Source organism: Molothrus aeneus, chromosome 4 (assembly GCF_037042795.1).
Source record: "Molothrus aeneus isolate 106 chromosome 4, BPBGC_Maene_1.0, whole genome shotgun sequence".
Classification (NCBI taxonomy): domain Eukaryota; kingdom Metazoa; phylum Chordata; class Aves; order Passeriformes; family Icteridae; genus Molothrus; species Molothrus aeneus.
Genome location: NC_089649.1, coordinates 51,379,536 through 51,451,624, shown reverse-complemented (window position 1 = coordinate 51,451,624; position 72,089 = coordinate 51,379,536). Strand labels below are relative to the sequence as shown.

The following is a 72,089-nucleotide window of genomic DNA, read 5'->3' as shown; positions in this document are numbered from 1 at the left end:
GTAAAAGGCTGCATAAAAACAGGAACACACTATGACTCATTCTTCATAAGCTTTATTATTCACTTCACATAAAGTACTGATCACACCTTTAACAGATGCACAAAAACACCCAACCCTTTGCAAGAGTATAGTAAGATTGAATAGGGCTATAAATCTTCAAAGTGCAGCACAAACATCAAGCTCTGAGAAGGATATGAAATGGTGACATTCAGGACAGCTTAAGTGACTTGCTCTAAGGGCAACAGAGCAGCGCAGTGAACCGAGGCTGAGTGAATCCCAGGTTCTCCTTAGCAACGAGCCACATCAGATACCCAGGCCACTTAAATTTGCATTTAGGTTTCAATCATATTTCAGGCTTTTAATAGAAAGTCCTCTAAATGTCACCCATGGGTCAGACACCATGCAATGTTGTCTTCTTATATTTGGAGGCAAACAGCAACCATGAAACTACGTATACAGCCGGGGTACTTTCAAACCTGGAAGCTAGATAGTGACATTTTATAAGAACTTGTCAGAGTTTACCCATAAATTATGAAAACTATAATTGCAAAGAATATGTATGCAATGAGAGTATAGCAAAAGAGAGCAGCAGCAGCAATGACCATGTTAATTGTACTGTCCTTGTTGCCTTGTACTTTCCTCCTCAGCCCCATTGCCTATGGGTGCTGAATTCAGGAACAAACTACCCTGGCTTAGATCCTAGGAGTGTTCTGCCAAAAGGGATCTCAAGGACAACGTAAACTTCGCTGTCTTACAAGAAAAGCCTTGCAGGTTTCAAGAATGGTGCAAGCATTTTTGTGTGGATTTGTGGTTTGTAATGTAAGCTACACTGAGATTTTTCAAGTTATCACTCATGCAGAGAGATGCTGAGAATGAAAGAAAGCACAGGGCCCTATTTCTAAAACCCACAGCAAAATACATTGTCCATTCCACAGAAACAAACTTGACTTGGTGAAAAATCCTCATGGGCTCACATTTCTCTCACTACAAGAAATACTGAAAATATTTGTATTTTTAAAGGAGGAAAAGCATCTGCATTGCAGTACTGTTATACTCTAAATCTACAATTATCCCATTAACTTATTTATGTTTTTGGAAATTCTTAATACAAAACACTTTGCTGAGCTTTCCATTTAGCTGGAGCATGTCTGAAAGAACAACAGCTTTACCAATATCTAGAATATTATTGCATTGCCAGAGACATCTAAGTTTCAAAGTTTGTGAAAATCTGAAGAGTGAAATTCTGACAAGCACACGTTAAGTTTTAATGGATACTACAAATATCCTGTCACCCAGAAAGAAAAAGAAAAAAAGAAAACACATAGGAAAAGAAAGTCCCATAATACTGCATATTTGAAAGTTTTCTAATTTTACTGCTGTTGCTGAAACACTTCACATGAGTCCTAATCCACTGTAGCAAAGCTTATGTTCACTTTAAGCAGGTTAGCATTCCAGTTCAGCTCAAGGGGACGAGCATACTACCCAAGTGATTTATTTGATCACTGTCTAGATTTAAAATTCACAATGGTACCAAGAGGAGGATGTTCTATTTGCACATTGTTTGCATCAGACAGTTAATGCCTCAGAGGTTCCTTCTTACTTATGTGTGCTTGCTTGCATGAAGAAACCACTTGCAAAGTGTTTTTCTCTTGCAGAACCAAGACATTTAAAACAAATTTTTGAAGCAGTCGATGGAGTACAATTGGAAAGGTAGGATTATTTCTTTTTCTCCTTGTGTATGTTTAAAAATTACTGGCCACTCACTATTGTAACTTCAGCATTCCACAACATAAACCATCTCTCCCTCCAATACTCCACAGTATTTTCTAATGACAACACTCAGCTGCTACAAGCATTAGTGACAGGACAGAACTGTTTCTTTCCAACCCATAAGTTTCCTGATGTAGCAAATAAAAGCTTGCCAATTTCCACTCTGAAGTCTAGAAAAAGACACTGTACAGAAGAAATACAGGAATAAAAAAATTGAATCAATCTAAGACAGTAAACATAGGTGAAAAATGGCAAGAGAAAATAGGAAAATGCAGGCAAATGGTGGGGAAAGAACAAGAAGAATAGAAGGCAAACAGAGGAAAGAGGGGGATTTGGGAAAAGAGAACCAATTAGAAAACATAAGGATTAATTTGGTTTGAGAGGGAGAGCACACTGACTTCTAACAGTTTCCCTGTAAAAAGCTGCAGGTTATGCCATCAAATGGTCAAACACAAAAGCACAACTTCCTGACAATGTTAAGGAATCTATTTGGTCAATGTGCTGGATTTTGGGGGGATTTTGTTTTGTTGGGGGGTTTTTTGGTGCTGGTTTCTTTTTTTGGGGCCAAGGGCATAGTTTTTGCTGGGTTGGGTTTTTTTACTTTTGTTTTTATAAAAGAGAATCATTGACTTATTCTAACTGCTTATGGCTTTATCCAATTTTCTTGGTATTAAGAGCAGCTGATGTTCTGAGCACAACAACAATAGCACCACAATACTTGCCACTAGCAATATTTCATATGATATAAACAAATCAAAAGCATCTGAAATATTCAGGACAAGATGATTTTTGGGCACACTAAGCTACAGCTGAATACCAGAGCTGAGATCACATATCCTGCCCGGCCTAAATTCTGCCCAAACACATATACACAGCCTACTCCAATCCTGCATTTGAAGCAATCTCCATGGACTTCCAAGTCTATTTTCAGAATATTGCTCCCTGAAGTAAAAATGTATTGCTTACTTAAAGTATAAAGGCCTGCTAAACTCCAGCAGTGTCTCTTCATACCCTCTTACAAAGAATCAATGGGGAAAAACCAATCAAACAAAGAAGCACTGAGCCTTTCGATTGAACTGATGTGCAACCAAGAGTTTTCAATAAGATAGAATGACAGGATTACAGGAGTTAACCTGCTTAGACTTCATTGTTGATTTCCTAAGTTTTATTTCCTTCTTTTAACTTAAAAGAATTTCACAATATCTAAAACATATGAGATCTGCACCTCTCCTCTCCTTTTCCATCTTACTCTGTTCACCAAGGTCACCTAAAGATTCAAAGTCTTTTAACAGCATATTTTAAAGGTTCTTTTATCTTTCACCCCAAATTTCTGAAGAAGGCCAATAAATTATTTTTGCACAGAACTCACAGGCAAATACAAGAGGCAACAGCTTCCAGCAGATGGGCCTACAAAGAGCTTGATTTCAGAGTGTACAGAGTGCTGCCATGCTGCTAATGAGTGATGAGTGGCACTGTCTGGCAATGTACATGGCACAACCACAGAATCACAGAATAAGCTGAGTAGGAAGGGCCCCAAAAGAGTCATGGAGTCCAACTCCTGGCCCTGCACAGCACCATCCCCAAGGGTCACAGCATGTGCCTGAGAGCATTGTCCAAATGCTTCCCGAACACTCAGACTTGGTGTTGTGACCTCTTCCCCAGGGTGTCCATTCCAAGGCCCAAACTGCCTCTGGGTGAAGAACCTTGCCTAATATCCCACCTAAACCTCCCCTGAAACAACTCCAGACCATTCCCTCAGGTCCTGTCACTGGTCACCACAGAGAAAAGATCAGTGCCTGCTCCTCTTCTTCCCCTCACAAGGAAGTTGCAGACTGCAATAAGGTCTCCCCTCAGTCTCTTCCAGACTGAGCAAAACAAATGACCTCAGAATATACTTAGGAAGCATTCTGACTTGTCAATTTTTTCTCACGGACTAAATCCTACAGCAGTTATACTGTAGCTTTCATGCTCACTGTCCAACATTTTCAATTTTTCTAATGTCCCAAGTAGGATTTCTCATTGATAACAGCATCCATAAAACTGCATGGAATTATTCCAGAAGGCTAAAAAAATAAGCCTTTATACATATATGTGCAGTTGAGAAACAATCCGCATCTAGAAAGTACTTCTATATTTAAGCAGGCTTAAATCAACTGACTCTGTAAATGGAAATCTAAGAAAAAGTCACTTCCAGGCCAGAAGACAGCACCCACATCAAGTTCCAGTCAAAACCACAGAGGAGGAGGCAGTGATTCCTTTACATAGTATTCAAAGAGTTAGAGAATTCCATCATAAATTAGGATCCCCAGCTCAGTTTGATCCTCAGTCTCTAAGACACATTGACAGCTATCAGAATCATGTCTTTGATGGCATGCTCTCAAGCAGGCTGCTCAAGCCTGACATTGGGAAAAGAGCAAAGTGTGAGCAAGGGAACTTTGTGAATTGTAGACCCATGACAGCACCATCTCCAGACCCAATTCTAGAGCTGGTTTTATGCTATATCTTTTTAAAAGACATTGGATACAACCAAGGATTTTCAGGTGAAGGGCTGGAACCCAAGAATCCACCCTCCAAAGTGCACAGTTGTACAGAATCACATAGAGACACTTTAACCTCTCAAGAGAAATGACATTTCAGGCATAGTCCCTCTGTTACATAAAAATTGGCTATAACTAATCTGAGGCTCCACTTGTGTTGCCAAACACAGACCCCCACTCAGGCCTAGCCTAACACAATTACTGACCCAAATATAGCTTCTCTGCTGATTGTTTCTCTCACATGCACATGACCATCTGCTTCCCATTTTTACCTTGTCACACATTTAGACCCTGAATCCCTTGGGAAGGAGCACATTTCTATGTTTGCCTCTATACAATATGGGACTAAACAGGACTCGGTGTTTTAGGCCCCACTATTAAACAAGCTATTATATTTGATGGGATTGATAATTTTAAAAGACAGGAAACTAACTTCAGTAATTTAAACATTAGACTATGTAAGTTTGGAAAAAGCAAATTTAGAAAACAAGCTTAGCTGAAGAGGAAATGAGTGGGTTTATGCTACCAGCTATATTTGGTTTTCCTTTATGTCAGCTGGCTAATGATTGTGAGAGCTGTACCCTTTTCCCCACTCTTCCTTCTACTCCTTAAAAATAAAACAATCATTTTGTATGGTAAATAATGGGGGTAGGGAAATGTTCCCTGACCTCGTGCTGTGAATGATGAGGAACTAGTCACAGAGAATGTATTTCCTTTTAAGTATCTTATAAATATTTTAAATCAATTGCAAAGAGCATAACAGGAAAAAATTACATGTTCAGATCACCTCCAAACTGTAGCTCTTGTATCCTCTAGGACACTCTGCTGCAGCAGAAACACCTCACAAAAAGGTCCACCTTCCATGTGAGCTGGCCTTACTCTCAACTGTTTATAAAACAGTTGACAGCTACCAGAGATAGTAGTCAGTGAATTAAATAATACAATACTGTCTTCTTAAAAACAAAGCAACTAACTAACTAAAAACAGACAACTAACTAAAAAGAGAACAAAAACAACAACAAAAATAGCACAAACCCCGTAACTGTCAAGGTAGAAATAAGAATCTACTATGAGAATAAAACATGGCACTTATGCTGACTAATACAGTCAGGAAGCCACCAAGGATAAGTGGAAGATCTGGCTGAACTGACTGGTTGAAAAGAAGGACATTTTGAGGAGGAGCCTAGCAGGATTTAACATAGCTATGCATATTATTATCAGCTTACACAATGACCAACAGTTACAAATCAAAATAGAACACCCTTCGTAAAACTGATAGCATCTACTTTTCATTACCTTCCCCTTCAGCAAACACACCCACAAACAACAAGTGCAGGTGTGCTCAAGCAGTACTGGTAACACCCAAACTTCCCTGCCTTGAGACCTGCCCACTGCTGCCTCTCAGCTTGGTGCAAAACAGCCGCATGGAAAAGCAAGAACATGAAGGGGCAATGTGGGAGCAGAAAACCTGTCAGCATCTGATATAAACACAGCTAGATGCCTGGAGGGATGGGAAGAGAGCAGCTGCAAAGAAGTGGAGCAGTTTCTAATGCTGCATTTGCATCAATCCAGGTGCTCCCCATTCCAGCTGAAGTATCCACACTGGCACAGGACAATTAGCAGGTACTGCCATTGCCAACTGTACTGGTATAGCTTCGTGGCAGTACAACTACACATACGTGAGATAATTAGCATGTATTTTTCTATTATAAGCAGAGCAGACTAAATGTGACTTTTCTCTGCATTTTGAGAAAACAAATGTAGCCAGACACTTCCACTACTCTGACCATCCTGACTGCCAAAGTAGCTTCCCATCAGATCACAGCCAGACATCCCACTGGCAGGATGCTCTTCCCTGGGCTGAGAAATGTCACAGCATGCACCCACAATTAGGGGGCATCACTGACCCCTGCACAGTAGTCACACACACATGTCAGCTAGGAGACCGCACTCTGGTCTGGATTGCTGTTATGAACAATCCAAAGATATAATACACAATTTATTCTATTAGAGTACTATTTCATGTACATGGCAATTAGAGTTGACTGCTACTGTGCTCCTGGAGCTGCATATTTTTGTCAACTATTACTATTGCAAATTTCCTGGATAAACACTTAATACTTGCATATCTTTTCAGATGACACAACACAAATAAAGGTTAAAATCACGAGAGCATACTGATTATTTTGTGAGTAGGCCGTACTTTGGTGATTAGTTATGCCATATTGAGGGTTCATCTGGCAAATATGATTTGTTATTTGGGTATTTGATATTCATAGAACCACAGAAAGGCTTAGTTTGAAAGGGATTTTAAGGACTAGGTAGTTCCAACCCCCCTGCCATGGGCAGGGATGCCACCTACTAGACCAGGTTGCTCAGTACTCCATCCAACCTGGCCTTTAACACTTTGGGGAATAGGGCACCCACAGCTTCTCTGGGCAACCTGTTCCAGTGCCTTACTATCCTCTGGGGAAAGAATTTCCTCCCAGCAACTCATCTGAATTTCTCCTTTTTCAGTGTAAAGCCATTCTGCCTTGTCCCACTATCTACCTGTATTTAAAGTTGTTCTCCTTCACTTTTATAAGCCCCCTTTAAGTACTGGAAGGCCACAACAAGGCCTCCCCAGCACCTTCTCTTTTCCAGGCTGAACAACTCCAGCTTTTGTAGCACATCTTCAGAGGAGAGATCCTCCAATCCTCTGAACTTTTAAATCACTTTCTTTTTACTCTCCCAAAAAGTGTGTGATTCCACTAATTAGAAACAATTCTGCTTAAGTGCCACTTAGTTTGCTTTGCCTCTCGCTATGACTGCTCACATACCTTTGTCATTTAAGAATTCAGTTATTCTGCTATTTTTCACCTTGATGAAGCAAAACCCTTTTGTGATATCAGACCTACTTCCTCAGTAATGAAAAAACTACTCTATGTCAGAATACAAAGCATCCAAATTTATGAGGCTGTAACTGTGAGACTTCTTTAATTTTCCAGATAACAAGCAACACATGCTTCTGATCAATGAGACCCTACAGATTTTGATAACTGGACTGATTAAAGCCATTTTTCTTCTTTGAAAAAACTACAAGTCTAAATCAGTTTAATGGCTTTACTATGAAGAAACCTAAATTATACCACTAAATACCACACACAAAACCAACATCAACTTTCATGTCTTATATAGCACATAGAACACATCAAATTCTGCCCTCACTGAAATAAATAACCATTGACTGCACACAGCATCTGTGGGTAGTATCACCCAGAAGTTTGAGACTTTAGTCATGAAAATGCAAAATATCAGGCTACCTTGTACAATGAACAGTCCATGGGCTTAATTCAGCCTGGTCAGGGAGAAAGGGGAAAAAAAATCACCTTAAAAAATACATTATCACTCTTAACAACTGATGACAGTGCATGGATTATTTGCATTCAAGCAATGATCCTTTTTATCTGTAAAAAACAGGGGGTTCAATTTGAAAAGGAACAAGCATAGGGTGGCAATGGGAGCCAAACATCCCAAACTGACCACCACTGAAGTTAGGCTGTGGCTCAGGAAGTTTTACACAAGTTTTTGAGGAGCCTCCATGTGTCAGCTTCTCCTGTCCTCACTGTTAGCTGCACTAGAAATGCACACAAGCTGTTCAGTAGGCAAATAATATTCTCAGTGGAGAATAAAAGTGGCTGACAGACCTGTGCAGCTCCTCAGCTCTGTAAAATAAAGAAAAATAGGACAATCAACAATAACCTTGGCAATAACCTTGTGCTGGCTGGATAGCATAAGGCTCTTTCTGTCACACACTGACACTCCTTATTCCCAAATATAGAGCCTGCCTCCCTCAAAAGAGGAGAGTAAGCTGCACCAGAAAAAGCCCTTGCACAGTTTTCTTTGCTTGCAGAGCAGCACAGATAGGAAGGACTGCAGGGTGACTCAAAGGCAATCCACAGGTCATACTCTGTCAGCAGGATGGCACAGCCAGGTGTCTCTCTAGGGCTGGACTGCAAGATGGCTGAAGCACAGGAACAACACCTCAGTGCTGCACTTTCTTAAAGTGTGAACAAAAAGACTGAAGTCAATTCAGCTAGCAAAAAACAGACTAAAATAGCCCTAAAATAAAATGAGGTGGGATCTGCTTCCTATAAGGGGCCATATTACAGTTCCCCAGTTTAGTTCATTTATTTTAAATTATGTATGTCAGTTGAGTTATTCCCTAAAGTACTTTTAAAATAAATTTCCAGATTAGGATTCAGTCCAGAAAAATGAAATTAGATTTTGGTCCAGCTCTAAGTATTGGTCTCAGTGAAGATTTGAGCACAGACTGTGCTCTCCACAGACCATGGTATAATAATAGAACAGTTTGGGTTGGAAGAGGTCACCTAGCCCATCCCCTCTGCAATGAGCAGGGACATCTTCAAGTAGATCAGGTTGTTCAGATAATTCTGGGCCCAGGATAGTTTGGGTTCTCCTACTCCCCAAGCCTGCACCTGTTCTGAGCCCCTCTGGTCTCAAAACAGGTCAGGAAAAAGCCCCCAGGATTTGAAGGGGTCTCTGTATTGTAAGTAAGACAGTTCTTACATATTACATTCATCCAACAGTAGTGATTGGCCTGCACAGTGTGTAGCTAAGTTACGTTCCTCATCTTTTTTCCTTTACATGGTTTTTCCTGTTATTTTCTCTGCCCCTCTAGCACAGGCTGGTAATTTTTTCTACTGTATGTTTACTAGTTTTCTAAATTTCTAAATATAGTTCCTCTACCCCTCCTCCTACAGTTTTTCTGTGCCTCTTTTACATTACCTGTCATCCAGATCAATTATTCCTCTGGCTCCCCACCTCAGTAACACAGAGACTCACAGAATGGATTGGGTTCAAAGGGAGTTTAAAGGGCATCTCATCCACCTGCCCTGCAATGGGCGTGGACATTGCACTTCCTTCCTCCAGCCTAGGCACATCTGAGCCTCTGTCAGACCTAGCACACGCTGAGAACAGTCTCTGAAATCTTCTGAGATATGTGAATGCCTACTTAGCACAGCAGGCAAACTGTTAGAAGCCTGTCAAGTGCTAGAGCTCTCTAAGGCTATTCCCACCCCACATTCTCTATATTTCCTCTGCACATATTTCTATGTAAACACTTTCTCTTCCCACACTTGCTTCTGTGCATATGACTCCTAGTTGGTTAGAATTTGGCATCTATGTTAGCAAAGAAATACCAACAAAGTCAATTATGTTTGCATTACTAGCGAGGCAGACAGACTTTATTTTGAGGAACAAGGATTTCTGTCCATGGCAAAGAGACTGGTACCTCAAGGCAGTATCCTCAGAATGGACAGGTTTTACTGAGGAGTGCAAAACACAACAAACTGATGGGGAAGGCACTGGCAGGCTCAAGTCTGAAAGATGCCTCTACTAGAAAAAGTCATCAGAAGGAGGTGCCTCAGGGCCCTGGGAGATGCACCACCCAGGCTCAGCCCAGATCATACACCCATGTAGGAAAAATCTCCTTACTTGCTAAGGTAATCTAGAGTGGGAAACGATGGAGGAGAGTTAAAGGCAAGCAATAGAAGCATCAGGGGCTGTGGGATGAAAACTCCGAACAAACCAAAACAAACAAACAAAGAAACTGGATTAAAAATAATGATCCAAAATTAGAGTTTATCTGTTGAGATCTACAAGAGAAGCTATTTTAATATTGTCTCCCTCAGCTTTCTGCCTCTGCTCCTGGAGGTGTCTAAAAGGAATTTAAAAATAAAAATCAAGACAGAAGAAAAAATACACCATGAACAAAAGAAAGACTGGCCTTTTTCTGTTTCCATGTAAACTTCCAAAAATATTGAGAAAGGTGCCAAACCATTTTTATGACTCAAAAATATTTCTTCTTCCCTTTTCATGACATTATCTCTTGTTTGCCTTTTATTTACTCATAACACAGCCACAGTTTAAATAGACAATATGAGTTATGTAATAACATAAGTTAGAGTCAGATACCTTGTGTTTCTCAAATCTGATAAAGAAAAGCAGATTTGTCTTAAAGCACACCGTGGCTTGAAACACAAGGCTGTGGGTTTGGAGTCAGACATTATTCTTGTTATCTTCACCAAGGTCTCACACTTAAAAGAGAAGTTCCACCTCATTCTCTTAGCCAGCACCACCATAAGTGTTTTTAACCACCTTCCCTTTTTCAGCAATTGTTTTACTGAAGGGATTTGTGTCCTGCTCTCCTCAAACTAAGACTAATTACTACCTCCTTCCATTGTTCAATTTTTTTCCAACTTTTTTTTAAAGAAGTTGCTTTTCTGTATCATATTCCTTTAAAGGATCAAAGTCAGTCATTCATAATATCAGGTCTTCCTTGTCTCTCTGAATACTTATTTAATACATTGCAAGCACATTATAACTAGACAGTCTTTTGATACAGTCAGCTAAAGGTCTGCTGGGGTAAACACACAAAGCTGGGCCTCTTCCATCTCTTTCACTGAAGAAAAGAATAATAACTTTAAATGAAACAAGCATTGATATTGAATATGTAAACCACAAGGCCATTCCACACTGTCACACTGCAAGAATCTGATTATTTTGTAGAACCTGGTACAAGCTCATCCACAGAGACACTTCGGGAGATTCAGCAGCTACTAAAAGCTGAAAAATTCAAGTTCAAAATTTGGGAGAGTAAAAAAAATTAATTCTAGGCCACCTTCATTCCTTTTACCTCAACAGCTCTGTCTTATTCCTGCAAAAGCTCCAAGTGGTCCAGTCCTCATCTAAAAACACTTCTAAAAAATCTCTACTTAATATTTTTGCAGAGCTGTAATGCCAGGTGATGTATTAGTGTTCAGGATTAAGTAACTGCATAATAACTAGTGACAGACATTTACAGGCCTTCAGAAATTTCATGGTCAAGACAGAATAATATCCAGGATTAATGGCAGTTTGATCTCAATTCTGAGAATGAGAATGTTAAAACCAAGGATTTTACTGCCACTTTAGACAGACAGCCTTTTTCCAGAGGAAAAATAACCCCCAAAGTATTCTACAACACAGCATCTCCCATCATGTCATGTTTTTCTGAAATTATCAAATATTTGTTCTGTCAGATATGTTGTGCTGCTAAATTGATGAGATAAGGATGCAATGCTTCTAAATTCAGTTAACATCCATCAGTTAACATCATCCATTGTAGAAGTTTCTAACTTTCTTTTGTTTCAAGCCTGTAGCGATTGCTTGACTCAAACTGCTCCAGACAGCAGCTTATTAGTATTATTTATCCATTAACACAACTATGAACATCACACAGTACACAAGTCTTTAGAGCTCAGTATCTAAAACAAGATAAGTAGGATTAAAGCATGATTTTTCATGCTATAGAAGCAATTTGCTCCCCAGAATTATTTTCCAGCTTGACTTGAAAGATTATCATAAATGGAAGGAAAGGGCAAGGGAAAAAAAAAGCCAGTGTTCAGACAGTGACATTGTAAAATTATATTCCTATTTCAGGGATGTGAAATAATTCATAAGATAATACAATGTACTCTGCTTTCCATATGTAATAGTTTATTCATGCCACAGGACAGATCCCGTTGTAACTAATCAGTGGAAAAGCATAATGCAGTAGCTGCAGAGAGAATTCCAACAGCAGCTGTAATTAAAAAAATAAAAACCAAGCAACACAAACACACACCAAAAAACAGGAAAGTGTTTTTTCTGTGAAAACTTCAACAGTAACTTCAATTTATAATTGCCTTCTATGACAATCACAAAGATCTTTACAACAAAATAAAGGCCAGTAATTAGGACTTTCAATGCTTAATACCTATAAGCAATTTTTTTTCCTTTTTTAAATAATCAAAAAATTTGTAAATAAAATCCCCAAGTAGGAAATCTGTCAGATAAAACTCTAAGCAGAAGCACCCTGACTTGAAGTGACCACTCTCAGCTAGAAGCAACATCTGTTGTTGGAGCTGGTCTACATACAAATCAGAACTGAGTTCAAACCTATAAACTTTAAAGCCAAGCCAAAGGCTGTGTGGGCACTTCAGAGGGCAATCCTCTTCAGACAAAACACCCTGTATCAGAATTCCTGCTGTGATGCTGCTGAGGTATGTGGGGTGAGAATGCACAGTACATGCAGAGGAGGAGGGAGGGGAGTCTGGAGGGGAGTCTGCAATTCAGGGAGAGAAGCAGCTGACTTGAAAGCCATTCCCACAAGCACTCAGCTACATCAACCTGGCTACTCCTGATAGAAATTTCTGCTTCAGAACAGTTCATGTGTACACAAAGACAAAAAGCATAGGTATGAGCAGCTATACCCTAGCATAAACCCAGCTGCTGCATGACTGTAGGCCATCAGAAGCTCCAAGAATGAGACATCTGACATCAGGTATTTAGTTCAGTGCTAACACCAGAAGTACTCAGATTTTAGAGGGAAACTGCTTGGATTTACATTTCTGCTAGCATAATTGCCAGTGTGCAGTTCAAGCCATGCCTGAGAAGAATAAATCAATACTACTTTCCTTGGATGTTTTGTAAATAAATTACTCCAGAGAATACCCTGACCTTGCTTCATCAATTTCTGTTTTATGGGAAGTGAGCCACTGTCCTTAGGCATTGGCAAAAAGTACACGAGTTAGTAGAGAATCTCAAGAGAAAAAGAAAGAGCCTGAATAACAGTGGACAAAACATATTAAACAACCTGCCCTGACTTATTACCTTGAAACAAGATAGCCACCACCCATAAAGAATATTGGGCGTTTTAGGGGTTTTGGATGTTCAGATCTGGGACACAAATTTAAGCTCAAAACAGGAAGGCTCTCAAGGGTCCAAATTAGCAAACCATTTCTTCTCATAATAGAGGACTTTAGCATAAGAACCATATAATAGATTGTTCTTAGCATTTCACTAGGTCAAGCTATAGTGTAGTAAAACAGAGACAGTCTGCTAGCTCTAGTGAAACTCTGGAATTTTACTGTAGCAAAATAGAGGTACAACATACTGCTTATAACAAAATGCCCGTTCCAGGAATTTGTCTGTGCCTCACTAAGAGAAAGTTCCACAAAAATGTCACCTCAGTGCTCAGTGGATGTCACAGAGTCAAGTGAGTGGAAACAAGAAGATATTAGGAAAGAATAAATTTGCTTCTTTTGGGTTTCAAACACCGTGAGAACTCTGCATTTGTAGTTCCTACACTTAATTTTAATAGGATGTTAAAATGCAAAAAGACTCAGAGAACACCACAAGGACAGTTCATAGGCACAAAATGTCAGTATGGGTGACATTTGTCCCATTGTCACCATCTCCTATGGTGACAATTGGACACGATGGTCACTACTTATTCTAATACAAGAACTACGAGGCACCAAATACTACTAGTAAAGAACAGGTTCAAGTCAAACAAAAGCAGGTGATTGCTCACACAAGCAAGGCTGGTCTGTGAAATTACTGAGTAAAGGATGTGGTAGATGTTAGCAGTTTACTGTTTCAAAAAACAGCTGGGCAAATTCATGGTAGAGAACTTTACCAACAGGTGTCAAGCGGAAAAAAAAACCCCAACCAAACCACAAACCAACAACCCACACCCAATTCACTGACTTGCAATTCTCCCACTCATAAAATTGCTTAGGAAGCTATTCTGAAAGAACATCACTACCTAAGAATTGTTAAATTCTTCCCCAGATTTTTCCCCAATTAAAGACCATTGCCAATGCATGACAACAACCTACAAAGACCTTGAACCGTACTCCATCCATTCTTGTGTAGACATCTTTGTTTTTAGCGAACAACCCTTCTAAACATGAGCATCATTTTCAATGCAATTGCTCATATTTTAATTTCATAATACTTGACTCACTCTGTCTCTCCCTTGCCCTCCCTTTCTCTCTTTTCAGATTAAGGAAAATCCAGATGGGGTGCAGGTGCTGCAAAATGATACAAAGGTACAATAGAACAAGAGTTTCTTGGACTGAATAAAAGAACAGCATTAAACCATGTGTCTGTGCTCCCCCACACCTGTTGCTTTAATTAACCACCATAAAAGGTTGGAGCTTTTTCAAAGTTTACAGCATCTTTAGGCATAGGCATACAGATTTCCTATGAAAGTTCTTTTAATTTACTGTAATTAAAGTCCACTTCTATAATTCCGAGCCACAAAAAAGGAATTGTGTTGCATTGAAAACTCTTGTTTAGTAAAGTTTTTTCTAATTTAGGTAGCATGGGCTTTCCTCAATTCAGGAGGAGCAAGGAGCATACATTACATCAGATCCTCCCTTCTCCCAAGCAATGGAAATGAACAACAGTTCCTTGCTTCCATCGTAGCTGTTAAATGTTGTTAGGTGGGGGAAGAACTCCTATATTAAAAGTCCCCCTAGAGAGGGGAACTAGCTAGTTTTACAAAGATCACATTTCAGCCCCACTTGAGGGTCACTACTGCCCCTTGGCCACTTCTGTAGAAGAGGTAAGGAACTGGGGAGAAACAGTACTATGAGAGAAAAAAGAAAGATAAAGAAAAGAGAGAGGCCCTGGGAAAGGCAAGTCAAGGAAATTATAGAGCAAGAGGAAGAAAATTCATCAGGAGGGGGGGAAAAAGGACAAAAGACTCGAAAGAAGAACAGCAGGAAAAAATGGAAGATATTTTAACAACTGTATGAGGATATATTCATTTATAATTCATGTTATGACTATTCATTGGCTAATCAGCTCCCCAGAGAAAATAAAAAATAATGCTGGAAACAAGCAATGAGTAGCACACAGTTCTCCAACATCCTCCTTAAGCTCCTGGTGAATCTCAGTACAGGGGTTAGTTATGATCAGTCCCAGGAGACAGCAGCCAACAGCATATTCAGCATTTTAATTTGGTTTAACTCATTCTCAGGACCCAAGGTAAAGTTCAGTGACACTCCTTCCTCAAGACCTTCAGCCTAAAAAGGAAGCTTAATCTTTTCAACTAATGATATTGATTAACATCATAAGTAACATTTCTTTACCAATTTTTTCTTACAAATTTCTTTCTTTACAATTTTTTCTTACTCCAGCTATATCTTTGCTCCAGAAGAGGTACAATCATCTGGATGCATTCATGAAGTAAACAGCTATAAACACAATGAACAAGGCAGCAATAAATCAAAATTCAAAGAGAACGGTGAAAATGAAGAACCCAAAAATGAACTCCAGCAGGATGAGATAAACAAAACAGAAAGTAAAAATCCAGTAAATATTACAACAGAAACTCTCTGGAATCACAGAGGCAATGATTCTCAAGAGGATGGCCTTGTGAAGTGTGCCGCAAAGCTTGATGTTGCAGACAACGGTGGCAATTCCTGTGCTCAGCACTCCATGCTCAACCCCAACACAAGCCCAGTGAAAGAATCCAGTGAAAAGGGAACCTCCAGCCAGTCAGAGGCTTCTCCAGCCAGCAACAGAGACTTCTACACCGAGTCAAATAGGTCTGGACAAGAGCTTGACCTAGAGACAGGCAGTCAGAGTAAGGCCGCCAGCAATGTGCCTAACAGTATTCCAGACTCCCAGTCTGCAGGAGACAGCATCTTTCTCAAAGGAAACTCAATACTGGAAACAGAAAACAATACCATAAGACTGCCAGATATTGATTATCCCCAAAATGGCAATCAAACTGGGAACTGTGTTGAAAAAGACAGCTTTTCAGTAAACTGCACACATTCAGACCAAAACACTGGTACTTCAGCAATACAGGACCAGGACCTTCATGCAATCCCACCCTGGCCTGTGAAAGAGAGCAGTATTGAACCTTTTAAAACAGACTCTGCAAGTTTGAGTGAGAGCCTTACTGGCGGCATCACTGCAGTGGCTGTTACCAAAGTCCCACAGGCACCTTCACACACCAACCATAAAGATGTCAGTGGAGGAATTGAGGAGGAAGATGCAGAAGTTGCAGCAGCTCTGGCTGCACTGGAAGCTGCAACAGCAGGAGAAGATGTGGAAGATGATGATGAGTACTAGATGGTTTCTTTCTAACACAGCGGGTAAGATCTAGACGTTATTGCTGGATCAATATGAACAGATATACAGCACACATGGAGAGCTGTTATGAACAGCTAATATAAAAGGAGTTGGGACTAAACCTGAGTCCTTCAGCTGTTTTATACAGCCTTTTAATTTCTGCTGCCTGAGGTACAGAAGAGCTCCCTTGACTAATGGTAATACTCTTCTCTATGGGCCCAAACAGGAGGGCAAACATCATTTCTTCCACACAGAATATTCAGTTGTACATCCATCTCATCTGCACTCATGCAAGTGTTTCCTTCTTTTCCTCATGAGGGTTTGTGCACAATGCATGTTCCAGGTTAAGTCCCCTTATTTAAAATAGGGCTATTGAAGCCATGGAGTTAGAAACCACATATTTTCATCATTAGCAGAAAAAAAACTACATAAATGAGCCAAAGTTCTATGATCTACTGAAACATGAAACAGGGAAGGCAGCTTGGACTGAACTTTACTGTGGCTATGGTTCCATTATGGATTAAGCCTAAATCTGTGCATGTGCACCTGGCACTGGAATGACAACATCCCTTTTTCTCCACACACCTCTCCCTTGACTGTGTTTGATACCCCAAGTGTTGCTGCTTCAATTTCTTAAAACAGCAGAAGTCCAGCCAAATCCAAGGGAGTGGGTAATTTCTGTTGGTTTAATGTGCTGAAGTAGCTCATGTAAGAGCACCGCACACACTATCAGAGAGGCCAGAGAAATCAAAACTCATTCCCTACCAGATTAAAACTATTGTAAAATGACAGCCAGAAACCTCTGAACTCCACTAAATTTTCCAGGTGCATGTCTTAACCATACAGTTTTCAAAGAGATTGCGTCTCAAACATCCCCTCAATGTGTTTTGTTTATATAAAAATGGCAGGAGCCAATGTGGACTCCTCCTTAGCTCTGCCGTAGTCACTAAATTTACATCAGGAAAGGGACCAAGCTTCTAAACTGTATTAAGCATAAGATCTGAAAACAGTTGCATTCTTGGAGGGCTGCATTTCTTATGGGAGAAAAAAAAGGAGGCAGAGACCAATTTGGTGCTGCTAATTCAGGAAAAGTATGGTTGAAATACAAAGTGCTTAACATTTTATACTGAAATTTTGTGGTTTCCAAGTTTTTTGTTATAAACTCCTAATAAATTTTCAAACCATATAAAAAAATAACCTGGTGGGTTTTGTATTTTATGCATTTTCTGAATATAAGTTACATTTAAGAAGTTCAACAAGATATAGCCCTCATTAGATACACAAAAAGCACCAACAATGTATTTGCCTACAGTATATGCTGATTTTGATTTCTCAAAACATTAATGAGTAGGATGGGTACCTAGGAGCACTTATGGTACCCAGGAGTACCTAGGAGCAATTAAAACAACCTAAAGTCTCAGCTGCTAGAGAACTATATCCAGCTACAGGCAAGAGTCACAACATTGTATCTGTAAAATAAAAAAGTTTTATATGGTTTTAAAGTATGTAGTAACTGTTGACTTCTCTACCACTTTCCTATTTTAATAGGCCCTTCTAAGCCTTCTCCTAAGTGCATACAAGTTTTACAGATCCATTGGTCTTTCTAAGACCACGACAATTCCGAGAGTCGGTGGAAGTGCCAGCGCATGGCCAATAATGAGTTATGCTCAGTGTCACCAGTCCTGACTGTCCCTGCCCGCCAGCCGAGGGCTCCCCCTGCCCTGCCTGGGGCCCAGGACCCCATTCACTCCCCGGGGGTCAGACCTGCCAGCCCAGCCGTGGGCCCTGTCCTGGTGCTGTTGGCTGCCCCACACCCTGGCTGGGGCAGCAGGACAGACTCTGGTGTGGGATCCAGCCTTGCTCTCCCCAGGGAGCCCCTACTGCTCCCTACATCCCATATCCAGGGAGCCAGCAGCCCCTTGCTGCACCATGACACGAACCATGAAAAACAATTCAAGTAAAAAAGATGTTAAAGAAAGAAATGCCACAAACACCCCAGAAAACTTACCTGATTTTTTCAATATCCACTCATTTCAATTTTTCTGAGCTCCAGCTCAAACGTCAAGTGCAAATCACGGCAAGTGTCTCACCTTACTCCCCAAGCATTAAAACATATTAGAGGAGAGCCCAGATGCAGCCCAGACAACCCAAACCAATCAACTCTTCCTTGGGAACTGCCTGCAGCCATGGGCCACCCTCTGCATGAGAGCAGCTGAGCCACAAACAGTGCATTTCTTGAGCCCAAATTCTCATTGTCACAAGTACAAGAGGCAAAACCCAGCATAAAGCAAGTCTATTCACTACATTGGAAATAACTGGTCGGGGGTCTCTCATAGAATTAAAAAAAAAAAAAGTCAGGCATCAAACCTACATCATATGGAAAGCTTCCATAAAATAAACCTGTGAGGTAACACCAACATTCAGACATCTTTTATCTGCTAAGTTAAAAATCCCAATGCAGTTTTTAAGTTTAAAAAAAAAAAAAAAAATTTGTATGCATTTTATATTTACACATGTGTTTATAGACCTTCAACCCTACCATGACACCAGTGAGTGTTAGGAATTCTTGGTTTTTTTCAGATTACAGTACAATTTTCACAATAAATGTGAAAGAATCACTTATGTAAGAAATAATTTTAAAATAATTTTTAAATGCCACACACAATTTCCTCCATCAATCAACTGTGTTTTCTACATTCACTTATGAAGTATATAGTTTAAGTCTTTCAGTTCTCCTTTGATAAAAAAAATACTAATATGGAAGCTGGTTGGCCAATATCTAATCATTCTTAGTGTTTCTGCACTTGATGTAATCCTTTATAGGTAAGTGTGAAGACATATGTAGCAATAAAAAACAGGTAACAGGATGGGAAATTATGATAGGAGTTGGTATTTCTATGAAAGCTTTTGCATCTTGGAAGCTCCTGTTTTATTTGTTATTCTTCAAAGTCAGTAACAATTTAAAGGGAACTTGCAGTCTTTCAAAAGCAAAGAGACATTGAGGAAGACTAAGTTTAGCACCTTCACATTTGGCAGTAGGTCAACCCTCGATTAGTAAATGAATTTAGATCACTGCAGAGATTTCACATACAACTACAGGAGTGGAAAACAGCCCCATCCACCCTCAAGGAAGTTACTTCCTAGAGAAAATGCAGCAAGAGTAAACTTGCTGCAAGTAAACTTGACACTGCAGAATTCTTCAACTCAGCAAACAAAGTTCTAACAATTAAGCAGGAACCTGGAAATAGATATTGAATAGATATAAATTCCACAAAGATGTGTTGTCATCATATTGCAAAGCTCCCATACCTTCTCGGTGATTTCTCATGGGCAGCTCCCTGCAGCACTGACTCCTCCTCCTTCTTCTTCCCAGCACAGCCAACAAAGGCCACCTCTCTCCTCACCCAGCTAACCCACTCTTTTGTAGCACTCACCTTCTTATTGGACACAGCTGTGGCCTGTTAAGGGCAGGCCTGTTCCTAGTCTTTGGTGATTAGTACAGCTGCAACTCAGGTGTGAGATTACCTTCTGCACTATCTTTATTTTCTTACATTCTATCCCTCCCCAAAGATGGAGGTGTTTCCTCCCCTTTTAAAGAACAAAGGTAATTGTTTGGGCAAGTGTTGCTATGGAGACTTCCCATTAAAAATTGAAATTCAGAAACAGAAAATCTTTTTTTCTGAAAGATATTTCAGATTTGATTGTTTAAGTAAAATATCACTTTAACCACCATTTGAAGGGTGAAACAAGAAACACTGACTTGGAAATAAAATTTTAAAACTTAATCTTGACCTTATGTTGTATTTGTAGTTTCAATTTCCTAAATGTGATTTCATTCTCCAAAAGATTATTTCTTACCAATGTATCTCATTTTGCTAAATGAGAATACAATATCTCAACATTTACTAAGGTCTCTGTATATGGTATTCCACCTATTTATTCAAATGCCTATATTATACATTTTAATTACATTGAAACAGTGATCTTAATAGATTATTTCTCTGGAATTTTGGTATCTTTCCCTGCATGCAGATGAAAATTGGAATCCACTAAATTGCACAAGAGCATCACTTCAAAATTAAATGTATTAAAACTTCTTTAACATGCTGAATACACAAAGAAGTTAAATTATGAAAGTCATTCTACATTAAAAACTAATTTATTTTTAAACAATTCTGTTAATAAGACTTTCTTTCCAGACATTTTGTCCTACAGTTTAGAAAAGAGATATGGCAAAATGTTTAACAGTAATTGTTAGAAGCAGATTAAAATTTTTTCATTGGTCTTTTCAACATGCAATGCCCTTGGCAGAGATTTCTTTTCCTTACCATCATTAAATCAAAACAGAAACTCCCCAGCTTATTCCCTTTGCCAAGCTTTTCAAATTTCATACATTCACATGCACTGCTAAAGACAATAGTCTTAGGACTCCCTTCTCCATTACCAATTTTACTTGGCATTTCCAGGAGGTTTGTTTTTAAGTTTTCTTTCATCTTGAACCTTCACAATCCTAAACTTCAGCTCAGGCAATCCTGGAACCAAACTCATTGAGTAAACAGAAAGCAGGAAACACTGCCTGCCCCTAAAATGGTACTACTGCTGACCACTTCTGCTAATTCTGTCCCATCTCCTTTGGGACTTTTTCCATTTCAAACTATGAACTGTTGAAGGTTTTGAAAAATCTAACATGCATCTCAGACTCTGTAGTAAAAATTGAATTAGATTATAGCAAATGAATGCCTTAACATAAGCAGCAATAACTTTTTAAGTGTTTTTCATTAAATGCCATTTTAACTTTGTTAAAGTCATTTAGTCCTATTTCACAACAGAATTTATTACATGTAGCTACTCCCCCACTCCCTACCTATTTCTCCTTTAGTCAGAGAAAATAAATACTCCCTTGTACAGCTCAGTTTGGAAAACGGGCTTCTCTCCAAGAAGCAGGAAAACCATCACCTCTCTTGATTTTGTTTCTAATTCCATTGTTGAAGTAGACATCCTAAGCAGTTACCTCACAATGACTGTGATCAAAGCTATCAAGGTTACATCATTCTCTGCTCTAAAACTTGACTGACATAATTATAAACAGGACTTAACAGGTTTTTGCTTTAATTCATGGCTCAATTACTATACACTAATAACTGAGAACCCTTTCATTCATTAACAAAACAAAAAAAGCTCAGAAGTCTTTCAGGAAATACAGCATCCCAATATTATGTCAGGTTGAAGACAACTTAAGTACTCAACCAATGCCACAATAAAACCATGTCACATGAAGACAGCAGTTTAAGTCATTTATTTGCTCATTAAGCTCCCTTCTGTTTACTTAGAGCTAGAGACTAGTTTGAATATTATGAGGGTGCAGAAGCAGAGAAGAGAAAGGCAACACCATCAGCTATTCACCTTAACCTCAAGCATGGCCAGATTTTCAATAATCTGTGATCACATATCCTATCCCCTCCCTGCTATTAATACCTGGAGCCAGTACCAAGTAATTCACCCAGACTTATGCAAAATAAAAGGAAAGTAAGAGACAAAGGCAAGATAACTACAGAGCAAAAGGAATGAGATTAAAACTCTGTTTAGGTATTTGAGGACAAACCATAGGGATCTAGCCAAGAATTAGTAACTTAGGTTGTTTCCATCTCACATCTCTTTAGTTCTTATTTGAGATCCTCTTCCAAAAATAATGCATTAAATAATTCATGGGCGTTCCTCAGATTAGCTTTTTCATAAAATCCTCAGGGAAAACAAAAAGATGTCCTTAATTTCAATTGTCCTGGTTTCAGCTGGGGTAGAGTTAATTTCTTCTCAGTAGCTATTAGAGTACTTGGATTCAGAATATAGTAGTTTGGATTCAGAATAAGAATGATATTGACAATACCTTGATGTTTTGGTTTTTTTGGAAGTCGTGTTTATCCTAAGTCAAGGACTTCTTTTCTTGTCTCATGCTCTGCCAGTTAGGAGGTGCAGAAGAGAAAATGGGAGGGAGCAGAGCTGGGACAGGTGGCCTGGACTGACCAAAGGGAGATTCCACACCATAGGAGATCATGCCCACTGGGGAGATGTTTGGGGTGATGGTGTTTGTCTTCCCCAGTCACTGTTACACATGACGGGGCCCTGCCCTCCTGGGGAGGGCTGAACACCTGCCTGCCCATGGGAAGCAGTGAATAATTCCCTGTTTTGCTTTGCTTTGCTTGTGTGCACAGCTTCTACTTTCCCTACTAAACTGTCTTCATCTCAACCCATGAGTTTTCCAGTGTTTACCCTTGCAATTCTTTCCTCAGTCCCATTGGTGCAGGAGTGAGCAAATGGCTGCCTGAGGCTTGGCTGCTGCCTGGCATTGAACCATGATGTCAATACAAGAGGCACTAGAGAAAGAGATTTTGCTGTGGCCAGAAGTAGTACAAGTTTCTCTGGAACAAGCTTCCAGAATAAATGAAATATTACAGATTTTTAATGGCACATTTCAATTTGGTAGGTAAAAGTGACACAGGTTTATCTAACAAGCAGACATCATACTTTGCTAGAATAATAGTTAACTTTTACTCATTAATGTGCTGCTTACGTAGACTTACATAAAAAACTCACCCAATTAGCATCTGCAAAAAAACAACCATACTAGAGATCCAACATTAATCAAAAGCAAGACAAACTATCAAAAGCCTTACAAAAGAATATGCATACTCCACCCTGACTGGGAATTACTTTTCCAGATTCATGCACGAGTGTTAATTACCAGGCGATGCACGCTGCTATTGTTTTGACATACGACACACAGATCCTGTTCTTCCTCATTGCTTTGATTAAAAATTTGGCTCAGAGAGAAGTTTACATTGTTCCTTTTAATAACTGCAGCGGCTACTTCCACACCACTGCAGGGCAGGAGAGGGGCTGAGTTGCTGGATCTTGACTAGCCACAGCTCTGCCCCAGCCCCATGAAGCACCTCAGATCTCCCATTAAATCGGGACATTTTCAAAATTTTTGGTTTAATTATTTTTTTACACGCCGACCTTACTGAATTATCAATAAAAGCTTTATAGCTCCCTCTGCTGCCAGCAAGTATGAAATTCAGTTACCTGACAGAAAAATTGCACTCCTGTTTCTCTAATCATATATGTGTGTAGAGTCCTTTGAAAACAAGATTTGAGAAATTTTATGGGTATTTTATTTTCAGGCTGTCCTAAGATTGCCGATTTTATTGGATAATTATTCTTACTGTAAATCAATATTGAAGACCACTAGTTAAATACTACTTTAATATGGCAATTTCAAAATACTATCTTATTCAATATTAAAATCAAACCATATTATCACCTGAGTATTTATCTGGATATCTAATGACACCCACAAAACAAAAAATCAATTATTCAGAACAGTTCAGAGACAAGAGTTCATCTCAACTGCTTCTGCCCTATCACTCCTATTTTTCAGTCCATCTTCCCAAGTCTTTCACACTCCCGTTGCTGCCTCTTCTCTGAACCTGCCCTCCCCAGCAGTGCCTCTCCAAACCTGTCCCTCTGCATCAGGTCCTTAGTTGTTCTGCTGTTCTGCTCCATGCTGACAGCCATGAAGTGTCCTGAATCCAATGCTCTCTCTTCCCCAGGCCCATTTCAAGACCACCCCCACAATGGTGGAGTACCAGCACAAGTGCCTCCCATCTGCCTCTGCTGCACTTCTAACAACTCTGCAGCCCAGAAGGGACAGGACTGGGATGACTGACTGAAAACAGACAGGGGAAGGGGACATCACAGGGTTTACACATCTAAAACTGAGGGGTTACACTGGTAGAAAAATGCATTTGCTAATACATCCTCCTTTGTGTTTTAGCTGCAGCTACACCCCACACCATTGCACCTCCGCAGTGCTAGAGGCTGCCTAGATATAATTTAAGAGGTGCTTCAGTTTCAACAGGTGCACTGAGCTAAAGACTGACACAGACCCGCACAAGGCCTGACATACAGAGACAGATGGCCAGGCACTACCCACGTAACTGGATCTGCACTAAGTCCCTGCCACAGGGGACTTGGCTTCACTTATCTAAATTTCATAGCAAAATACACCACCAACCCACTCCTTTCCTCCAGATAATTTGGAAGCTGCTTACTCTAACAGCATAGAGCTTTCAGATCTTGACACTAATGTCTGTTTGAAGGCTTCTGCCTTCTTGCTTCCAGACTACAAGCCTGGCATCTCTCCTACCTTTTCTTTGAAAGTTAAAGGAACAGACTCCTACCTTCCCAAACTGTTCAGCTTCCTTTTCCTTATCCTGCTCCAGCCCTACATATCCTTTTATTAGTTTTGCCTCAGCAGATGACCTCAACCTGCCAGGAAGGAAGCTCCAAGGCTGACAGGGTGCTTTCCAGCTCTGTGCAATGGTAGCTCTAGAATCAGCCAGCCCCCTCAGAGAGAAAAAAGGGAGCATCCAGAACAAGAGGTAACATCCAATCATGGCTTGAGTAAAAAAACCAGCAGCACCTTAGTGCAGGCTCCCTACCACTGCAAAAAAATATTTAAAATTAAAAAAAGAAATCAACAAGTGGAAATTTCAGATGCCAGTATTTTGAGCCTAGCCTCCCTCAAACAAAATACCAAAACACAGGATTTCACTAAACACTGAGAAAAAAATTAAATCTACATCTATTTTTATTTGTCCAAGTCTTACATGCTGTTCATTAATATTAGATAGCCAAGACTTAACCACTCTTTCCTTGTTTACCCATTAGCAGTTGCATTAAGTCACTTAGCAGGGAAAAGAAAGTGCCCAGAAACCCTAAATTAATAGACACAAATTGATTCACACTTCACACTACAGGTCACAGTTGGAAGTCCTCAATGACCACTAAACAGCCATGAAACTTAATTCCTTAGGAGAGACAGTTTCACATTCCAACCCAGTAGGCACTTTCAGCATTACCAAGCCAGAACAGACCGTATGTCCTCTCTTTCAGACAAAGCTGATCTCATAAAAAGGATCTTTTTAACCCATATGATTTTTGTATTAGTATGCAGTTAAGTAAAAGCTCAATTCATTTTTAGGGAGGAAAAAATAACCAAAAAGAAAACAACCAGACAACAAATCTATCTGGCACCCTTTTTTTTCTGTAATGTCTTATCATGCTTTTAGTGCCTATTTCCTTCTTCTGTGTCTTTCAGTTCAGCTCTGCTCACTGAAAGTGGCAGCCCCATAACTCCAGCAGCCTCAAAAGAGCTCCCCACTTCAAACTGTACACACACCCTCTGCAGGAATACTGGAGGCTGGGGTCATTTCTAGATAGTGCATAGCTGCAACATCTGCAGAATTAAGCACACAGGAAAACACTTGTGCTTCAGCATTCCCCCAGAACGGAGCAGCTGGCTGCAGTAACACTTTCACCAAGTGACACACAACACACCTGGGAGCCCAGGGACCATATAAGGTACCGATTTTGTCAAAGTTTCTGTATATGTGAAAAACAGGGATATAGTTCAGAAAGAAAATTGCAATGAGAAACCAGGTACACTATGGCATGCTTTCAACTGAGACTTTCATAAAGAGATCCACAGGTAAAAGAAATGTTTAATCCTTAACATGTTTCAAAAATACATTGCACATGGGCTCAGTGTTCTTTACTAGTAAAATCAGATTTTATTAAACATAGAAGTAGCTCCCTTGACTATTTTGCTACAGTAGCATAAGGTAAGATCCTGAATTTTGGAATAATTCTTTACTAAAAATGAAGTGCCTGCATTGGGGAAAAGTAATACAAGAATTAATCCAAGTGAAGAAAACAAAACCCATTTGAAATAAATTCTTTGTGTTTCTTTTGAGGACTTGTCTATGTCAGTCCAGTTACAACAGAATTTCTCAAATTTTAATACAGCAATCCTCTTGTATTTCAATGTATGTACATATTGTCTAATAAAAACTGTGTACTACACATACTACAAAGAATTTGTACATAGAAGAAAAAATGAACAAAACAAAAATTCCTGAAAATGAGACCCACATAGTGTGTTGAATTTCCAGAAGCTTCAGCAGAAGCAGTGTCTCAATTCTGTCTGAAGAGTAAGGTCTGGAAGGACTTTTAAATTTTTTTTTTTTTCTTTTTTTAGCATTCTCAATATAAAACACAGCTGTTTATCAACCTCTGAAATTCAAAACAGACCCTATGTGACACTGCTAGGAGCACTGAAATAATAAAAAAACCCAAACCCGTAAACAGGATTGTACACTGATAATCCCATCTCAGCTAGCCACAACTTGCTTCAAGGCTCCTTCAAACTATTCATACAGCAAAACCCATTTTTAATGTCCTTTACAGATTACAGTCATCTGTGAGAACATAATGTAACAAATTAAGCATTGTAGTATCACAGACGGACACAGGCTGAGAGGAAACAACTGCAAAGAGCTTCCTGTCATTTGTGGCTTTTCATTCCCTACCTTATGAAAAAATTAAGAATAATGTTGAGTATTTTTAAAAGCTCTGCATCAAATATAATAGAAAGTTAAAAATTTTGATATTTTAAATCTAAGACACCAGTATGGGTTAAAGCACAGATTTCTGTCTTTCTCGTTTAAATATGAAACTAAAGTAGTATTTGCAATTGTCCTTTCTGAAGAAAAGATTACTGCTCTGAAGTACATCACACTATAAACCAACATTCTCACTACCTCCATAAACAAAAACTTAGAGGCAAAAAGATTGCATTTTACATTTAGATGGTGCAAAAATTAAATTTCACTCAATCACTGAAGGCTAAAGGAAGTCAGAAGCAAGCTTAAGAATCAGTATTTTTTTATTTACTGCTTTGTAGTATAAAAGTTGTATATAAACTATTTTGTTAAAAATACATTTCATAAGCAAATTTAAGAAAAGCAGGCTAATATGGCAATATGCATACCCCTACAACAGCAGTGTAGTGTTAAAGGCAATGAAACAGGCACAGTTTCTAAATCCTCTCTTGCTTAGGTAGCAATGTATAAATTCAATTCTTGCACTATCAAGTCTCATAATACCTTACATAATTACTTTATACAGGTAAACAATATTTTACATACCCAACATCTTTCCATCCCTTTTATTCTATGTATTTTCAATGGAATCAAAATAGAAACTACTTTTAAAATAAGTAAAAAAAATACATATTACCATTTAAACTTTCTTACATCCTTTTGCCATTTATTTGCCATACTAACCCATCATGCATGAAAATACAGTATCAAGACAAACTGCCCATTTTTTAGAAAAAGCTTTGGGGACAGTCTGTAACTTTGTATCTTCTTTCTGGAAATTATTTGAAAACTGCTGTTTTCTCAAATGCTCCCTTTTCCCAGTATACATTTTTATACTCATAGCTATCAATCTCTTGGAAATTGAAAGCTTATTACTACAACCAATACTAATTATATCTTCTAGAAATATTCTTCACACAAATAATCATGTGAAGCTTAATGTGCGCCTGTAAAATGAGGTTGCTGTTCATGTTGTACTTAAATATTGAAGAGTTTTCAGAAGCTGATTTTAAATTTATGGAAGCAGGGAGCAGTGCTAAACATTGAAGTTAGAGTCCCAGTCAAACAGATATTCTGAGTTCTCAAGGACAGACAATTATTTCTAAAAATATCCATTTTCAAAAGAACAACAATAAAACATTTATTATTTTCAATGTTTGCGTGGGTAGTGGTGGGTTTTTTGGCAAATATAGCATCGCTGAAAAGCACACATTGATAGGACCAGTCAGTATCTTGTGGATACACACAGAAGGAAGACCATCAGCAGCACATACTTGCAGCAAGAGTGAAAAAACTTGATGTTTCCTGGCAAGACATGAGAGTAACGAATACACAAGCAAGAAGAGTAATTTTGTAGGCACTGATTGTTAACACTGCATACATAAATCAATGAAGAAACACAATTCTCAGATATGAAGAAGAAACACAATTTAGAGCTCCTGTTTAAAAAGACTGAAGGTATCAATTTAAAATAAATCCATTTCAAAAACATACACTGATTTTCCTTGAGTTCATAAAGCAGATTAAGTTATAGTTCTCAGAATATAGTGCAATCTCTACTAAAAAGCATTATATTAGAGCTTATATTCTTAGGCACTCAGAACAAATGATATGATTTTCTGTTACACAGAAAAGCTTGCTGAAGTATTAGAGATTTCTCTCCCCAGAATAAGTAACGGGACAAAGCTGAGATCATAAGTAGATACAGAAAATTAATAGGAGAATACCATGGTAATTTTAGCATTAAGCCACACTTAAAATATGAAAGGAGTAACACTGGCTTAAGATTTTTTTGCCAATGAATACAACTACCCTCAGTCCAATAAAGCCACTCTGAAGCACTTTAGTATATATTCCATAAATTTTTTTAATGCCCAATATTCCATATCTTTATCTAAAGCTTGAAATATGTTGCCTTAACTTAATAAGGAACCTGTGGGTAAGAACAAGAAAAGAAAAGCAAAACTATTAGGCACTCTTCAAATATGAGTGAGCAGTTACAAGAAAACAGGAGAACACAAGGCAATGAGAAAAGTAACCTCACCAAGAGTTCATCCAACTGCATACAAAAAGATGCTCTTCAGCCTGTGTCAAGTAGTAAGAGAGAGATATGGGTCTGGGGAACAACAATTTCATTTAACATCTGCATATAACTGAACCAGTCTCTACTGTGAGGGACCCTGCACAGAGTTGGGTTTATGTACTGAAGGCACACATACAGATTTGGCTGACAATTATTTCCTTGTAGGTTTTACTTGGCTACAAGCAGTTAGATTAAAAGAATATTTTCATCTTTCAAAGACTGGCTTTTATCTTCAGCAAACGCTTGTCAATTTTGGAGTGGGCAGAACAGAAGAAAAATCCAGATGGACCACTGGGGTGAATGCAGTTTATCCATGAGGTAATTGTATAACTCTTTATACTGAGCTCATAAATGCTTGTCTTAAAAAAGTTTAAGACTTGATAAAGCTTTTACCTTTCCTGTCCAAAAACTTTCACGTATGTTTTCTTTCCAAGATGAAGCCATTCATTATGATGTCCACACAGCTCAACAGTATTTAAGTGTCTAAATCTCACTATTTTACTGGTCAAAAACCATTAAGTGTTTAACCTTGCAGGAATGACATCACAGAACTTTTAAAATACTACATTGCCATAAATACATTTCTTAAAATAGTATGCATCTCTTGGGAGTTTTCAGTTTTCTCCAAAGTGCTTGCAGACAATCTTCTTCTAAAAGTTCCACCTGTAAGAGAAGAAAACAGTTCTAAAAATAAACCTAAATAGCAAAATTAGTTTTAGGATGGACACACCAATTAAAAAGTTAGCAGGTGCTCTGAAATGGAAAAAAAAAAAGCCACAATTGCATGAAGTAGTTGCCATGCATTCCAAGTTTAGCATGTGAAATCATAAAGAGGAACTAAAAATTGAGCTAGTACTCTTGAAATGCATGGACAAACACATGGACCAACTGACAAATCACACCACAACGTTAAGCACTACAAATGGAAAATGTTACATAGCTTCAGTGTACCAGTACCAGTCTCTGTTTATACCCAGTAGCTTAAAATGGATTTCCAAGAGCTCAACTCAAAGTTTTGACTTCAATTATCAGCTGTGTATCTACCACTCTTTATGTGCCATTAAGCATATTTGAAATGTATTAACTGAAGAAATGGAGTCTGCTGAGAACATGAACCTTGAAGACATAGAGAAGACATGCCACAACTTTCAATGATACAGCCAGCAAGACACTAGATAAGCTGAAACACTGAAGAGGTCGCTTCAGAACACATCAGTTTAGGGAAAAAAAACCCTGGACTTGAGAGCGACAGTAAATACAGGCAGTCAGCAATGCTATTTCATCCAGGTACTGTCCCAGTCAGGAATTCCATCTCATACAGGAACTCTCAGTAACAGTGGTTAAAGTCAGCCACAAATCCTCTGAATGACAGAAAAAAAAGCCTCTGAATGACAGAAATAACTTTTCTAGAAGCAGTTAAACACACATTTATGTCTGCCTTCTTCCTCTGCATCTGAAGATCTGAGTCAAATTCCCCCAAAGTATAAACTTTCATCAGAAATGAACTGACTAGAGACACAAGTCTTAAATGCAGTTTATCTATTCAGTTTCAGTAAATTGGGCTACAATAATTTATTAGAAGTCTGAAGTAAGTAGCTGAAGTAAAGGTCTAACTACTACCTGTTTACATGTGAACAGCTTCTCATGACAGTAGACAAAAACTGATCTAGAACCATGCTAGGGAACCTTTTTCAAGCAAGATCTGTTTCTTTTTTGTAGTGCAAATCAAACAGACCTGGCTAGTTTCCCAGATGATTTACAAAATAGCTCTGTTGGACTAGAGAGACCATTAAAATATTCTGCTGAACCATTTCTTTGCTATTAGAACATTTGTTTTCAGAAGAAGCAAAACTTTAATCCTAAGGGGAGGTTCTAACAATAAAAAGCTGCCATAGATGGACAATTTTTTTACAGCTTTACTATCATATTTCTCTAGAGAACAGCTTATTTTTAAATTAAAGTAGTAATGGTTTAAATTTATAGAACTTTTAGGTAATTACAGGGAACAGCTTTCCTGTTTAGGAGAGGAAAGAACAAATAAGAGAGAAAAATGGACTACATAACATTTTGAGTGATTTCAAAATGATGGGGTTTTTTAATCAAAGTGAACTGGAATTTATTTTCATATATGCCCTATTCTTTCTATTTCTTGTGCTTAAAGAGAAGATAACTAGCTTGTTATCTTCTCTTTAAGCACAAGATATTAGAAAAAAAATCATATTATGAACAATCTGGTGAGATTTCTGTATCTCCCACTAGAGATACAGAAAAGAAATAAAAATAGTCACAGAATTAACAAAACAATTAGCTGGGCATGGAAATGCCAGTCTAGTGAAGGAAGACGTTATCTCCTATTGCATTTAGCTGATACTGATTTTTAAAAAGGGAAGAAATAGGAATCACATCAACATAAAAATACTTTGAGCACAAGGACATCATTCTGAATCAGAAAATAAGAGTACTGTTTCCCTTTCACTGACATCTGTAGATCCTTCACAGATTTCAGTGCAACAGTGAAACAGCAGCACTAGGCACCTGTGATTTGCCAAAATGTGCTACAGATCAAAAGGCAAAACACTGGCATAGACAAGTTTGGTCTTATAAATGTCCAGCAATAAAGATGCTTATTCCAATTTCCTAATTTTTGAAACCTGAGCTCCCCCTCCTTGCAATTTAGCCTACCACTGTCTTCATATTTACTGGGGGAAAAAAAAAAAACAAACCTCATTACCCTCCGTAACTTTTTTATTATTTGAAAGCATACCACATCTCCAAGTCTCCTTTCCTCTACAGCAATGTTTCCAAAAACCTGGGTGTAATTCAGTGATGAGGCATAGAGGCCAGACAAATCCATTTTGTTTAGTTCAACAGTCAAACCTGTGCTGCCACTAAGGGTTGGAAGTATCCCACTGCATAAGAGCTCTCTACTTTAACCTCAAAATATGCAAGGGCATTTGAGTCTCACTGCTTTTCTAAACAGACCAAATTTTCTCTTGTGCATTTCCCTCTTCCATTTGATGTAACCAATAGTTTGACAGCATCATTTAATCCTCTCTCTCAGCATCCAGAGTTTGGCACTGTGCATTTTGTTCACTTTCTTCAAGTCCAGCACCTTTACTATGTCACCCCAGAGCCTTTCTTACTCAAGGGTCAAGTCTGAATTTTGAATCACATTTGTTTAAAATCACCTTTCCCCTTCATATTATCCATCAGCATATCATCAAATAGAGGCAAACCATATTAACTTCCAGGGTTTTTTTTCCCCTAACATTCTAAACTGTGAAAAGAAAAAAACCAACACAGTGAGGATTTAATTTCAAAACCATGCTGTGCATGTTTTTCACATGCTCAATAGAGTAACTCAAGCAATTCACTGAAGTTTAATGACTCACAAGAAAACCCCAACCGCCAGGCTTAGTTAGATCCCTGTGAGATCAGCAGTTTCATGTGACTCCACTGCTATTAGTCAAAGCTCCACAGATCTATCAGAGAAGTATCTAGTAAGCAATCATCTCATACAAGCATGCAGTACAAAACAGCAAGCATAAGGAAGCCGCTATAGTTATTGAATAACTGTAGTTATCCCAGTGATAACACTGTCAGCAGCACTTGTTTGTTTTGGACAATAAGTACATTGCCACTAAATCTGAGCCATTGCCAAAATTTTTTTCTTGCCAAAAAATTAATATGCAGACATTTTATCTGTTGGACTAGTGATGCCACACCCACAAAAGTTATTTCAACACCTAATTACAAAATCTGAATAAACAATTCGATAAGAATTTGGTGGATAAAAAAAGCCTTTCTTAACTTATCATTAACTGAGTGACCACATAGAATTTTTGCAGACTTGTGTAGAGAATTTTGAAATTGAAAGTTGAGTTTTCAGACAGAACTGATGCATTTTCAACTGTGCTGATTACCTTCACATATTTCACAACATAACACCTCCAGTATGAGTTCCAAATGTTCAGATGTTTGATACCTGCCTTTACTCTGAGCTCCTCCTCTCTTGCACGTCCTGTTTGGCAGGCGTGGCGGGCGCTTCGCTCATGTCCTGTTTCGCTGGCATCTCCCCGTTGACGCTCTCCACGCCAGTAACGGACATCAGGCTCTTCCGCTCCTTCGAGTTGGACTTGTGATCCACTTTTGTGACTCGAAATCTGAGGTGAGCAAAAGAAAGTGCACTTGTATTTCCCCACAGATGAGTTAGATCATTCTCAGGAGCAATACCATAGGCAGAAACAAATTTCCAGGTCCCCAGAACAAGATGTCAGAGCAGGCACCTACATGGACACTGCTTCGCTTCAGAGCATCTTGCTTCCTATCACCTACAGGTCTTTCTAGTTCTCACTACTGCTGAATCACACTTTCTCAGGGAATTGTGTTTTGAAGCAGAATCCACAGATTGCATACCACTTCTTAGAATAGTGATTTTCTAAGACAAGTACAATATAAGGTAAGAATTAAAAATAACAAATAGAATGAAGTGGTTTCTATACCCTCACACTTACATGAGAAATACCAAATTCAGAGAAATTTATTAGTGTGCAATTCTTGTTTCTTTTAGCCTGTATCAAATGAGCAAGAGCCTTAAATTTACACCCACAGCAAATCTCCATCTTTCTATGTAGTTCTTGAAAAAAAAAATGAAAATCACATTTACTTCTTCCAGAAATAACTTCAGCCTAATAGTAACAGGGTTATAAAAAGAAAAAAATCACCAATCTTACAAACAGAGCAGAATTAGTGGATATATGATCCAACACTGGTCACTGCAGCATTCCAAGAGAAGTATACAACAAAATGACCCAAGCCTTACCTTCCCACAGAAAGGACTGTAACTTCTCCAATACGACTTCTTCTGTTCTCTTTAGATTTTTGAGCTGGCTTTATAAGGTGCCATCGTTTGTGACTACAGCGAGTACAAACATCCTTTTCCACCACTCCTCCAACAGTATGGAAGTGATGGGCTTTGCAGTTGTGTCTGAATGGAACAACACCTGGTGACAAAGGAGTCCCTGGACTCACTGGACTCTCAGGAGAGGTAGGAGATAATGGGCTGCAGAAAAAAAGAAATAAAGAAAATTTATGTTTACTATAAAATACGATTTCTTAAAAAGGAAAAAGGATGAAATCCAACCTTCAGTTATGTCTAGTGAATAACCAGTTTTTACAGGAAACATATATTTGTGAGGATGTCCAGCTTACAGTTCCCTCCAATATTATATTTTTGCAATTGGAATCACTTTCACAAACTGATTCAGCTGCAGTCATGTGGTTAAGGTAACTAACACAAAAGACAAGAAAAAAAAAGAGGGGGAAAATAGTCAGCCTAAATAGAAGAGAATAGGTTACATGAACTTATATTGAAGGAGACATTTAATAAGCTGATTACACTCACAAAAGAACTGCCTGGGAAAACTATAGAAAGTATTTCAGAATTGTTACAGGATCTCAAGGAACTCCAAGAAGAAGAGCACAGAACCACAATACTGAAAGGAGGCAAAACTAAAATGTGTACCACAATGACAAGAGGAAACAACATCATCCAGTTTCAAGGGAAAAAATAAAATTTTAAGTACCTAGAAAGAAAAAGCAGTACAACCTCCAAAAGGCATTTGAGATTAACTAATAGAATCAATCCGATTTTCCTCAAAAGCAGAAAAACAAACAGATAGCATTGATAGAAACCAGTTGTACTTTTCTTGGACTTTAGCATCAATTTTAACACTGTCTTGTAACACAGCAGACCAGAGCTCATGAAAGGTGAAATAACTGTACGGCAGCACCTTGTAAAAAAAAATTAAAAACACATACAGAATGTAATATATCTGTAGTTGCTGTGAAACTGCAAAGTCATACTAAATGTGGGGGGTTTTGATCCTGGTTATATTCAGTGCTTTAAATAGTTCACTGGGTAACAGAACAGAAGAATAGCTAAAGTACCCACAGACTTTGGGTAACCCATAGCAACTGCAGAGGTCAAGATAACAAATTAGAATGATGAGAAGAGAACACATATATGAAAGACTTTCACACATACACAAATCTTACTAAAAATACAGGATGTATTGCAGTAAGGACAACATAAATTCTCAGTGTTTTAGCAGAAAGCCTTTACCCAAACCTAGACCAAAAAGCAATCAGACAGATGACCATTCTTCAGAAAAAGAGGATCATGAGTAGAACATGAATCATAAACAACATTCTTGCTTAAAAAGGACAAAACAGTGGAAATAACAGAAGTATAACCTGTGAACCTAAATTTACAATACTCAGCATTAATCATGCCAGATCTGATCCTACCATGCAGGTTTACAAATGTTATTTCAAGAAATACAAACAAACTGCAGAGACTCCAAAGGAGAACAGAAAGAACAAATTAAAGAAGTAAAACATGCCAGAGAAGACTGGGAGTTACTTGGATGCTCATATCCAAAATAAAAATATTGGCAAGAAATATTTAATGGTCTACAAATAAATAAGAAAATGCTATTAAGGAAAATAAAAGCAGTTCAATACCTGAAGCAAAGACAGAACTAATGGCTTCGACTGAGAGAAGGGTAGATTTTACTCAGCCATAACTCTTTCTATTATTAGGAAGTTTCATAGTGCACTGAACTTGCAAAGAAATACAGAGGATTTCTACTTGATTACAAAAGGTTCAGGATCTGTCAGATTCTGTAAGAGCAATCATTTTCTCTCCTCCTTACTCTTCATATTTTAATTCACCACTGAAACTATAGTATAAAATGCCCAAGATAACATTACACATGACTATGCAAAAAATTCAAATAAATATCTCTACAGAACCACAGGCATTTAAAAGTATCTATACTTGAGGAGAAATCCCTTTGGAAATTCAGGGGTCATTTCAATAACCAAGCCTCTCACCATGAGAACAGGTGTTTAATGGTTCTATACTCAACTCTTCATTTTGCTGAAACTATATACTCCTTTTATAGGTCACACAATACTACTTCCATCTCCTCTGCCTTGAATATGAAGTTATATACAAAGAGTATTGAGAGTCTAGACATAGGTAAAAGTGTACAAATGTACAAATACAAGCACTTTTACACATATGGTGCATCTACAAGTTTTTTTACACATACAATGCATCTAAGGCAGAGATGCTTTCTCTAAATAATTACCTGTGCAGTGAAAAATCCTAACAGGTAGGTCAACCAATGTCTATTGCTACAATTATAAAGAAAAAAGTAAACCAAAAGCAGACACAGAAGAAGATGTCTCTTGTAAGTTAGCACCTATACAAATGAAATGAGTGCTGTTCTGTTCTTTGAAGCCACAGTAGCTTTGGACTAAGCCACCTTGTAGGTAACTCCACCCCAAAGTAAACCAGTATTTGCAGCATCTGTAATTTTTAGACCAAAATGCAGAAAAACTGTATCATGCACCTAGAACACATAACCAGAAGAGCCAGTCACTAACCCAGGGTATATGTGACAATTTAAGGACTCAAACACAATGGAAAAATCAAAGTATTATTCTCTTAGCTGGTAACTCAAGCAAGCGATGTAGTCTTAGAAGAGTTCAGGAAACAAAGTCCTTTGAAAGCATATGCTTTTAGTTGCCTCAGAGAACATGCATTAAAATGAGGAGTAATTACCTTTCAGGTTCAAAGACACTGCTATCTGCTACCATGGCCTTTAACACATCAGCATTTGCTGCAATGAGAATAAACAGAACTCTTCAAAAGTGAACGGTTCTAACTTTAGGAAAAAAAACAAAATTAAAGTTCCTCAAAGATATTTCATTTAAAAGAAAGAAGACTGCATTATGCATCTCCAAAAAAGCACAAAAGAAAACTGCAGAAAAAAATGTTAATATAATTCTATGGGTAACCTTAACATGAACTACTAAAATTGCAGTTCATATTGCACTCAAAGCTCCACCCCAATGCAAGCCATGAAACACAGCCATCTGCACAAAACTCTCAAACAAAATCTCTGAATCACCTCACATGTTTAACTCAACTTCAGATTAAAAACATCAGTTTAAGTGAGCCCCACAAAATGAAAATTCATTATCAGCCAAGAACTATCAATTGCTCATTTCCTATCAAAACATATGAATTACCTAATCCCAATCTCAAGGAAAAATACACAAGATCAAAGCACTAATAGTCTGAAAAAAACCCTGAACAACAGAAAAAATCCCCAAACAACAAAATCCAAAAATCCCCACATGCAAACTCAAAATCATTGCTTTTCCAGAGGACTAATTCAGAGGTAACTCAAAGCAAGTTCAATGGTCAGAACTCTGATTTATACAAATGTAAAATCAAAAGGCTGACTGCTCTTGTCCTATAAAAATATCCAGTCTCCTAAACATTTCTTCTATTGGGCAAATACATTCTGAACTAACCAAGCATTCCATGGGGTGCTTGGCTATGATTTTGTTTTCTCAGTCACATCTTATCCTTTACTTTGCAGACAAATGCAGATAACACGTACAGAATTCAACATTAGTGCTATATACCAAACCACCCATTAGTGCTATATAAATACCCATTAGTGCTATATACTGTCTCAGTTATGCACAAGCCTCTCACCAGACAAGAGCTGCAAGAATCACTTCAGGACACGAAGTTAAATCTAGTCAAAACATAAAAGTTTCCACAGGCTTTAAACACTGCCACTAAGAAAGCAACATTGAGCTTTTACTTCACAAAGCAAAAGGCTGAACCAAAAAGACCCAAATACCTAAACAGTTAAAATTTATGGAAATGCATGACCTGAATTTACCATACAAAACAATTTTCAAGTAAGCAAGAAACTTCCCTACTGTCCTTGAAGTTACTGCCTTGTAAAGACAATTTCAAAGAGCTAAGAATGAATTGGTTATTAAATGAAAGCACGTGAACATACCATCCGTCAGACTATCCAAAAAAACATATTTGTTATAGAACACCATCACAAGGGCTGCTAACTTCAATGGCAGTAACTTCAATACTGTACCTTCATTTTTCATGATGTAGTTAACAATTTGTCCCACAGTGTCACTATTCTCATGTATAGTTTCATTCATTTCTGTGCAAAGAAATAAATATGTTGTCAGTATCTTGGCCTTATGAATCAAGAACTGAACTACTTTAAAAATAAATAATGATAAGACAGTCACAACCAAAACTGAACACAAACCAGAAGAAACTACATTTCAAAAAAGAGGCGAGATTTTTTGTCACTTGGAGGGAAAGCTTAGGTAGGACTTTATCATCCTTATTCAGTAAAAACTATGAACACAGGTTTATCATCTCTACAGTAGCCCAAACAAATTCAGCTGAGAACTAATTAAGCTCAGTGTTTTCATAAACATACTTCAAAATTCCTTCTCCAGCTAGTAAGGAGGAGACAAATAAGAGAGCAGCATTTCTAATCCTAACAACAGGAAGGGGAAAAAAACCAAACCAAAACAAAACTGTCTCAAACTACTATTCTAAAGCAGGTACTATCCACTTTTATTATGAGGGGGATTCAATTTAAGAAGATTTTTTTAAGAAGATTCAATTTAAGATTCAATTTTCACATCTTCAAGGACATAACAATTAAAAAAAAAAAACTGAAAACTTTTGTAACAGAATGCACCCATTAGCAATATTAAAACCCCCCCTAGAATAATCAGCAAAGAGTGAAGATCAATTGGGGAACTAAAACAATGAAGAGGCAAAACTGTGCCCTTCCCTAATAATTGTTATAATGCTTTATTTAAAAAAATGGGATTGAGGCAAGTTTGATAGGCTAGACTCTAAATTCTTCTTTTATGTAGTAAATTAGGAGCTTCCCCACCTCTGTACCCATGCTTCATCTTAATACCTGCAACTTTGCAATGTAACTTAGAGACAGCTCCTTCCTGCCACTGAGACATGGGGGATGTCCCCATTTCATTACCACTCCCCTGTTCCACCCAGGGGAACCATCAGATCAGATAGCTCCACTCACTGCACAGCTGCCCCAGCTAATGCCTAAGAACACACTGACACATCATTACTGCACCACATGGGTCTACCCTTACCACAGAGCCACTGTAATTTGCACTCATTATGAACCTACTGAATGAAATTAATTGGGAGAAAGGAAGAGGATATTTACAAGTGACTTTTGTTCTTACTTACATTTTACAAATGCTATACCATGTTATAGCCCTTCCCACCTGGTAACACCCTTTTTTTCCCCAAGTAAGAATAAATGGGAAAAAGGAACAATAAAAACAAGGGTACAAATGAACAAATGTTAGGATTAAAAAAAAGGCATCTTTAAGGAAAAATTATAAGTCGCATTACATAAAACAGAATAAAGATATTCAGTCCAAAGGCTTGGTTTTATAAAGAGAGGGGAGAAGTGAATGACAGCACAACAGGAACAAATCAAGATCGCAAAACATAAAACTAAGATTTTAGGCTTTAAATGGAAGCTTTTTGCCATTTCTCAGCTAGCACCATGTACAACAATACTTTGTTGTTAACAGCATGTAAAATGCAGAAAAATGATCTGGTGACTCCATCTGTGGAGTTGCAAACAAATATAGGGATACTTTGATCCCTCTCTAGGCTCTTACTTAATGTTAGCAGACTCGCATGGGAAAAGCGGAACATGCCTGGATTTGACTGGCAGAGATCAAACCCCAAGTGACATGTAGTAACAAAAATATTATTCTTAATACTGCTTTGATGTCAAATATAGACACAGAAATGACAGAAGTCTTACAATAAATTATTTCATAGTAGTTGCAATGTAGAGAAATAGGAATTTGTTTATTAGACTTGATTACCTATTTTTTCGTCAATTTTTTCTTCTTCTAGTTCTTCAGCTTCTGTTGTACAACGGTATCCTTTTTTCTTAAGGATATGGCAGATAAGGATCCCCAAGAGACCCATGATGAAGAAAACAGGAACCAAAGCAAAGGCAATATACTCTAGGTGTTCAGGCTTGCCATCATTGCCATCCATTTTAGTTGTCAAAGTAGTTGTCTGTAAGCCATGGCTTGACAAAACCCATGGAACCTCTCCATCTATGTAAATCAATAAATAAATGTATCACTATACACTGTAAATCACTTGAAAAAATTCAGAAAATTACAAGCATGACCAAATCTCCACAGTACCCTCCGCAGTGAAGAGGAAAACACATACTCTACTGGCTGACAACTTACACCAGAAACAGCAAATATTCCCTCTTCACCAAACAATTACAAACACCTAACACTCAAAAAACCTGTGTGATATTTCTTCAATATAACAGTGAAGAACCAACCATACAAGCCTGACAGGCTTGTGATCTCAAATAAAGGGCTCACGTGGTTCACAGAAGAATAACACTACCATTGCTCCTTGTTCACATCAGCAAGGAAAATGCTATAATATTCCTCCAGTCCAGGAGTTCATGCAAAATTACCAATAAAATTTGGATCCTTCCCTAATATGAGAGTAAATACAGGATTTAATATTGACCCTTGCATAGAAAAATTATCAGGTGTGAAAGAAATAGCCTTGATTTTTACTTTTCTTTTGACAGTGGAAATTCTCAAAAGAGCATCCACCCCCTACTCATCAGAATAAGGTGGACTCATTGTTTGTCTGAGATCTGGAAATCATTTTGTATTTAAACTTGACATGAAGGAATTCTTTTTGCTTGCAAAGAATTTAAGTTGAAGCATTGTCACACACTATACCCACATTTAAGCACTTTTGTTTCATTTAAGTTCTGAATTTCACAGATGTAAACTCTATGTTATAAACTGGGATTCTGACCTATCAAAAGTATAGAATATTTACATTAGAAGGGAAACTTGAAATTCATCAGTCCAAGTGCTGCTAAAAGCAGCACTGATTAGATCAGGTTTTGCACATAAGCTCCATCCAGATAATGAACATTCCACATCTCTGAACAATCTCTTCAATAGTAACACACTTTTAAGTCCAATATACACAAAGAAACTAAGAACACAGTACCTTCTCCCATATCAAAGTATAAAAAGGTAAACAGCTCAGATAAATCCAAAATTACACGTTGCATACTCAAAACCTTTGCAAACCCTTAGAGCTTATACACATTCCCCACCCCATGTAATAAAGACTTACATATTACTATCCCCAACATGCATTTCTACCTTCTATTCTTCTCCTCCACTCCAGCAGAAAACAATTTTTTTTTGAGTAGGAAATAATGACAACCAGAACGTGTTCATTTTTTTATCCATCTATTTCCCATCTACTTGTATTGAAATGGACAAGGAAATTCACAATTTTTCCATTCATCAAACTCACTGAAGAATAGAAGTCAGCAGAAAACCATTTACATGACAGGGACACTTTCACAACACAAATGTCTAGAATTATAATCCTTTCCTTTCAAAAACAAAACAAAACAAAACAAACAAACAAAAAAGAAAAGAGGAAGCCTCCAAAAATTTGCAGAAAGAGCATTATTCCACAAACATCTCCTGCACTGGCTGCATAACTACATTGCATTTGAGAAACACCAGTAAGGCAACAGACAGCAAAGAGAAGTTTGGTACTTACCCTAGTTTTCTTTATTCCTCTAGAAACAGTAAACCTTTTATTTTAAAACATTTCTGAATTTTTCAGAACAGTCTCAAATTGACAGTTGGGTAGCATGCAATACACAAAACTTGCTCAAAGTGAAAACAATGGAAATTACTTGAAATAACAACTGATAAACCCCAGTTAGCAACAACAAAAAAAAAGATGTATTAAGAATTTTGCTAAAATAATTTCCTAGGAAATAGCAGAAATGCAGCCAAACTGAAAGAAGTGCAAACAAATTACTGAACAGATCTCAAAACTAAAAGTTAAGCAGAATATGAGGATATTTGGTTTGGACAAAACCAGATGGTCTAGTTTGTTCCCAAAATCAAAAGAGAAAGCTATTCACTTTTAAGAGGGCAGCAATCCTACAGATGACTGTGTGCAGAATTTACCAATGTGTAACCTTCGAAGCTCTAACGTATGCCTGAGTAGGACAACTGAAAAATACCTACAATTTAACACTTCAAGATTGCAGTTGTTTTATACTGCAAGGAAACAGAAGACAGGAAAGGGTAAGGGATACAGTCATGTAATTGAGAAGGCTGATCTTACACACAGTTTACTTGCATTCTAAGAATTTATAATTCATGCTTTAATATGCCAAAATATTTTTTTTTCTAACTCATCAGGTAGCAACAGCCACAAAGTATCCCAGTTAATCAACTAAAGTAGTTTCATTTACTTTCGAGGCAGGAGAAAACCATCACACCAGAAAAGTTTTACTTGGATGACTACAACATCTCAGAATCTAGGAAATACAACTGAAACAGTATACAACACAAGCTCCTAAGGGTATTAATAAATAAGCACCTTTCCTGTTCAAATCTAAGACAACACAACACGCAGATACTTTGGATTTTGTTGCACAGTATTGATTTTAAGAATGAATGGGAAACACCTCCCTTCTATCAACATCCACTTGCTAGTCAAGCCATTTTGTGGAAGGGTCATAAAATTTATCCAACTCAACTTTGGGTTTTCTGCCTCTCTTTGTGGCAAGAGTGCCATGGATTGCCCAAACAAGTATCTATTTTCTCCATAACCATGGCAGGAAATTCCCACCAAACACAGAGAGCAAGGGGGCCTTATAACATGGCTAGAGGTCCATGCCTCTGGCTTTCCACGTCATGGTTCACTGCAATTCTTCCAGATCCAAAGTGGTTTTCAGAGGTCCCTTCCCATTCAGTTCTCTGCTACCCCAGTCACTGTGCTCCTGACAGACTGTAATCCTAAAAATAGTTTTTAACTGGATTACTGAGATAACCTTACAAGCAAAGCAAAGCACTCAGCTTTCATTATCAAACACCCTACACAGTCTGCCCTCAAAACCCTCAGCAGTTATGCCATAATGCAAAGCCAAGCCCTGAGGACCTAAACAGGCAGCACATTTTATGTGCCAAGTCACAGCTCCATCATTCATTGTGCATTCCCCATTCCCTTTCCCCAGAGGCACATTACACTTCTGTCAGACTGCTGACAGTTCACCTCAGTCTCGTGATGCATGATGCTGCTTCTCAAAGGTTTTCATCAGGCCATAGCAATCTTCCTTGACTTGAGTCAATTCATAAAGAACTGATTTGTTTCAGCGCTTTGCTGTCCTGGCATTTTTATACACCAGTCATTGTATACTAGTCTACACATGCAACACTTGAGGATGTGATCTAAATGAAATTATTTAGAAGTGCTATTCAGCACACTTAGTAATGTTTAAACTGAAAATAATAAATTGCACTCATGCTACTAATTCAGATCCCATGTACTCATTTGCTTTAAAAAATAATATATGCCAAGTACTGAAGTTGAATGTTGCCTGCCCTTACTTCATCCTTACCTAAGTAGTAAAATATAAAGATAGTCAACCTTAGACAAGTCTTTTGGTTCTAATCACTGTTACTCAGATACTTTGGTAGTGTTCTTCCACCTCAGCAATTGCTCAAGACAAATTGCAGCACCTTCAGGAAACAGAATATAAGAGGGAAAAAGCTAGCAGATAACTGGAAAAATATTTCATGCTTCATTCAATTGCAGTTTTAACATGGCATAGACAATTTTTTCATAAAGCACATGAGAAATTTCTAGAAATATTTAATCTTAATCCTATCTTGCCTAAAGTACAACTCAGATCCTTGAAAAAACAAGTCATTTTAATAACCAAGATCAAAACAGTTTAGTTCTTATATTAGCAGTATACAACTCAGCATTAAAATAATGCAGATTTTCTAAATCTCCTATACTAAATCTAAGTAGAATCTACACCCATCTGATTACTTCAAGCACATTCCACTTGTTTTTGTATTGTTTAATTTAGAGAAAGTGGCCCATAACCAACAACGTAATCTTCTCTCTGCTCTACTGGTAAAAAATCCTCTTTAGTTACTCTGGATTTTGCCCATTATCCCCATGCCATTTACCTTTTATGGCATGCCTTTTAAAAAGGTTTGTTTACTTGTTATGAATTGGTTATTTGAGCAATCTACCTGCTAAAAATAGGTACATATATATTCACTATCTTCTTGTCCATTAAGTTTAAGGAGTAACAGGATCATATTCCCTGCTTTTAGGAATGAAAATGAAACACAGATATCAATCTCACAGTATACAGAAACAAACTATTGTTGGCCTTAATGTTAATTAATATTTAAACAAACTAAATATGATCACATACAACCTATTTAAGTCCAACGCAACTGAAATATGGTATGGCACATGATCTGCTCAAACATCTCAGCTAAGCACAACTGGAAAACAATGCCTCAGTAGCAATATCAGCATCGACGTTTCTCTCCCTCCTCCTCACCATTAATGGGCCAGTCTACCCAGCAGCAGAAAAAAGGACCATCACTTAGGGTTCAAAATACTCAAAGAGAATAAAGAGAATATTGTTTGCAGTGGGGGGGGGGGGGGGGCTGGCTCTTTTGGGAGCTTTTCTGGTGCTTTGTCTTTTCCTTTCTTTTGTACCTGGATCACTTGTGGATCAAATCATCCCACAGACCTACACACTGCTGCTAAAAACATTGCTTAAGCTTTCTGAGGCAATGGCACAAAGAGAAATGGTCAGGCAGCCTGTGAACCCAGCTCCCCCTGCAAGGAAAAGATACCTGATGATGATATGTAGTCATCCTCTCCTGGCTCTACAGGAAGTGTATTTTCAACTAAATTAAATACTAACAACACTTCCTACCTCCAGGACAGATATCAAAGGTGGATGGATCATGGAATGATTTGGAAAGGACTTTAAGGACTATGTAATCCCAACCCTGCCACCATTGGCTAGGACACCTTCACTAGATCAGATTGCTCCATCTGGATGTGCTCGTTCATTTACAGCATTCATTTTACAGTATCATTTAGGGTAAAACTTCTTTATGTTAAATTACATGCTCTTAAATTCAGGCATAAAAATAAAAACTCCTTGTTTATTAGCTAAATTTCCTAAACACACACTAAATACCTCAATCTCAAGAATTTAAGAAACTAACTTTACTTTTAAAGTTGAGTTTTAGTGAAGTTAATTCAATGCCAGATTGTATCTCCTAGCATTTCAGAAGTGGTGGATATTTCCTTAAAAGAAAAGAAGTTCTAAATCCATTGTATACTTTCATTCAGTACCTTCAACTTACTCAGAGATACAACATTTTATTAGAGCTGCAGTAGAGGTTTCTATTATCAAGTCACATTTAAGTTTTTTAGATTCTTAATTCAGGTGCTTAGCAGGGAAATCATTTAGGTAAATCATTTACTCTGATGGTAATCATGTATTCATTTAATACATGTCTTTATTTTACTGATAGTAAACTTAACAAGAAGAGTTTGATGCAACTTCAAAATAAATACACTTTTTACGAGCTATCTGATTCAAATAGTATTTATCTATTCTGGACACTACAGTCAAACTGCTTTTGCAAAACTAAGCAGATGAAATTACTAGCAATTTCAATCACAAGACAAAATATACCACTGCCCAAAACACAAACACAAAAAAATAATGAGGAAACATTAGGGCTTCTCTGCCTTACTAGTCAGGTGGTAGCTACAGAAGAGAGCAGACACACTGGAAAAGTCAGTAAAGAAGAGGTTGAAAAAAGTTTAAATATTTTCTAGAGAAAAAAACCTCTCAAGTGAAGAAAACCTATTCTCTACCACTTGCTTTGTCTATTGTTCAAGGAAATTGTACATCAGGGAATATGCTTAAAGTGAATAACAAAGGAAAGCCACCTATCATCGAAGAAGAACATTCAACACATTTGTGAATTCCGCTTAACTTCTGGCTTCCTTGTAGTAATCAGAACCTACAACCAGAAGTGAAATAAGCAGGAAGTGAGATGACAAAAAGGAAGCCACATGATGAAGGAACATACTGACAACTAATAACACACTGCCAACTGCCTTAGAGGTTACAGGGCTGATTAAGAATTTCTGTTAGGAACAAACTTCAAAGCCTTCATCAGATTTGTCAAAAGCAGTATCTCAAGAAAGTGAGCAGAAGGACCAGCCAAGTTTCCTTAAAGCTCATTCTAAATGCACCTACTTAGTGAACACCAACAGTAAGCCCCAGGCAGCAAGTCTCAGGCACGACGTGAGACACCCAACAGCATCCATGGTACCAACCTTGTGCTCACAACCATAAAACACCGAGCTTTTCAGAGTGACTCAGGCCACAGCCTGCTAAGAGTTCTTACATTAGAGACAAAATCTCTGGCTCACCAAAGTCACTACAAAAATTTTGACTGTAGGCAAATTTTGCAGGAAGTTCTTTACTAATGCTAATTTCTTCTGAATTATACACCCTATCAACACATGCAGTAAATTTCTGCAGAAAGTTTTAGACTGGTTTCTCTGAAAGCCTCAGGGTAGGGTGGGGATTCAGAAATGAGGTACCTGCTATGTAAGGTGGGTCCTACTCACAGCAAAAAAAAAATGTAGCTAAAAGTATCACTGTATAATGCATATAAGACTCGATGATTTTGAGTGCTGAAATAATTGCAATAAGCATTGCAATTCTCTCACAGCCAGAGAGAGCTTAAGAACCAACAGGGAAGACCAAACCTAGTCAACCATCAGTCACCACACCATGAAGGCATCTGACATTATTTAGAATTCTGTGAGAAAAAAAAATTAACAGTATATAGAGCAGTTTTGTCCTGTTGAGAAAGGGAAAAATTTAAATATAAAGGGAAGTAAGATTTAGCCTGTTCTTTGTGCTACACAGTATGTGATTGATAATGCTGCATTAACACATACAGACACAAAAAGCTTATGGTTCACTGTTTACCAGTACTAAATTGCAGTGCTTATGGTGTAATTGCTTTGGTCACTACTTGAGCAGCATATAGCTCCTACAGCAAAAATACACAGAACTGGGGCTTTACATTTGCATATCTGTTGGAAAATTGTTCCTCAAACTTCAGTTTTCAAATACAACACTCTGCAAACAGCTACAGTACATCTAATAAAGCACATTTCACCAGTATGGCCATTAAAAAGCAATGAAATAAAATTCTTCCTGGACACATGAGCTATTTAGTACTATTGCATATCATTGGTTAAATTCACAAGCACAATCAGCATCTAGTGAGTAGCACTAAATCAATGCCACCAAGCATATTGTATCAATGAATTTATGCATGCTAACAACAGTCCTTACTAGTTTACAGAAATCAAAAATCATTTTTAACCCAAACCAAAGTATCTCCTATGTGAAGAGGTATACTGTGATCTTGAGATACAGCAGATACATTGGCAGAAAGCATTTGTAAAATTCTGAGAAGAAAATTCTTTCACAGCTTTTTGCATCTCTTGCTAGACTTGCCAAGTTTTAGCCTGCATAAGAACAATCTTCTTTAGCTAGATATACATACTATTGCTGCTGTAGTTATTAAATCCTACAAAACCCTAGTAAATTGCTGTAGTTATTAAATCCTACAAAAGCACATAGCATACCAAAAGTTCTCCACCCACCTTCAAGTTCAATAAAGCAATCCTGAGTATAAACATTTGTAAAAAGTCAGTATAAACCTACATACACACATCCTTTCGTTTACTAAAACATCTGTTTACAGCCTCTTCAAGATACCACTAGCAGGTAAACTGTATAGTAATTATAGCATGTATCAACATGCAGCAATTCCCCGAAGTAACAGCCAAAGAGCAAACTAGTTTTTATATTTTTATATGTTAAAAAAAAAATATATATATATAGTCATGATCAAGAAGAGAAGAAAAATCCACAACTTCTCCTCATAGTTTACATAGAAAACCTCAGGTCCTCAGACAGCAGCTACAAGGCAACATAAATCTGAAATTCAAGGTGCATAGTGGTACTTATTTCTTTCCACTCTCCCGAAGCACTGGATGACAAGCCTTCCATTCCTCTTGCTTTCAGAAAATAAACAGCACGCAGCAGATATCTCAAACCCTTCTGACCAAGCCTGCCTGCACCAAGTAATATACAAATATACAAAAGGAATGCCAGAAAGACAAGAAACACTTCTGGATTTATTCTTTGCTAGTAAGTATGGCCATCTTAACTGTTTCCACTAAGTTGAAAGTTTACTCTCAAACAAGCTGGTATACTCTTACTGATGTCATACCACCAGAAGGTAATACAGCTGATCAAGCTGAAAGTGGAAATGAGCATCAATTTTTAATACAAGCGTTTGAGCATCACAGACAATGCATTAAAAAAAAAAAAAAAAAGCAAGCACTTCAGACTAAGACTACACCGGCAACGAATTTGGTTTCATTTTGAGATTATTAGTAGCATAACAGTTGTGGTTAGACATAAACAAAGAAAATGTCATTTTAAACTAACTTCCTCTAGTGATTGTATGTGTGCAAGTGCTCTTCAGAGTTCTCAAGGGTTACAGTCAACTTTTCATTTCCAAAACCTAAACGCTAAGCCAAACTTAACCTCACAAGTGAGTATAAAATAGAAACAATTCTTTAATGCACTTCAATCTTAAGAGCCATCCGATCCCAGTCAAAGTGAATCATCTACGGAGGAGTTGTCCGACTCGAGCTCGTACAGCTCATTATAGTTTTTTGGTTGTTTTTTTTTTCCCCTCGCCACTCCTGGCCATAACCCCCTACATCAGCACGCCGGGCTATCGCGACATAAGCACCGCACGATCGCTGAGGGCATCGCAGCCCGCCCGAGCGGGACCCGGCGGCGCCCGCCCCGAGCGCCCCCGCCGCGCTGCGCTGACAGGCCGGAGAAACTTCAGCCGCTGCCGCCGCGGAGCTCTGACCTCTTCCAGCCCGCTGCCCGGGGCTGCCCGGGGCTAGGGCGGAGGGGGACGCGCCCCTGCCTTGCCGCTCTCCTCCCTCGTTCCCCGCAGGGACTCGAAAGCCGGGGACCCCGAGGAAACCGCGTCGGGCCCCGGCAGAAGCAGCGGGGTCAGCCTAGACATCCTAGCGGCGAGTGAGGCCGTACTGCCCGGCGAGTTCACAGCCCGCGCAGCGGTACAAGGGCCGCCGGCGGGGAACGAGGGGGTCGCGGACTGAAGCGTCCCACCGCGGCGAAGGACCGAGGCCGCAGCGACCCACCGAGAGCGGAGCTGTTGCCCAGCCCGTCAGCCATCAGGCCCAGCGATGGCGCAGTCGGCGGAATCCCGCCGGTCGCCGCCGGAGCCATCCCCGACGCTTTGCCCGCGCTGCTGCGCGCTGGCAGCGGGGCCGTTACCGCCCTACCCTGCCCGGCCCGGCCCAGCGGCGGCGGGGCGCGCCCTGCCCGCACGGCGCCTGCGCGGGGCCGCCGGCCCGGGGCGGTGCTGCCCCGCAGCGCCCGCCCTGCTGGAGCTGCCGTGGGGAAGCGCTGAGCCTGGGTGGCGGTGCCAACCTTAGCGGGGGGCGCAGGCCTTTGTTGTACATTCCTGTGGGGCTTACCCGAAGGCGCCCCAGACATAAGTTTAGTATTACAGCCCTCAAACGTGGTTTCCTGAGCCCAGCAACCGCAACGCTGGGGTGCAGCGAGGGGGCAAGATGGGCGCGGGGCATCGTGTCCTAAAGGACCCGAGGTAATTCCTTGACCCGTTTGCACGGCATTGGTCTTGTGCCACAATGGCTCCCGAGTGCCTGGGGTGAGTGCAGGGCCACCCTCATGGAACTGCCCACGGGGCAGCCTCTCGCCCGGACAGGTTTGGGTGTGTCTCCCTGTGGGTGTCAGCTGTGGCCAGGGAAGGCTTCTCTGCCGCCGCTGCCTCAGGGGCCGTGCTTGTTGTGCCGGCAGCTTCTGTGTGCCAGGGCTGTGTCAGGAGCAATCTGCACCAGCGTGGAGCCTGTTTCCTGCATGGAGGATACTCACTGTGAGGCAGGGCAGCGAGGAGCCACGGGGCCTTGTGGAAATTGTAGCCACCACAGCAGCGTTATCACCAGGACATGCAAGAATTCAGAAACTAAATGTGGCCCTGGATTCACTGCCCCTTAGCATGTAGGGCATTGCTTCCACTCACTCTGTTACCTCTTCCCATGCACCAGGCCTGAAATTCATACTTTATTCCTTAAATCTTCACTGCTAAACTTGAGCTTAATTTTATACTCTGGTAAACTAACTCTCCTGCTTAGAGCTTGGCCCACTTTGTATTTCAGCAGCCACAGCTGGACTTTCCTACCGACGTGGCATGAAACTAAAGATTTATTCTTGTACAAGGCAGAGGTAACTATAGCTTCCCAGTACTTCCAAATAGAGTACTCAAAATTATTCTAACCTAAATAATTTATTTACTTGCTATTACTGATTTTGAATACCTAAAGTAAACTCCACTCATTTAAGATACAATATTGCAATAATTATAAAGACATTTTTGAATTTTTTTTTCATCTGGTACCAACATTGTGTGCAGAAGTACTCTTATTTCTGCACACAGTGTTGGTACCAGATGCAAAAACATCTGTTCCAACTGGACCTATCCACAGATACCTACCTCAGAATACCAGACTGCCAGCTTCCTGTCTGGGACAATCACCCCTATTGATATCTCCTCCCCTCACTACCTCTCAGTCTCCTTTTCTAGTAAAAAAAAATATGCAGAAAATTATGTTCTGAAAAATAGTACATTTCTGCAATAGAAAAAAAAATAAGTGCTCTGGAAATAATAAAAGTTTTAAGCCTTTTCCTCTGTGCTTGACTGTCAGCTCTATTCATGGTACTGACTGTAGCCACTATCTTTTATGCAATTTTTTTTCAGAAATGCAAGTATTAAAAGATGAGGGTGATTCAGTATCTGAGATGTTTATAGTTGGAAATACCTCTTCATGAAAATTCAGATGTTTTCTTACTACTCAGTGCGAGACCCATCTGTTTATTAACCAAATAATAAGGAACTTGCAGAGCTGTCCTTTTCAACACAATAGGCAGTCAAGCAGCAGGACACAGGGTGCTTTGCACTTTTAAAAACAATTATTTCTTCCTCTTGGGTTTTCTACAGAAAGCACTGCTGCTTACCTCAGTCGCCCCTGCTCTGCCACTTACATTTTTATTTACTCTCTTTTTTTTGAGGGTGTGGTTCTCTGTCAGCTGTTCTCAGTGTCATAAAAGTGACAGACTTGGAGAGAGGTAGAAACTTCCTTTTCTTTTGGGTAAAGTGCAGCACTGCAGATCCCAACTCAAAGGAAATGGCAAAATGCAGCAGATTACTGAACCATATCTGCCTACATAAAACAAGCTCTCCAGAGGCAGGCTTTAACTCAATCTCCCTCTGACTTCAGAAATTTTCCTTTTAAGATTAGAGAACTAATCTGGGTTTATAACCAGGGAATTGGCACAATTTCTGAGACAGTAGCTTCCTGCCCTTCCTTGTCCACTGGAACAAACACCCCTGGGCATGGGGAAAGTATCAAATTAGCTCTGCCACTAGAAGATCTGTGAAACCACCTGTCAGCTTTTATGAAAAATAATAAATCTCACTCAAAACATTACTAAGTTTCCTTAACAGTCTCAAAACTAATTTTCAATGAGGTTTAATTGGCCCAATCTATGTCAGTTATTTCCTCAGGATTTCTAGAATGTATCTTAGGTTTGTTCCCATTACTAAAAGCAATCAGTTGGGAAACTTGCAAGCAGTTTTTCTATTGCAAAGTAGTCAAAGAAATTTTGTTCAAGTAGTATTTGGCTCTACCCACTACTAATTCTGGTAATTTAATGTCCAAACTAAATTCCAGTGTTGATTTTCTTCATTGGAAGATCTTTCCAGAATTCCATTTTTATTGGTAATAATGCCAGAACAAATCAGACAACTAATTATCCTCATTTGTAGAAGTTACAGAAAGAATAAGCATTGGCAGAAGTAAGAAGACAGGAACCATTGTTTGCACATCTTAAGTAGTGTGGTCTTAAACATCAAAATAAAGAAAGTGAAACTGGAAATACCAAGTCACCAAGCCCTTTTATGTGACCTAATAAGATACTTTATACCGAACTAGCAGGATGCTAATTTCACAATTAATTATATATACATATAATTACATATTAAAATCCACCTATTTCAAGTATGCACAAATACCTCCGTGTAAAACTAATCATTCCTCTTTGCTAGTAAAGCGTGAAAAATTTGAAACCTCCATGCCTTGCACCCATGTGAAATGGCGCGGTTTAATTAATTCCCTGACCGGGAATCGAACCCGGGCCGCGGCGGTGAGAGCGCCGAATCCTAACCACTAGACCACCAGGGAGACGATGTACGTCACTCGCACTGGTATTGGGGCACTGTCAAACCGTGGCACCTTTGAAAATCAAATTCTATCTATTCCACATAACTTAATTGCTCGGTTTTATTACTAGAATCACAGTTAAGACTCCCTGTTTTCTAAGCATCCTTTCTACAAGCATTCTTTGTATGTATTATCTATATATTCAAAGCAAAAATATCTTCCAGCAAAAATAATGTTTTAGAGCTGCATCCAAATGCCAACAGTATTTAAAACACTTAAATATATCAAAGAAGCACTCATTGGGAGTGATAGGTTACCTGACAGTGTTTACTTTACACCTTGTGTATTTGTTTATGGAAAATTATGTATTAAAAGTAAAAATTCCTAGACCAAGACAATATAACCCACCTTGGTGTTCCATGTTTGGGTGTGTGGTGCTTAGCTGCCTAGTGGAATTAAACCCCAACACTTGGAAACACTTGGTGTTTCTGACTCAAAGTAGCTATTTTATGAAACCATTAGTGATGGAAAAGTGATAAGGAACACTCCCAGCAAACTATATGAAAGCTAGATTCCTAGTTATTTCTTTCCACTTTTCCCAGCAAGCAGCTGTTCCTGATGATGAAAGTGAAAGCATTGCTGAAAGGTATTGCTAATGGGCAACCTGGTCTAGTGGAAGGTGTATGGTCCCTGCCCATGCCAGGGGGGTTGGAACTATTAAGGTCCCTTCCAGCCCAAGCCATTCTGTGATTCTATGATTCTTACACAGAAAAATTAATCCCTAAATCTAACAAAGCTGTAAAGAAGATACCATTCTTCATTAAGATTCTGAAATTTATACTCAAAAAATTGCCCAGTTTTACAATATTTCAGTCTTCAGGTTGAGAAAATATCAGTAGAAGAACTAAGCTATACATGTAGTATATTTCTAGAAGAAATCTCTCTCTCCTGCTTACTCTCTTTCCCTCCCTGTATTTTTCATCACACTTCTAATTCACTAATCAGTTTTGTTACAGGACTTTGTAAGCAGGAATTCAGTTTCAGTTTTAGCTGTACATGTGTAAGGTCAGGGGTCAGGAGGCTGACATCTTTCAGGGAAATAGTTTACGCACTAGATTTTTGGTTTGGGAAGGACTGTCTTCCCTTTGTTATGAGTTCCACTGATGAGGATAAAATCTGGTTTCTCTGGTCCAGAGAGTATAAAAAAAAATGGACTTGATTCTACTTGCCAGAGAAGAAGAGAGTAAGGTTATTGATGCTGTCCCAAGGACACAGCCAATACTTTACAATCATTTGAATGTGTATTAAAAAAACCATTGGAAACCAGAATTGGAGCCTAGCACACCCCTCCAGGATGCCAGCCCTTAACATTATAGCAGTTGTGATAAGGTATAAAGAGGGAAGTGGGGCATTAGATTTAATTCTTGAAGCTTAAACCGTGCTTAACCATGCTTAGCTTAAACCATGTTGTGGTTGCCATTGCGTCTCCTGAGACGCCAGTTCCTGTTAGTACTCAATAGGTGCTCCCCAGGAATGCCTGGCAGACAGAGCTTTCCTCAGGGGACTTAAGAAGAATGTTGATATTCTGGATGCTAACCAGGTTTAGGCAGGATATGACATTAACTTAGTGCTAGGCTTCAAACCGAACGTCTTCAGTGCCCTGGGAGACTTTATGCTATGGCTCTTAGGAGGCTCAGGTGCTTCCTAAATTAATCAGCAGCTTTGGGCTTTAGTGGAGTATGAGGAGCTGCATGTTATGAGATCAGTTCTTTGGAACATAGAGGAGAGAGAGGATCTTGACAGCTTCTGAGTTTGCCAAGGGGTCACAAAAAAACCACTCCATCCTAGGCTGAAAGGAGTTTTGAAAGAAGATTAGTGGTTTTGTGGAGAACCATATTATGAATAAACAATGTACACAGTGGCTTGCTTGGGGTGGGGTAGAGGCAGAAACTGAAGTAGCACAAAGTAGATGGAGCCCTTAGAGATGACAGCTTTTTCCTGGGTTTTATGCTGACACATTTGTTAAGGAATTCATCACACAATAGTAAGCAAGTAAAACTTTGCATGTAAATACTATATTAATATTTTATATTGTGATGCTAAGTTTATTTAAAGTGAAGCAAAAGTCTACAATACTGAAACCAAAAAACCAAAATCCACTGGTTCCTACTCTGCATTCATACATTATTATGAATTAATCTGATGGAGTTTGACTTTTTCATAGCTGGACACTCACTGAGGAATTCAACAATAGTAGTGGGGTTGGAAAACTGAAGGAAGCTCAGCAGTATTGTGTGCAGTGACAAAGCATGAAGGGATTGGCTTCATTAGTGGCCTCATTGCAAAGTGTACAGTCTCAACTCTGCATGCCTAAATCACTAAGTGTACACACAAAGGGAAACCTGGAAGTATTCAGGTTTCAACTAATATTTTGATTCAACTATAATAATTTTGGCAACATTCATAAATGGAAGTAAGAAAGCAACTGGGGAAGATTGCTTTTGTATTTTAGCTAAGAGGGAAGCAGGAGGGATGCATGGAGATGTGTGGAAACCTGGAACCATTTCTTGGTTCTTCAGTGACTCTTGTGGCTGTGTAAAGCAGGGCAGAAACTTCCAAACTTCTGAGTGGAGTCACTCCCCATCTTCTGCCCAGGGCAGACTGGCATTGCATTAGAGATGTTTTCCACTTCCCAGAGCTAGTAAAAAGATCAGTACAAATTAAAAATCTTGGATAATCTAATTAACCAAATCATGTTGATTTGTTTTATCTAGCCAGTTTGAAGATATTTATTTTCCTCCTCTTCTCTATCCTGGCTCCTAGTAAAGAGACCAGAACAATTTAAAGTTGAATTTCAAGTTAAATTATTTTTAATGCTCAAAATTTCAGATAAAATTTGAAGTAAATCTCCTTAGCTTCTGAAATTTAATCATCAATAACAAACTGTCTATCTTGCAAAAAGATAGTAAATTTATTTGAAAAGGAGAGTAACGAAGTATTTTGTAAAATATAAATATTAATTAAGTTTCCATGTACTAATTCTGGAGTGACTCTAGCCAAATACAACAAAGAGATTTGATCTTTGCTAAAAATGGACTGCTTGGCAGCCTTTTTGTGCTTTTTTATAGATCAAACCTTATAAAGAAGTCCTGTCTCCAGCTGTCTCTAGCACTATATGAGAGATAGCAGTTAAATCATTTCAAGAAGTGATTAGTCATGGCAAATATGCTTACCGTGGACTCTTTAAAAATCAGCTTTGCTCTCTTATGATTTCATGGAACTGTTTGTCTGGGAGGTGTTTTTTTAATGTATAAAATGCTAATGTTAAACCAATTGCATTTTGATTCTTTTTCCATGCTGAGTCTGACATAATAGAGAAAACAGTAGCCAAATAGCAGTAACTTGTGCAGATTATGCCACATCCAGCTTTACTAAATAACCTGCTGAAGACTATTCATTACAAAGATCAGGCTAGGAGAATGCAATGACAGTAAACTAGCAAGGAGATATGGCATAAATACATCTGTTTGGCCTTCCTATCTCAAGATTTATGGTCCTAGTCTGTCAGCAGCATTTACACTTAGGTCTACACTGGCTAGCCACTTTCTCAATCCTCAGTTCAGAAGCTACTTTCTAGTTCTTCATCACTCATAAGTAATATTCTCCAGAAAATTTAGAATCTACTTCTAGGAAACTACTGAACTGGGAAAAAAAAAGGATGTAGACCTCCAAGAGACCTCTACCAGAGGACTTAAGTGCTTCAGTTATTAGGCTGGAAGCCTACTTACTCATAACAAGCCTTGCTTTAATTTGAGCATGCTGGCTGTGCAGGTGGAATAGCACATTCCTTGAAAATAATACCGAGGCTGAAACTATCACAGAATAGAATAAAACAGTACTGCAGTAACAGTTCCTCATTCATTTGCAGAGAATGAAGGTCAGGAGAGTGATCTGTTAGCCTGATCTGATTAAACTTCTCATGTTGGTTGACTGAACTCTTACCTACAAGGTTTAAGCTCCTTAAGGAAGAATACATAATATAGGTAAAAGCCCAGAGCCAAGTACGTAATCACTAAATTACAATTTAAAGTCTTAGTAAGGACAGCCTTTATTTCCTCTAAGATTTCAGAAGCACACTCTGCTTTAGGCAACTGTGACTCACCAAGTTTGCATGCAAGGAGTTTGGTTTAAAAGTCAGCGAAAAACAGATCTATCGAGATAAACCTCAAATCTTGTTGGACCTGTTTACTTCCACTGCTTTTGATATGAAACTCTCTAGATAAGAAGCCACAAACTGACTGAAAAGCTGTAGGGAGAGGGAAAAGATTTAGTTTGAATTCCAGTTTACTGTTTTCACAACAGTGTTTCTATTTATATGTATAATCCCTGGTAGGGCAACTCACCAATTGTTTAGAGACTGAGAATACTTAAAAGCGGTTGTACACAAATAAATGTAGAAAAATATCAAAGCTTGAATTCAGTAAGATATAAAGTGGACATGGCTGTATGGATGCTTATTAAATGTAACATGGTAAGTACTATTTGGGGATTTCCTAAAATAATGTGAGTATTGGATATTTCTGCTGCTTCTTATCTTGCCTTCTCTGAGCCTAATGGTTCAGTAATCTTCATACCAAGGTAGCACCTTGCAGTAGCTCTTCTTCTCTGAAAGAAAATAGTTTATTGACAAGAACTGAAATAATGATTTCACTATCTGAAATTGTGCTGATTTCTCATGCACGTTGGATAAACTACCTGAGAATGTGGACCTGAAGCACATTTGATTCAGGAGTTGATTCTATTTTGAAGCCTGAGAGGGAATCAAGGGGATAGAGGGGAGCAGGAGAGGCAGGTGGATGAGAGTTTAGGGAAAAGTCAATGGAAAGAGAAGCTTCTTAAATCTGGTCAGGAAATAATATCCCCTGATGGTGAGAACTTATAAGATTTGGACAGATTTTTTCTTTATCATTTAAGGACAAAGCTGAGATTTGAAGTATGATGAAATCAGAGTAATTTTTGCTTTAACAGTTCATTAACAGTCAGTGTTTGTGATAGCTTTAAAAAGGTAAAATATATAATTCTAAGAAGTTCCAGTTTTCCAAGGAATGTAGTATCTATAGATAATTCTTCTATTTTGTTTACTTTAAATTGATTAGAGTTTTCACTGAGGATAAAAAAAGTCTGTAATCAGGAAACAAGTAGTGCCAAAGGCCAGCAGGAATGATGAGAGTCACTCTGGGGAGAAGGATAAGGCTCCACAAGCAAAATGGACTCTGTTTTTTTGTTACCCTGCTGTGCCTTGTTACCCTGCTGTGTCACCTACTCTTGCTGTAGAATTTGAGACAAATATATTTTAAGGGATTTTAATAGGTGTGTGTGATAATTTAATTAATATCAAAGTAATCTTGTAGATTAACAGATTTTTTTTGTTAGGATGTGCCCATACATATCAAATCTTAGCAAGTTAGGTTTTCTTGCCTAGGGTGATGGGAGGGGAGGGAAAGAGTAAATAGTAAATTAATTAAAATATATTATTTCAGATATTCCCAAACTGTGTATTAAATGCAGTCAAACTTGTTGTAGTACAATAACAGAATAAACATTCTGCAGGAGGTGGGAACAGGCTCCCATGTTTGCAGAGAGAGGAGACAGGTTTTAATCCAAAACCTCAGTGTTAGCCTTCTTTTCAGATGTTCACGAGTTGATTGATTTCATTATCCATATGTTCTGCTTTACTAAACAGAGTCTTAATCAAAGGGTTCTGCTTTTTCTCAGCTGTGGATTCTGTCCTGCTCTGTACAACCAGACAAACCTTTAGAGCAGCAGAAACTATAGTCAGCAGTACCTTGTGTCCTAATCACAAGGATATACAGCAATCATCTTTTTTTTTTGCTGCTACCACAATGATTATTTGGAATTTTTTAATACTTCAAACAGTGTCTAAGTCTCAAAACATTACATAGCTTGATGATTTAACACATTGCCAGAATACATAGTTTCAGTATTCTGGGAGAACATAGCAAATGCTGGACAACTGGGAAAAAAGGTAAGAAACTCCTTCATAGTTTGGCATTCATTCCTCCCTACTAATAGTTTCAAAACAAATATTTAACTTTATGCTAAGTTAAACATCTCTTATAAAGTGTTTTTGCTTTATATTTCAGGAAAAACCCAATATATACATGGAGGATATAAACAAATCAGTTTCTTCCTGCCAGAGTATTTTCTAATGGAAATTGGGGCAGGAATGAAAATGTGCAAACAGAATTGCATTATAACCAGCCTAGGTTTGCAAAGCGTTATCTCAGAATAATGCAAATAACATTAATACATTAAGATGAGGACAGCATTATAAAGGATATTTTTTGTATGAATCACTATGTACACCAAACACTAACCTGCAATAATCATGACCTTAATAATCATTATTCTAGGAGTAATGTGTAACCCAGACTTCCTCAAGAGAGTCATTGCCTAAACTTATATTAGAACCTCGATTGGAATAATACATCTCTCTGTATTATCTGTATGATATATATCTCTATCATATGGATAATGTATAATATAGAGAGATATTTTCAACTAGAATTATGTTAGGTAAAAAGATTATTCAATCTCTTCACAGGGACTATATAGGCAGTATACTGTCCCAGAGATTTTTTCCTAAGGATTCATTTGACCTTTATTGAGCCTCCCAAAGTGAACACCCTAAATTATTCCATAGCATCACTCCAGAGTCTTAAGTCAACAAAAGGCTTTTTATCTCCAAATATTTGCTTCTCGTATGATAGCACAGTACAAATAGGATTCCATAATCAGGAATTCCACCTGATGTTTATAAAATGTAACCTTGTCTCAGCTGTTGAGGTCCTCTGATAAAGGTAAGGTCTTGCTGAATATTTTCACATTCCTTGAGTTCAAGATATTTTGACTGAAAAAATGCAAGGGTTTTTTTTTCCAGTGGTGTTTGTTCCTACATCACTCTAACAACAGACTACAACCCAGATCAAAGCAGTGCTGCTGTATAAGGTCAGATCCTTCATTTAATCCTCTACTGCAAGGAACTCTGACAAAAGGATCTTCCTCCCCTTTCAAATACCCTTTTTCAAAACACAAATTCAACTCAAATACTATTGAAAGTTACATGAGAGAAAAAAACATCACATACTAACAGTCTCTACACTTACTGTAGGTACTTCATGCTTCTCCTCTCTTAGCTGTTCCTCCTGCCTTTCTGCCAGAATGGTTGTCAGAAGGATGCAGGAGGGGGAGCAGCCCTTTGGACAGCTCAGAGTAACTGCTGTATCAGATGAGGACATGTCCGTGGTTTGGCATTTGCCACAGACTCACATTTATGGTTAAACACAGTGTAGCTTTTTACTCTGCCTTTCATGCAATTTATAATTGAAAAGCAGCAGAAATCTAGCAGAAGAATAAGCAGTAGTCTGAATAACAGTTTGCTCTTAGGTGACAAATTATACCAATAAATTTTACTGATCATGTGGGACCCATGACAGGGCTGGAAGAAAAAAACCAGAGATGTGATGAGAAATGAGAACACACAGAGTAGGAAGGGGAGCAAGAGCTGGTTAACTGGCACACTGTCAGTGTCATCATTGCTAAAGCTGGTGTGAAAACAACATTACAGTGTGTTTGAGTTACCAATGAGAACAGATGAGAGCAAAACTTGGGAGTGATTGAATGAAATCAGGAGGTTTCCAAAGCACAATATTCTGCTTCAGAAAAGGTGGGGACATGCTGATTGCATGCTTGTCTCTCTATTAAATCCCTAACTGGTTTAGCTTTGTGATTTTTGAAAGGGTCAGCCAAAGCTTTGACCCTTTTAGAGGACATCTAACTGATCTACTTTCAAGTCACAAAGTCCACAGCTGCTTCTGGAGTTGGCAACACATAAATAAGGCTGGGTATCTAGATCAGTACAGCTGAGCATTGCAGGGCAGGGAGCTCTGTACCTGAAAATAGGAACACAGATCTATTTTAACAGCTGCAAAGGTTACCAGCTCCAATATAGTCACTGTGGTTTAATCATCTGAGGAAACATTGGCGTGTGATCCTTGCCTTTCACACAGATTGCTGCTTACAAGTCTTTCCAAGTAAGAGATAGTAGTATTTTCAGGTTAATTTATGATGGTGGACATGGTGGTAAGAGGGATTACTTCTGCTCCTTTGTGCATTGCTGAGTTATCCCTCCCCTGTTTTACAGATAAGGAAAGCTTATATTGCTGGTTGTTTGTTTCTTCTGAGAGCTGTAATATTTCCAGTGGATGCCTAACAGGAAACCCATGTATAGTAAATCATTCTGTGGAGAACTGCCCTACTGACATCTGGGTTTTTGGGTCATTCAGTCCTTACTTTCTCCCAACCTCTTTTTCCATTTTCTGACTTTTGTAGGTTTATATCAATTTGTCTGGTCAAATGTCTATAACTGGAAATATTCCAAATATATAATGCTATTATATTCTCAGTATTCCTTTTTATTTCTTGATACTGGAACACTCTGGAAATAGGAATATTGAAGCAGTATAAGAAAGTGTGCAGATATTTTTTATTCACTGATATTCGTTTTCGATTGTCTAAATCTAAAGACAAGGAGAGGAAGTTTCTGCCCCAAGTAACAGGAATACTAACACTACATTATGAAACAATTATTATCTGGCAGAAACGTGGGGGATTTTTTGTAAGGCGGGACCCGCGGACGGACGCAGCTCCAGCTCAACTTGGAGCAGCGGACGCCTCGGTAGCTATTCCTGCTGTGACCGCGAGAGGGCAGCCCGTGCCCATTAAAGCATTGCCTGAACTCGGCTTTGGAAGACCTTGGCCTTTGGGGGGGTTTTAATTATTCTGCTTCATTTTAATTAAAACTTTGTGGAGACTAAAAATGAAACTGTTTAAAAAGCGTACTGTAGTGCAATCTCCAAATTGTTTGAGGCCATTTTAAGACTACTGTACAAATTTCTCCGTATAGCCTTTCATTTAGTTCTTGTATGGTTTCAGTAGGATATGCTTATCTCCTCTGCCAAGAGTAAATAATCTCCATAAATAAGATGCTACACCTTTAAAGTCAGTTCCTTAATTGAACATTTTTTAATTTATTCAGGAAAAACAAGGTAGGGAATTTAGTGCTGCCTTCTTAGAGCAGCTTTCTAATGGAAATGTGGCTCTACTAACTTTCCAAATTTTAGATACTATTTCCCTCGTCAATAGGACATCAGATAAATCTTTTGCATGTGAGCTCAGTTTTTCTGTCTGTAAAACAAATATTTCAACTTTAGTGGTGTAAATTGTGGAGTGTAGCTATATATTATAAAAGCATACTGTGCTAGTTTTTTTAAAGCAATCGTCTTTCCCCTTTGATATTGCCATCGTGTCTCTCAGCCATGCATTTACAAGCCTGAGCATTCAATGGGAACTGCTGCAGGTTCAGCACTTTTGAGAAACAGCTTACTTAAAAGTCTAAAGTTGGATTTAGCAGCTTAACATTTTTGGAAAACTTGCTACGTTTTCATAACAAGTTATGAAAATCCTCATAACTTATTGTTTTTAAGGCAAATATCTATCCAGTATGTTTATGCTGCAACCAGTTTCAATTTTTTTACTTTTACTCCAATAACTTATCCTGGTTAAGGAAAGCTTTCCTTTACTTAGGGTGAGAGAACTGTCAGAATCCCTCTCAACCCCATTTCTGTAACAGACAGTACAATGTTATTTAAGTCAAGTTGAAGGCCTGGTAATTCTGCTAGATATCCAGAAAAGTACCTAGGGAGGGAATAAAGTTTAATCACAACTAAACTAAAGGACATATATAAAAATAATGCACCCTACTCACTTCTTTTATAAAGGAATTGGGTCGAAATAAACTGTGCATATTACTCTTGAATTCCATGAAACCATAACATCAAATGTTTTTTTGTCACAGCATAATTTAAATCATTTGCACAAGAAGTGAGTTCAAGATCATGTATTTATTAGTTTGACTAATTTTATTTTTCACTTTCACTTGTATTCTTCTTTACCAAAAGAGAACATATGAGAGAAGGGCAGCAGTCCCAAATATACTTGAAAAGAACTGGCATTAGCTCTGACTTTGTCTTATGTGTTGAACAAAGATAAGTTAATTTATCCTTGAACCTAGAAACTGAATGCAGTCTAGAACAAGGCAGAAAAAGCATGTTTTTGTAGTTCTGCTGCCACTGGATCCAAGATCTGCCTGACTACCAGAGATCAGGAGTCTATGCCAAACAGTGGAAATTATAAAAGACTTTCAGTTGTGAACAAGAAGCTTACAATAAACAATGGAGAAAAAAATTTCAAAGAGGAAACATAAAATAATCTGACACATCCTTGGGTTAGCTGGTAGACAACAGAAGTGGAGAACAAATACTAAAATTCAAGCCATGAATACAATAACCACCACATCCTTCCTTTTCTTCCCCTGCTTCCCCCTTCCCTTTCATCAGGTTACAAGAGCAGTGCTTTATTTAAGACAACATCCTCTTCTGAGGGCTATATGTGCTTTTTGAAATGTGCAATGTGCACCACAGTTTCCCAGTCAATCTGTGCTGTAGAATCAAAGCTTTTTTCTCTCCTGCCCCCTACTAGTATTTCAAGCGAGTGATGAAAGTGAAAACAAAAAAATATCTTTAAATTTTCAGACTGCTTAAAGTAGTGAAGCTAAGACAAGTGGGTACTCTAAGCTTTGAGAACCTAAAGCTAACTTTAACTTTTCATCAGTAATATTCTATAATCCTTACTCTATAATCCTTAGTTCCTTTTATTTCTGTAGGTAACACAAATAGCAATTGCTATTTCCCAGCTGGCTGCAAATGGAGAATGATCATGCTCTAAAAGCATACTGAAAATGGGGGAACTGGGTAGAAAAGTTTAAATGTAATATCTGTACATACAACAAGAAAATATCACTGGTTGTGACATTCACTTTCTGTCAGCATTTCACAAATTTTCTCTACAGCTGTATCACAATACTGCAGAAGTCAGCAATGAAAAGTTTAGGTTCCTTGCCAGAAAATACATCTCATAATTACAGAATGTATCAACCTCTCAGATTCACAGAATGGTTGAGGTTAGAGAAGACCTCTGGAGGTCATTTGGTCAAACTTCCTTGCTCAAAACCACCTGCCCAAAACCATGTCCAGATGGCTTTTACATATTTCCAAGAATGAAGACTCCAAAACCTCCTTAAGCAAACTGTGCCAGTGCTCAGTCACTGTCACAGTGAAAAAAGTATTTCCTAATGTTCACCTGGAACCTCCTCTGTTTCAGTTTGTGCCTCTTGTCCTGTCAGTGAGCACCACTGAAAAGAGCCTGGCTCTACCCCCTTTGCATCCTCCCTTCAGGTATTTATATACATTGGTAAAATCCCTCTGTACAACATATAGTTGCAGATAACTTAAAATTCAAAACTTGACTGAAGATATTGATGAGCACCATTAACACATTCATTGTCCTTCCTATCTGCAAGCTAAGTGAAGCAATTTGCTGCTGTGCTGTTAAGGCTAAAGCCTAACACAGCTAACAGACAAATGCCTTTTAGTTCATACTTGGTGTGAAAAGCCTGTGCAGCTGCAGCCACACTGAGCTCAAGTTATAACATTCTGTGTTCATTGAAACGTTTCACTTCAGAAAGTGTGGGTCAAGAGAGATGCTTTAAGTACCCCATACTCTGAAATTCTAGCATTAATGTGAATTTAGTAATGATTCCACCTGTTTTGAAGAAGATCCAATTAAAATTAGACACAGCATTTTAAGTTCCAAAAAAAGAGTATAAAGTCAGCAAACTTACTTGGTTTATTGAATGGATTTTTAAGTTTTATTTTGTCAATTTCAGCTGGGTTTGGTAACAGCTGGAGAAAAAAAAGGAAAAACCCTTTATCCTTTATGTCTCCATTTTATCTGATTTTTAACATGTAGTCAACCATTTTTTCTCCAACTTAGTATCTAGGGCTTCTCATGAAATACTATTGGGTTCTGAATTCTTTATTGGAAATTCACTTTTTGAAAGAATCGCTAGGAAGGATCTTATTGTTAAGTTATGTAATATTTTGAAATAATTTACACTGCATTGTTTTCATGAAAAACTGTGTTCATCACAGCAGCAACTGCAGGCAGCAGTTGGCTATTCTTTCATTTTCAGCCTCTTCTGGTGTCATTAGATCATAAAGTTTTCAGGACAGTGGCACTTTGCAGTTGCAAGGTTCTGGCTACTCTGCTCAGAGCAGTCCCAAAAGGTATTAGACAAGAACTTTTAAAGAGTTTTTCTGTGACACAGCTGGGCCTATACTGTAATGGATCCTGATAACCATTTTGGTCCATCCTCAAGAAGACCTGCTTGATTTATAGCCAACTTCAGGCATTCTAGGGAAAGAGGACATGTTCCATGAATCTGTCACCTCCTTGGTTGAATCAGTGGCAGTACTTTTTTATGGTGCTTTACAAAGTCAGTGTTCTAGTGGCTGTATCACTCTTCACATAAGCAAATCTTACTGGGATTACTTCTTTCCTGCCTTTGATCAGCATGTAGAAGTTCAGTGACATTTTCACAAGGCCAGCCCTTTCCTCATTTGCCCCATCCTCTCAACTTGGGGGAAAACAGATGCTCCAATTGCTCCCATTGAAGCACTGTTGGAAAGCACCTGGATAGGATATCAGTTCAGATTCAGGACTTGGCACCCCTGGCAAATTAATCTGCTCCTCCTGTATGGCACCTTCACTGTGACCTCACATTTCTCAGCAGCCTCAGAAATCCTACAACACAGCTCTGCAACTGCACCACTCTCAGGGGTCTTCCCCTGCCTTGGCCTGTGCTGCAGAGTTAAACAGGGAAATCCCAGTCACTCCTTATGGCTCTCCCTGTAGATTTGCATCCCCTGGCCTATCCCAGCTTCAGATATAAGCTGATAAAATATAGGGGAAACCTCCAGAACACGTTGTCCTGAAGCTCTAGAGCACTCAGACTGCTCTTTCCCTCAGTACTTTGGGAAGTTGATGACAGAAATCTTGTAAGGCAAGAAAGATGATTCAGTGCTCTCTGCACTGTATGTTTGCCCAAAAAAATTGCAAGAAATCAACCAGGATGGAGGGGCTTATAATGGCATCTTCGGGGATTCCAATCAAAACTGGAAGTTTTAACTGCAAGCTTAGTTATAGGAACTGTTTAGACAGAGCAGCAGCTTGGCAGCTCAGGCTTCTCTCAAAGCCACCATACTATAATAATTATTCAATCAAAGCCATATTAACCTGTTCTTTAATTCCAGCAGAAGTAACACAGTCCATTTTCCTGAGTTAAATTCAGTTGGTTTTTTTGGTTTTTTTTCTAATTTTGCAGCTGAGGTCAGATTTGTGTTCAGCCAGAGAGGTGCAGAGGCCAGGGGAGCTGGGTTAAATGACCATTATCAAAACAATAGAGAAAACAGATGATCAGAAAAGCAGCCAAGCAACACTTTTTTTTCTGATTTTCTTATTCTTCAGGTCCTCTGATGTTTCATCTTAACAGGTTTTCTGTAAGGGTATCTTAACAATTATTTCACTGATCAGTAGTGAATATCAGAAGGATGTGCATTAACATTTTTGCAAGTGATGTGTAGAATTTCTCTTGTTCACATGCATTCTGGTCATGTACTAATGAACTTTAAAGCTTTTCAAGAATTTTGAAAGGTACAAGTCATTATTTCTATGGAAATTTTAGAATCATAGCACATTTTGGGTCAGAAAGGACCTTAAAGATCTTCTAGTTACAATCTTTATCCTAAATTAGAGTGCTCCCGAGCTCATCCCTCATTTATCTTGACTATGAAAAAAGGAATCTCAGTCGCCTTAGTCCAATGCCCGTGGAATGTGACGCTTCTAACAACAGCGCTACTTTCTTCCGCCGGCCATGCTGCGGAGGAGGCGGCTGCGCCCACCGCTGATTTCCCGCTGTTATTTGGGAACGCTGCTCCTCCTCCTCCGTTCGGCGCAGTGCGAGGGCCGGGACCCGGGGCTCCCCTCGGGGCTCCGCCGGGCCGGCAGCCGCAGCCCCACCTGACAACATTCAGCGCCCCAGGAAAAGAAATTATTAATCCCCCGCTCTAAGCGAGAGCCCCGACCCGGCCTCGCCGAGCAGGACGGAGGCAGCGCCGCTCTGCCCGGCCGTGGCCCCGGCCCCGGCCCTGACCCCGGCCCGGGCAGGCGGGCGGGGCGGAGGTGGGGCGGAGGTGGGGCGGCCCGGCTCGGCCCGGCCCGGCTCGGCCCGGCGGGCGGAGCGGAGCAGAGCGGGGCGGGCTCGCTCCGGAAGAGGGAAGGAAGGAGCGGAGCGGTGCTGGCGGCTCGGCTGGAGCGGGATGGCAGCGCGGGGCTCGGCGGGGGATGGCGCGCTGCGCCGCGCGGCCGAGCAGTGGCTGCTCTGGGACAAGGTGAGGGGCGGCTGGGCGGGGGGCGATGGGGGTGCGGGCTGCAGAAGGGTCAGGGGGCGCGGCGTGACGCCCGGCTGTTGCATTGTGCCGGATTGGGGTGCGGTAAAGGCACCTTTTTGCTCCTTTGGCTCTGCTTTCAGAGCTCTCTGACATAGGGGCGCTCTCCCTCCGCCCCTCCGTGCATCCCCTCCCGTCCCGCGGCGGGGCCGGCGCAGGTGGGGCTGCGGGGCCCCCGCCCGGTGCTGCGGCTCCGTCACCTGCCGCGGCAGCCGCTGCTCTCGTTGGGAAACATCCCGGCTGGCCTCTCGATCTGGCTTTTAGCTGTACTGAGCGCCTTTTTCAAAAGGGCCTGTATTGTTCCGAACCGCTTCAGTCGTAGGGCAGCTGGTAGACTTAAATTATTAAAGACCAGCATACATTGCCGTGTTACCTGTCCTTCAGTGTTAAAAACCTCCTAGTACCTTCAAATTCTTGTTTGCTAAAATATCGGTCCCAAAAGACATGGTGGTTCACTTCAAAAACACTTGGATATGCAGAGGCTGTCAGTCCTGTACTTTTCAGGTGTTATTTCCCTTCCTGTTGAGACTTATCTTTGGGCTTGGTTTTGACAGCACTATATGCAGGAGTAAAATCTTCTTGTGTTTCTGTTTTCCACATACTTAAAGAAATACCTTGCCATAGTGGTGTCCTGGAAGTGGTCATGTAGTTGCTTTCTATTGCAGGTCCCACTGAGATGCAGGCCTCTGTTGGCACATTTGGTTTGCAATTTTCATGTCATGTCCCTTTTCATATAATTTGTTCATTTGGCTATATTGGAACTCACTGGCCATTGCCCCTCTTCAGTCATTAATTGACTCCCCCAGGCTTAGCACTCAACAATACTCTCTGAGTTTTGTGCAGCACACATACCTGTTTGGTAAGGCATCTTCTGCTTATTTCAGAAATATCAGTGGAAACATACATTAATTCTCTTTTTTAGTATTTTTTCCAGGTTCTAAAGGATGCCATTAGAAGTACCTCGAGCTTGTTGTGATTCTTCATTAAAACCAGTAAACGGATTAACCGACCAGTTACCCAGTTCTGGTTTTATTAGTGATAGAGCAGTGCCAAACTAGTCTTCTTTTCAGAAATGCTAATGCATCACATCAAATGACAATAAGCTTTTGTACCTTTTTTCCTCAGTTTAATTAAATTTGAGAAAATAGTTTGGTTTTAGAAGCTCTTACTTACATAGCTTCCCTGACCGGTATTAGTTATATTCCTGTCTTCAGTGTAATAACTTGCTTTTCAACTGGTTATTCTGATTATTTTGCTAAGCTCTCTGGAAATCTAATGCAGTATCCCTTGTAGCATCTTTACTTTTGAAAGTTTAGCCCTCTGCTAGCACTTGCATCTTTGATTCAGTAATAATTGACTAGTGTGCAATACCCATTGCTGATTACTCAAAAATGATGAGGTATTTTAATTTCTCAGGAAGCTGTTGCATGTTTCTATTGAGCAACAGAAAAATCAGATGTAACCCTTGGCCATTTACTCTGATATAAAAAAAAAGTTCCTTTTTGACATGCAGAGATGGGTTAATATTTAATGATGATAAGCGCCATGTTTCTTACAAAATAATTGTCTGCAAGAGCAAGCCCTTGTGGCTGATGGCAGTTCTGCTGACCTAACTGGAAGTTTCTACCTACATGGCAATTACTGTGCTTGTTACCAGGCTGTTTTCATCACTCTGCTCAATACAGTAATAGCATATTTTTCATTCTTTCTATTATAAGTCATGGAATTTTGAATGGAAGGTAGCTTTTGGTTTTAGTAAAAATAAAATCTGTTTAGTCAGAAGTGTTTCCTCTCCTGTAATACCTTGTGGGGACTCCTCTACTGACGATAACTCTTTGGGCCTTCCTGTAGTGTAGATTAAAGTAACTCGAGTGTTGCCAGGTGATGTTCAAGCTAATTGCACTAGTGGTTATTATCTTGGTATTAAATCATCTGCCACTGTATTCACAGAAAATGGTACTCCCATACTCATATCTGTTTAATTTGAGAGCAGAAAAAGCGTAACCTGAGAGAATCAATTAGAAAGGAACAAGCCAGCACTTCGTCCTTCTGATACAATTTGGTCCTTCTTTGATAGAGATGGTGTGGAGAGTTTGTTTAAGCAGAAGAAAAAGGCAAAACCAAGATTAGTTTTTTACTTAGCTGTGTATAGTGTTATCATAATGTTCTCCACAAAAGAAAAAATAGGCAAATTCTTGGGAGAAAATAGCCATTAACAATGATAACAGTAGTTCTGGGAAAATCCTTCTGCCATATTGAACAGACTTGGCCTGGCTTTTACCATTATTTGCTGTGGGGTGGAGGCAGGCAGTGGGGAACAATTAAATTAATGCAACCAAGTTTTCTTTAGAAAATTATATGGACTGAAACTCTTAAGACTTGAGCAACCACCCGGACATGGACATTTAACCAGACTTAAAAAACTGGAGGATCCCTCTAGTTTCACAGTAGATACCAAACCTGGGAAATTCCACTTACAAGAAGAAACAAAAAACTCCTTGGCTGTGAGAGCTGCAGGATGCTCCTGATATCATTCTGCATTGGCATTGCAGCTTCTAGTCTGTCAAACAGCTGTAGAAATGTGTGTAGTATCTACCTAAAAACATGCTCCTTTTAGTATTAAGAGATGATTCGTGTGCACAAAGCTCAAACAGAGAAATTAAAAGGTGATTAGGCAGTGTACAAAACTGGATGCAAATGGTGTCATCCAGGCTTTACCTTTGAGACATAGGCCTGATGTTAAGGCAGAAACTTGACGTCAACTTGTAAACTGCCTGAACTCAGTTATGCTGCCCTATATATTCTATAACAACATAGAATTATATTTATTCTTACACAATATAATTACTCAATAATAATAGGTAATTGTGTCAAGCTGCCTGCAAGGAAGTGTCAGTTACAACAATCTTGGACTGGTAAATTGGTAATTTTTGCGCTGGAAATCAGTAATTCTGGGGTACCTAATTGTTTATTGCACTCAAGAAGCTGGATTTTTTTTTTAAATTCTTCCGTTTATTCTCCACTATGCAGTTTGCTCATTAGCACTAAAGGGTCTTTAGCTTTTTTAGTATGTATTTAAATTGTGTTGTTTGTCCTGTGGCAGTGGGCACACAGGTCAGTGGTTAGGACATCCCAACTCTGGTCTTCCTTTGATGTGCAGAATTTTATATCTTTGTATGCAAACTTACTCACACGCCTACTACTGTGTGTGCTTGTAGCATTTTCTGAAGCTGCATAAGATATATGGTTGGTTTTTTTTTTCTCTTTTTTTGCCTAGAATGATATGCTTTCCCTTGCTGTAAGCATGCCTAGGTCAGCCAGAAAATAGTAAAGTCTATTACTTTTATGAGTTCATTTAATTGCCTAGAAATCAAGGTTTGTGTCCCTTTGGAAATGAGAATGTTTGTACTCCAGGATAAAGTGTGTGTACTCATGCAGTGAGTAGCCTGCCGCCTCTCAGATAAGCATGTTGTCAGGAGGCTGCTACCTGCCATCTGTCCTCTTGGCTCCTAAGTTCTCAAGAAATCAAATAATGAACCTCACAAGTCTCATAACTTTGAGAAGTTGAGGCATACAGGACTTTGCCAATTCCCTGTCTGGAAACAAAAAGAGTAATTAACAATAGATAATCTGTGGAAGCAATATACCAAGAAAAGCAGTGAAAGTTAGAAACTCCTCACTGTTCTCAAATAGTCTGAGATAGCCTTTTTGTTCCCACTCTTGAGTAATTTTATTTAAGAATTTGTCTGTTGTTTCTAGGCTTTCATCCTGGGGTTATGTTTATCTTTACAAGCATTACCTGCAAACATGTTGGAAATTTTCTTCTGCCCAGTCTGCTTAGTTTTGCTGCTACCTCTGGTGCTAGCCAGTCTTGGGACAAGGTTATGATTTAATTTGTTTTAAACTCTACATGTAGTGCTATAGAAATAACAAATATTTCTTAATAATTAGTTTGCCTTACTTTCTTAAATGTTTAGTGTAGTTCTTGTGATGAGGAAAAATTCTCTGAATTGTGAAGTGCTGCCTTTTGTTTGTTTTGTTTTTAAAAATAGAAAACATTAAAATAGACATCTTGGAAATCTTTTAACATCCCAGATTGTGGGAGATATACACACTACTGTCCAGGTAGCATGTTCACTTAAGGAGATGAATCTACAGTAAGTAATATTTGAGGTTGTACTGATTTAAAATTAAGAAGACGGCATTTAAAATTAAGAAGACAGACCTATGCTGTTATTGAAGTTGTGTGCCATGTTTTGATACTGAAACCCAGAGATTGGGACAGAAAGACAGTTCTATTAAAACGAACAAAACCTCATTTATAATGTCTGAATTTTGTGTTAACAGAATCCAAAAACTTACGCAATCGTGAAACAATTGCTTGCGGAAGGAAATGCCGGAGAACTGCAGAAATACTTTGGCTCGCGGATGGAGTTTGGCACAGCAGGGCTCAGAGCTGCCATGGGAGCAGGGATTTCCCACATGAATGACTTGACTATTATCCAGACAACCCAGGTATTGTGTCCAGCACTTTATCTCGCTTAACTGGTTGTGTATATGAATGCAAGAGCCTGATTTATGGCAAGCAAATGAGTATTCTATGGAAGTACAAGTTCTCTCCTATTCTTCCAGTTTTCAGAAGTAATTTAAATTATAATTGTTAGCTGAGTGCTGATCTCTGAAAACAAGCAGAGAGAAGCTATTAAACCATTAAAAGAAGTTACTTTCCATATTTGATTTGCAATTTAATTTACACACAGCTGCAGTTAAGCTCAAGTGCAACAGTTAGTGCTGCTATAACAACTACAAAAAAACCCCAAAGGTCTCCAACATTTGGTTAAGCTTTGTGTGTGCTAGACATGGTTTTACATAGAGGCAGTGAAGGTATGTATACATACATGGATCCTAAGGTAGATCTACTTGGGGAAAAAACCCACAACCGTGAATAACTGCAGCCTGGAGTGGTGATGCGTCATGTGCTAAAGAGATGTCATTATTAGGGTGAGATTTGGTTAAAAACCTGAAATGCTGGCCAGCTGTTCTCTTCCTCATGGGAGACCTATGACAGCTGAATCATTTCTCAAAACCTGAAATTAAGACTGTGTTACCTGTTCCTTTTTGGAGTCGATGCTGATATTTTAAAAAGTACTTAAATGCTGTCAAAGTTTGCAATATTGATTTGAAGGTTTTCTTGGTGTTTATTGGTCTTGGACAAGCTGAATCCCAGAGCAGTTCAGTGAGATGCTATGTGTGCTCAGCTTCCTAAGACATTAGCATCTTAGCAATTATCTTAATGTGATGATAAATTAAACATCAAGATTGGGTTAATGAGGTGGATTTGTTGTTGTCTTAAGGGATTTTGCAGATACCTTGAGAAGAACTTCAGTGACCTCAAAAAGAGAGGAGTTGTGATTGGGTTTGATGCTCGTGCTCATCTTTCCAGTGGAGGTAGTAGCAAAAGGTACTTCTTAGGTTTTGTGTTTTGTAGATACTTTGTGTGATTCATGATGGATTTATATCTACTTCAATTGTATTTTTGTT

At 38.9% G+C, this 72,089-nt stretch overlaps 3 protein-coding genes and 1 non-coding gene across 6 annotated transcripts in view; 2 read left to right on the top strand and 2 right to left on the bottom strand.

The window, feature by feature from the left end:
• The first annotated feature begins 1,618 nt into the window (after window positions 1–1,618).
• Window positions 1,619–17,445, top strand: C4H4orf19 (chromosome 4 C4orf19 homolog). 2 transcript variants are annotated; one of them, XM_066549171.1, is made up of 3 exons: window positions 1,619–1,710; window positions 14,177–14,224; window positions 15,320–17,445. In XM_066549171.1, exons 1-3 carry the CDS (start codon window positions 1,619–1,621, stop codon window positions 16,260–16,262), a joined length of 1,083 nt encoding a protein of 360 aa, XP_066405268.1. In that variant the 3' UTR covers window positions 16,263–17,445. The 2 variants fall into 2 exon arrangements, with proteins under 2 accessions (XP_066405268.1, XP_066405269.1); XM_066549172.1 differs by having other exon boundaries at window positions 1,690–1,710; window positions 14,177–14,325.
• A 9,582-nt stretch (window positions 17,446–27,027) lies between these two features.
• On the bottom strand, window positions 27,028–49,093 carry RELL1 (RELT like 1). 2 transcript variants are annotated; one of them, XM_066548515.1, is made up of 7 exons: window positions 48,961–49,093; window positions 39,639–39,878; window positions 37,829–37,900; window positions 36,478–36,535; window positions 33,667–33,906; window positions 32,834–33,007; window positions 27,028–29,507 (listed from the first exon to the last, which is right to left on the bottom strand). In XM_066548515.1, exons 1-6 carry the CDS (start codon window positions 49,046–49,048, stop codon window positions 32,836–32,838), a joined length of 870 nt encoding a protein of 289 aa, XP_066404612.1. In that variant the 5' UTR covers window positions 49,049–49,093; the 3' UTR covers window positions 27,028–29,507; window positions 32,834–32,835. The 2 variants fall into 2 exon arrangements, with proteins under 2 accessions (XP_066404612.1, XP_066404611.1); XM_066548514.1 differs by lacking the exon at window positions 27,028–29,507 and adding an exon at window positions 32,246–32,326.
• Window positions 49,094–52,011: 2,918 nt separating this feature from the next.
• On the bottom strand, window positions 52,012–52,083 carry TRNAE-CUC (transfer RNA glutamic acid (anticodon CUC)). The gene has a single exon. It is a non-coding gene; the product is annotated as a tRNA-Glu (tRNA).
• Window positions 52,084–66,322: 14,239 nt separating this feature from the next.
• PGM2 (phosphoglucomutase 2) overlaps window positions 66,323–72,089 on the top strand; it is an 18,887-nt gene continuing 13,120 nt past the window's right edge. Inside the window, exons 1-3 of the mRNA XM_066548512.1 lie at window positions 66,323–66,491; window positions 70,896–71,063; window positions 71,903–72,009. Of these exons, the coding sequence (XP_066404609.1) occupies window positions 66,420–66,491; window positions 70,896–71,063; window positions 71,903–72,009 (347 nt within the window). The 5' untranslated portion in view covers window positions 66,323–66,419. The remainder of the gene's footprint in view (window positions 66,492–70,895; window positions 71,064–71,902; window positions 72,010–72,089) is intronic.

What these genes read in the sequence shown, in the direction of transcription:
- C4H4orf19 (XM_066549171.1), top strand. Translation starts at nt 1,619, where the DNA reads ATGAAGAAACCACTTGCAAAGTGTTTTTCTCTTGCAGAACCAAGACAT. An exon ending in GATGGAGTACAATTGGAAAG is followed by an intron (nt 1,711 to 14,176) that starts GTAGGATTATTT and finishes CTCTCTTTTCAG; the next exon opens with ATTAAGGAAAATCCAGATGG. An exon ending in TGCTGCAAAATGATACAAAG is followed by an intron (nt 14,225 to 15,319) that starts GTACAATAGAAC and finishes TTCTTACTCCAG; the next exon opens with CTATATCTTTGCTCCAGAAG.
- RELL1 (XM_066548515.1), bottom strand. Translation starts at nt 49,048, where the DNA reads ATGGCTCCGGCGGCGACCGGCGGGATTCCGCCGACTGCGCCATCGCTG. An exon ending in AAAAATTGACGAAAAAATAG is followed by an intron (nt 37,901 to 39,638) that starts GTAATCAAGTCT and finishes TTCTTTGCACAG; the next exon opens with AAATGAATGAAACTATACAT. An exon ending in AGTGTCTTTGAACCTGAAAG is followed by an intron (nt 33,907 to 36,477) that starts GTAATTACTCCT and finishes TTTTTTCTGCAG; the next exon opens with CCCATTATCTCCTACCTCTC.